The sequence below is a fragment of the Aplidium turbinatum genome, chromosome 5 (assembly GCF_918807975.1).
Source record: "Aplidium turbinatum chromosome 5, kaAplTurb1.1, whole genome shotgun sequence".
NCBI classification, from domain to species: domain Eukaryota; kingdom Metazoa; phylum Chordata; class Ascidiacea; order Aplousobranchia; family Polyclinidae; genus Aplidium; species Aplidium turbinatum.
Window position 1 is genome coordinate 1,132,159 of NC_137476.1, and position 60,948 is coordinate 1,193,106.

The following is a 60,948-nucleotide window of genomic DNA, read 5'->3' on the forward strand; positions in this document are numbered from 1 at the left end:
TCAGCGAGGGTTAGAGCATAGATTACTCTATGGTTAGAGTTAGGGTAAAGGTTAGCGGAAACTGCGGAAAATTGTTTGCGAAACAGCGATCAGCGAGGGTTAGAGCATGGATTACTCTAAGGGGAGGGTAAGGGTTAGCGAAAACTGCGGCTAGCGGACACTACGGAAAAATGTTTGCGAAAACTGCGATCAGCGAGGGTTAAGGCATAGATTAGTTTATGGTTACGGTTAGTGCAGAAAAATGTTTGCAGAAACTGCGATCAGCGAGGGTTAGCGTTAGGGTTACGGTTAGCGGAAACTGTGATCTTCGGCTTTGTGCTATCTTTCTCTCGATCTTTTCAGGGGGAAAATTTAAAAATGTTTGCTGAAACTGCGATCAGCGACTTCCGCTTTTTTTAATTTTTTCTCTCAATCTTTTCAGGATACGAACTGAGGGTACAAACTGTTTAGGGTACGAACTAGGTTGCATCCTCTTTGAACACCTTATAACCTACCACATTTCACACTAACATTGCTGTCATTTGAAACATCACTACTGTACGCTACAAACAATTTCTTTTTCAATTAGCCACATGTATACTCTTGCCACTAACCTACAATGGCCTGCCTTGAAACCTTTATTCATTCTGTTTGCGTACAAAAAAGGCAGTGGCTATTTGACCGGCGCCGGTCTTTGAATCTGAAACACTATTTGACCGATCATGACGTCACTATATAGGCATTTTTTTCTTTTTCTCTTTCAAAGCAAAAGACGAGAAGAGTGCCTATATAACTTCTAAATTCAACACCTATGTTTAGTGTTTACCATTAATATATGTTCCAAATGATGCTTTTTTATCTAAATTTGATGTCCACATCATAGCTTATTGATAGCAGGTGGGTACTTTTTCATAGGTGAGAAGGGGTGAAAGCATCATTTTGAACATAAACTATTGGTAAGCAGTGCCAGCATTCCAATGTTTATGATCACTAAGCATAGTAGGCCTATCTAATTGTGTTCACTGTTTTCATGATAAATCATTGTTGAATTTTCTCTGACCTACATTACAAACTTGAGATTATTTGCCAAAAATGACCAAAATGTTACAATTTAAAGACATAAAATTTATAGTGAAGGAGTTTGATAATCAAAGATTTTATTTCATGAAATGAAAGAATAAATATATGTGTTTGTCTGGTATAACTTTCAGCATGACCATAAAATGCCCAAGTGGTCATTTGGGGCTCTAAACATAGGGGTAAAAAAGGGCCATTTCTCCTGATAAGGTTTTCAAACCACCATAAGATCTCTGTTAATGCCACCACAACTCCAAATTCAAGTTGGCAGAAGAAAAGTTTCCCAACATTACAAATAATTAGGTATTAAAGAAATATTTTGATTGGTTTGGGTAGTAGAAGCATTTGAAAATTGAAAAAAACACTTATACGGGGCAAAAAAGCAGGATTTTGATGACCCACATACAGGGTTGGAAGTCGTTAGTCAAAAAGCAATGACTATTTCACTATTCGATAGTGCCCAAAAAAGCAATGACTTTCCGCTATCGATACTTAAAAAAAGCAACGAATAGCAATTACTAAAAATTGACTGGCCAAAAAAAGCCCAAAAACAAGCAACCCGCAAACTCAAAAAAAGGTACCAAAACTCGAAAAAAAAACAATCCCAAACTTGCGGGAAAACCGCAAGGTTTGCAACACTGTTAACGGCTCTCACTGGCATGGTTTTTCTGAACTGTGTTGCCGCAAAATTTTCCTTAATCTTTTAAAGTTCGAAAACTGGAAGGGGACTAGGTCGGATAGTAATCCGAAAACCAAATCTCGTAAATTCGTTTTGACGACAAAGTAAGTGAACAACAAAAAATGATTCAGCAGTTCTCCTAAATATGGATTAGTGAAAAACGGATAATGATTTCGTTGCTTGCATAAGAAAGCAGTGAATAACGCGCATTCGATATTTATTTTTAAAAGGAAGGGGTATAAGCATTCAATATTCAGAAAGCAACGAATAACGCTATCGAATAGTGACAACTAGTCGTTACTTCCAACCCTGCCCACATAACACTTATGCATCAAGAGATGTTGTTTTCTACTATTTAATTGTGTGGTATAGTTTATAATGAACAAGCACAGCAATTTTTAGTCTTCTAACACAATTACAATAAAAGTTATGGGGCTCTGAAAATGGTTGAAATTTCTATTTGCTACCCCCCTCCCCAAGTTGGTGGCACCTCTAAATACCCATTGTCAGGCATTGTAGGCATTGTCGGGCATTGTTGGTTTTTTGGGGGGTTGTGGAGCATTTGTAGGGGTTGTCGAGCATTTTCAGGGGTTGTCAGGCATTGTAGAGTAGCTACTTTCAGGCATTGTTGGGATATTCCAGGCATTGTCTAGGATTTCCAGGCATTGTCGATCATTATCAGTGGTTGCTGACGGATTTGTTAGGCATTATAGAACATTTTCAGGCATTGTCGAACATTTTCAGGGGTTGTCGAGCATTTTCAGGGGTTGTCAGGCATTGTAGAGTAGCTACTTTCAGGCATTGTTGATAATTTCCAGGCATTGTCTAGGATTTCCAGGCATTGTCGATCATTATCAGTGGTTGACAGGTTTGGTAGTCATTATAGAACATTTTCAGGCATTGTCGAACATATTCAGGGGTTGTCGAGCATTTTCAGGTGTCAGGGGTTCTCAGGCATTGTAAAGTACCGTACTTTAGATTCTTTCTGGCAGGCATTGTCGGACATCTTCAGGCATTGTCTAGGATTTCCTGGCATTGTCGAACATATTCAGTGGTTGATTGGTTTGTTAGGCATTGTCGAACGTTTTCTTGGGTTGTCGATCATTACCAGGTTTTGACAGGTAGGCTATGTCAGGCATTGTCGATTTTACACACTATCCACAATACACAGCAAAAAACAAACATTAACACATGTTTTGATAACAAACAGTCATACAACCCTGATATAGGCTAGCTTGAACAGTTTTTGCGTTCTATCTGTGAAATGAAGTCACAAACTCGATCCAAACTTGTTGCGAGGGTAACAGCGGAAACTGTAGAAAAATGTTTGCGGAAACTGCGATCGGCGAGGGTTAGGGTTAGAGCATAGATTACTCTATGGTTAGAAATTAGAATTAGGGTAAGGGGTACGGTAACGGAAACTGCGGAAAAATTTTTGTGGAAACTGCGATCAGCGAGGGTTAGGGCATAGATATCTTACATATAGATATGCAACTCAGCAATCGTGGAATTATCGTCACGCTCGACTGACTTTATGGACACAATCAACAATCAAGGTTGCCAGCTTGGCTAGCGTATCTATGGTAGGCTATTATTGTACGGTTTGGGCTTGGCGAGTGGCGGCTTTTGAGCTCCTTTGGAATATTTTGTTTGGCGTATATTTCAAGTTTTCACAGAATAGCCTACTATGAAAAATCAAGACAATAATCTTTCTTCACGTAGGTTATGCAACTTCTGTTTCATGATCGTTGGAACTACCATTTAAGCTTATTTCCAGTGACTCATTAAAGCTTGTTGTAGGCAGTTTACAAACCTGAGATAGAGGGGCGCCGGAACGATTTTAGGGTGAGATATACGGTAGCGATAATGCTAGGCAACTCGTTCGTTTTCCCGCTATTAGCCATGAAAGTCGAAATGTGAGACAGATGAATAATTGCAATAACTTGAACAAGAAACGAAAGGTAAATTTCACATTCATAGCATCACAATCTGCTGCAAAGTATAAAATGTGTCCACGGGATAATTTGTGTGGGCCTACTGTAGGCTATAGGCCCTATAATTTGGCTAAAAGCGAATAGCAGAAGTTGTTAGCCTATATTGCAAAATGTGCAGTAGCTTACATGACCTTAAAAGGGCACTATTGCCCCCATCCAGAGAAAATTTGAGGGCAGGGGGCATCCTCCCCCCTGCTGAGACAGCTTCATTAGCATCACGGATCCAACCGCCAAACCAAGACAATTTTAATGTTTGGTACACACCATAACTAGGCTACCAAATGCTACAGCACAGCTTTCGGTAGCCAGCAGTAACTTCATTTTGGTAACACTCAGTAGATTAATTGAATAAAACTTCAGCTTGTCCTGGAACTACAGCTCCAAAAAAGGTCTTTACCTACTTATCAATGGTTGACAGGCTTGTTGTTAGGCATTGTCGGAAATTTTCAAGCATTTTCAGGGGTTGTCAGGCATTGTAGAATAGCTACTTTTAGGCATTGTCTAGGATTTCCAGGCATTGTCGATCATTATCAGTGGTTGACGGGTTTGTTAGGCATTATAGAACATTTTCAGGCATTGCCAAACATTTTCAGGGGTTGTCGAGGATTTTCAGGAGTTGTCAGGCATTGTAGAGTAGCTACTTTCAAGCATTGTCGGAAATTTTCAGGCATTGTCAAGGATTTCCAGGCATTGTTGATCAATATCAGTGGTTGACAGGTTTGGTAGTCATTATGGAACATTTTCAGGCATTGTCGAACATTTTCAGGGGTTGTCGAGCATTTTCAGAGGTTGTCAGGCATTGTAGAGTAGCTACTTTCAGGCATTGTCGGTAATTTCAAGGCATTGTCTAGGATTTAGGAGGGGGCAGAGGGTGCAGGTACCACGGACCCCCAACTTTTAAAGGGCCCCCTACGTGAAAAAAATGTGATTTTGTGTTTTTTTTTTTTTCTTTTAGCTTTGGTGGTTTCTGCAAAATGCTGTGCAGTGCTGGATTGATGCTACTGTAGACGTCGAGGGGGTGTTTCGCGCCATAGGCAAATTTTTTTTCACGGGGGCCCCTGATCTAAAAGTGCCCCGGGCCCCCCATTAGTTAAATCCGGCCCTGTGTGAAAATGAAATCAGTTTTTTATCAGATTAGAATCAAAATCAAATATCGTAGTCTGAAAGTGCCGCCCCCAGACGTGCCGCCCGGGGCGGTCCGCCCCTCCCCCCCCCTAGCTACGCCACTGATTGTCGGACATCTTCAGGCATTGTCTAGGATTTCCAGGCATTGTCGAACATATTCAGTGGTAGATAGGTTTGTTAGGCATTGTCGAACGTTTTCTTGGGTTGTCGATCATTACCAGGTTTTGACAGGTTTGTCAGGCATTGTCGATACTTATGATAGCCAGGTCATTTAAACGCTGCTGTGTTTGTGTATACCGTAAATACGTTTACAACCTACGCAAAATAGAAAGGGATCATTCTGCTGCGCATGCAGAGCTGGGAATGAAAATGCATGAAAATGTTCGACAATGCCTTACAAACGTGTCAAAAACCAATAATGATCGACAATGCCTGGAAATCCTAGACAATGCTAGGAAATGCCCAACAATGCCTGAAGGTAGCTTAATCTAGAATGCCTGACTACCCCTGAAAATGCTAGACAACCCCTGAAAATGTTTGACAATGCCTGACAAACCCATCAACCACTAATAATGATCAACAATGCCTGGAAATCCTAGACAATGCCTGGAAATTCCCAACAATGCCTGAAAGTAGCTACTCTACAATGCCTGACAACCCCTGAAAATGCTCGACAATCCCTGAAAATGTTCCATAATGACTACCAAACCTGTCAAACACTGATATTGATCGACAATACCTGGAAATCCTAGACAATGCCTGGAAATTCCCAACAAATGTCTGAAAGTAGCTACTCTACAATGCCTGACAACCCCTGAAAATGCTAGACAATCCCTGAAAATGTTTGGCAATGCCTGAAAATGTTTCATAATGACTGCCAAACCTGTCAAACACTGATATTGATCGACAATGCCTGGAAATCCTAGACAATGCCTGGAAATTCCCAACAATGCCTGAAAGTAGCTACTCTACAATGCCTGACAACCCCTGAAAATGCTCGACAACCCCTGAATATGTTCGATAATGCCTGAAAATGTTCGACAATGCCTCACAAGCCTGTCAACCACTGATAATGATCGACAATGCCTGTAAATCCTACACAATGCCTAGAAATTCCCAACAATGCCTGAAAGTAGTTAGCCTACTCTACAATACCTGAAACCCCTGAAAATGTTCGACAACCCCTGAAAATGCTCCACAACCCCCCAAAAAGCCGACAATGCCTGACAATGCCCGACAATGCCTACAATGCCAGACAATGGGTATTTAGAGGTACCCTCTGTGACTGTGATTTGTTTTCAATCGCCAGAATCTCCATAAAGCAGTCCATGCGGAACGAGAATGTGACGTCATCACAAGCAATCCATACGTCAACTTGAAAACGAAGAAAGTTTTATTTAAACAAAAACCAAAAAAATATATTAAAAATAAAGTTGTTTTGCTGTGCCAAGTTTGAAGTCAATGCATACAGCCATAGCTACGCTGTTAGCCTTCAAACATCTTTACGCACCACTGAGTTGCATATCTATATATAAGATATCTATGGTTAGGGTTAGAGCATAAATTACTCTATGGTTAGGGTTAGCGGAAACTGCGGAAAAATGTTTGCGGAAACTGCGATCAGCGGACTTCGGTTTTGAGCTATTTTTTCTCTCGATCTTTTCAGGGGAAAATTTTAAAGCGATTGCGAAAACTGCGATCAGCGACTTCGGCTTTTTTTGTTTTTTTTTCTCGATCTTTTCAAGGTACGAACTGACGGTACGAACTGTTCATGGTACGAACTAGGTTGCATCCATGATCGACAATGCCTGGAAATCCTAGACAATGCCTGGAAATTACCGGCAATGCCTGAAAGTAGCTACTCTACAATACCTGACAACCCCTGAAAATGCTCGACAACCCTTGAAAATGTTCGACAATCCCTGAAAATGTTCCATAATGACTACCAAACCAATCAACCACTGATATTGATCGACAATGCCTGGAAATCCTAGACAATGCCTTGAAATTCCGAACAATGCTTGAAAGTAGCTACTCTACATTGCCTGACAACCCCTGAAAATGCTCGACAACCCCTGAAAATGTTCGACAATGCCTAAAAATGTTCTATAATGACTAAAAAATCTGTCAACCACTGATAATGATCGACAATGCCTTTAAATTATAAACAATGCCTGAAAGTAGCTACTCTACAATGCCTGGCAACCCCTGAAAATGCTCGACAACCCCTGAAAATGTTTGCAAATGTTCTATAATGCCTAACAAATCTGTCAACCACTGATAATGATCGACAATGCCTGGAAATTCCCAACAATGCCTGAAAGTAGCTACTCTACAATGCCTGACAACTCCTGAAAATGCTCGACAACCCCTTGAAATGCTCCACAACCCCCCGAAAAGCCGACAATGCCTGACGTTGCCCGACAATGCCTGACAATGCCCAACAATGCGTGACAATGCCCGACAATGCCTACAATGCCTGACAATGGGTATTTAGAGGTACCCCAAGTTGGTAGTGCCCGAAATTCAAATAGCCGCCATAGGAAAACCGTTTGAAATATTAATCTAGATAGGATTCTTTCGTTTGGTAGCCTAAGGCATGGTATGACAACTTTTCAGCAAAATCTGAGAGATACCATATACAAGATATCTTCATATTGGCTGTTTTGATATGGAATGACCCTAAAAATGTACAGGCTGAGTACAGGAAAACTGCTTTTTTTCAATAGCTGAGTAATATATGAAGGAGTTGAGTTGAGATGTTCTAATTTATATCAGGCATAGCCAAGACATGTATCTTTAAGTGGTGAAAGTTTCATCACTCTGGGGTACCATCTACATGGTTATCTACCCTCCCGGAAAAGGGGGCCCCAAGGGGTATTTTTTAAGTAATGACCATTTTTAGTAGCCTCTAAAACCTTTATATATATATTTCCTGTTTGTATCAAGACATTTTGCTTCTACACAATGCTTATTGCCTAAATTACACAAATTTGATGATGTTGGCCAAGAAGGGGACTCAAAGCTGATGGTCAAAATGTGAAAAATTTACATTTTGACCAACAAAAATCCAGTTTTGAGATGCCTGTAACTTTTTATCAACACATCCTAGTCCAATTATGACAGCAGATTCTGAAAGAGCAGCCCAGAAATACCCATAATACCAATTTTCAGGCATATTGCATGCATAGAAATGAAGATACGTGCCTTCAAAAACCATTGAAAATGAATGCGGCGGTCCACTGTTACGAATAAGGGATGAGGCCCGTAAAGTTTCAACGGCCATAAAATCTAAGCTGCTTGGAATTTTCATCTGAAACTTGGGGATTTTTCATTGCTCCCATAGAGGTACGTGGAATCGTGGATGCAACCTAGTTCGTACCGTCAATTCGTACCTTGAAAAGATCGAGAAAAAAGATTAAAAAAAGCCGAAGTCGCTGATCGCAGTTTCCGCAATCATTTTAAAATTTTCCCCTTGAAAAGATCGAGAAAAAAAATAGCTCAAAACCGAAGTCCGCTGATCGCAGTTTCCGCAAACATTTTTCCGCAGTTTCCACTAATTCTAACCATAGAGTAATCTATGCTCTAACCCTCGCTGATCGCAGTTTCCTCAAACATTTTTCCGCATTTTCCGCAAACATTTTTCCGCAGTTTCCGCTAACCTTTACCCTAACCATAGAGTAATCTATGCTCTAACACTCGTTGATCGCAGTTTGCACAAACATTTTTCCGCAGTTTCCCCTAACCGCAGTTTCCGCTGACCCTAACTGTAACCATAGAGTAATCTATGCTCTAACCCTAACCCTCGCTGATTGCAGTTTCAGCAAACATTTTTCCGCAGTTTCCGCTAACCCTTACCCTCGAGTTTGTTTCAAATTGTTTGGGGAAACTCCGATCAGCGACTTCGGCTTTGTGCTATTAAACTGCAATCATCGACTTCGGCTTTTTTTTAATTTGTTCTCTCGATCTTTTCAGGGTACGAACTGACTGTACGAATGGTTCAAGGTACGAACTAGGTTGCACCCGAGGTACGTTTGGTGCACTTTTGAGCAAAATCTGAGACGGTACCCATGGAACTTTTATTAATGTTGGTTGAGTTGGGCTTAGGGTTGCCAGATGTTCACTATTTTAGTGAACAAATCACTATTTTAAGAAAATGTTTACTGTAAACTATTTTGCTAATAGTGATAGTGAACATGTTCACTATTTTAACAATTAATTTTTGTCAACAATTCTGTTGATATATTTTAGCCAATAGCCATGGATTAACCAGTGACTATACACTTCTGCTGCTTAGAGAGTAAAAGCACATGAGTCTGGTGCTTTGAGGAAAAACCCCTACTATGCTACCCCAGTGTAATTTCGCCAAAGCCAGGCTTGGCCAGCACGAAGTCCAACAGTGGAGTGTACACTGTATAGCCTAGGTAGCTGACAAACTGAAAGCCACTAGCCCAAGCAACTAACAGCCTAGAAGTTTGGCCATTTAACTGTTTGTTTATAGACTGTAGTGTGTAGGCCAGCTACTCAATCATGTGTGATGTGGCTAATAAGTTAAGATCATCACTGGAAAAGTGGACTAACTTCTTTCAGAAAGAAACTGCACCTAACTTGTTAAAATTTGTCCAGTATGCAATGTCTATCCCTGTATCTAATGCCAATGTTGGGAGAATTTTCAGTGTTATGGGTAACATATGGACAGATGAGCGAAACCGTTTAGCTGTTTATTCTGTTAAAAGTGAATTGTGTGTATTCTTTAACATACCTTTTAGTTGCTTAGAATTTAAAGAACAAATTTCTGCAAACAAACCTTTATTGAAGGCAGCAGTCGCATGAAAAGTATGTTAAGTAAACTAAGTTGCATAAGCAAGTAGGAGTGTCCTAATTCGCGCTTCTAATCATGGGTCTCTTTTCTTGCCATTTTAGCATCAGTAGGTATATGCTGTGTATATACACTGCAAGATACTAGCTAGCCAATTACCTGGATTCAACCTGTGATAAGTTGAGCACTATACTTGCTAAAGAAGATCAAGAAAGTAAAATTTTATTAATTTTCATCTGTGGTATTATTTATGAACCAAATTTTTGTGTCAGACAATATCACATATACGGTACTGGTACCGTACATAGTATTGCAACAATTTTTGCATATTATTTATGCAATAATTCTTTGCATATTTGGACGTGGTTGCACACATTTAGGCGCGTGTCATACGGTACGTTAGAGGGTGCAATTGCGCGTATTTTGGCATGTGTTTGAGACAGTGGCGTAGCCAAGGGGGGGTTTGGGGTTAAAACCCCCCTTTGGCACGTGTGTGACGTCACTATATTGAGAATGATGCTTTCAGTCTCTATGTTTCTAAAACAAAGTTTGTCTAATTTTAAACGAAACTGCATTAAAAGAGCGAGTTTTACCAATACCAAACATTCAAATATCTCAGCCAGGAATTAGCAACAAGAAAACATAGAGACATAGCTCTATTACCGAAAAATGCCCAAGAAAACATTATCTTATCCTTTTGCTATGCCACCGGACAGCACCATTTTACAGAAATATTTATACCCACATTTTTGTTGAAAATGCTCTCAGAATGCACCAAATTCAGATTCATTTTTCAAAATTTTCTGGGGGAGGCCCCCAGACCCCCCGCCACTGGGTGTCGCCTTTGCCAAAGACGCCGTCAGGCTTCTCCCGCCGGCCGTCAAACTCCCTCCCCCCCTTCGCAATTCCTGGCTACGCCACTGGTTTGAGAACTTTGAGGATACGGTCGCGCGCTTTCAAAATGTTCACTATTTTGAGGAAAAAAATCTGGCTACCCTAGTGGGCTGGAATGACCCATCAGCAACTTCGGCTTTTTTTAATTTTTTTCTCTCGATCTTTTCAAGGTACGAATTGTTCATGGTACGAATTAGGTTGCACCCAAATAGAATAATGTTATTGAAGACTGAAACCTTCCAGCCTCCAGTGTTAGCCAACGTTTTGCTGTTTTTGCATCTTCCTTCAGTTCCTTGCATTTGCATCATTCATTCATAATGATAGAAATAGCAGCGTTGCCAGATGAAACAACAACATTAAAAATGGTGTTGCCAGATAAACACATGTGATTTTTGAAACAACATTTTTTTACATTTTCGTTCATAAGCCAGAGTCAAATAAACAGACATAACTCATCAACAACACTACGTACCTTTAACAATATAAAAACTAAAAACACAATATGCGAACGTTTTCGGCTAGTTATACAGCCCTTTTCAAGCGTATAAGATAAATACTTTTTAAAAAATATAATAATAATAATGCTTTTATTTGCGCCCATTGCGATAACATAGCCGTACCTTGAAAACAGTACACTGAAAACAATACCTTGAATTACAGTACACTGCAATCACAGATGCGATACAACAGACAACAGGAAGCAGCGAAGTGACATATAGTCTTCGAGTCAGCTGATTCCCTTGTTTTGGCTTGCCCTTAAGTGTCTTTCGCCGAGACACAGCCGCGTGCTCTGAAGCGATGTCGAACCCACGTCCTTTCGAACGTCGCGCAGACGTTCTCACCACTCGGCTACGCAGCCTGCTACGCTATTAAAGAATCATACACTCATACAGTAATACAATATCACAGCAAAAATATGGTTAATACTAAACATTTGAGAAACTGCCCAACTTGCTCACACAAAATGATAATTAAAAATTACGCAGCAGTAGACAGCTCAAGTATTTGAGAGGTAAAACTAATTGTTCAGGGAAGGACTCAAGCAGATAACGCAAGATGGACAGAAGCACAATGTAGCGGACGTCGTGTGGTCTGAACATCCGCCCATACCTAGCTGTAGCTGCTACAGAAACATCCAGGGTAGCCTACTAGCGTGTAGTGGGGATGATCTTGAGAACAATAGGCTACCTTGCACCTTTTTGCGAGTATGAGTTTATTGAAAAGAAATGAATGAACATTCACGTCGGTACGTTGTAGCCAAATAATGCCTTGAATTCAAATAGAACGAGCTAAACTAATTCAGAACATGAAAACTACATTACAACCATAATTAAACTAATATCGTGACTTCCAAGAAAGCAATCCGTGGCAAACTGACTGAGAAAATAAGGCACCACGCATCTGGCCGACAGAAACCATGTGGAAAACTGAAAAGCTGACAAACTGATTGTGTTTCACGCTGAATGATTGATTTAAAGGAGGCTTATTGCTTCAAGCAATGCAACATGTGTCAAATGTGCGACGTTACAACAACGTAAAACTACGTATGTAAATCAAACCCTGATCAGTAGTGCAAATTCTGAGAAAACGCCCTAATTTTCAGCCAGCGTTTCAAATTCTTACCAAGCACAAATTTCACAACGGCAATTAGACTAAATCAAACACGAAAAAAGCCGCAGGCGCTACACACAACACGAGATAGTGGCACAAACAAAGCAAAAATATGAGACGCTCAAAACGTGACAATTCAATCAAAACGGTTAAAACATAGGAGGCTCCGCGAGCAAATAATTGCCTGTTGTTAAGCCCTGGGTTGGGGAACTTTTTTTACAACTTGAAATGTTGCGTTGTCTTTTAATTATGTCTGTTGACGTGGTTTAAAAAAGTTACCTCTCAACCCAAATTCAATTTTATTCGTATCCTCAAATTTTTCTGCGCTCTGCCCGCCCTGAGCAGTTGACAACAGTAGAAGTAATTAATCAGTACGGTAGCCTACATCTGCTCCAACTTCGGTTTTCGGACAAAAATTCAGGCTTGTGCTTCGACTGAAAACAGCCGGACTCCGGCTACGGTTATTCCGGAAATACGGCTTTTGCTCACCACTGGCTACCACAGGCTGATTCTGAATGTGATGATGATCATTTTACAACATCAATTTTGACATCAACCACGGACGTTGCAACAAACGCAAAGATTCAAAACTTTCCCAGTGTTTGGAAATGGTGCCAGGAGCTAATGAAAAAAAGTCTTTTTTTTTAACTAAAAAAATACTATAAAAAATTAAAATCCGGATCTTATTTCTTAATAACAAGATCGTCGCTCACCATGGCGAAAGGTGTCGTAAATAATAATATAGCCACTTCCTTAGTAAATGGATCATTTAATCAAAGAAATTTGTCAATAATAATAGTTTTCTGGCCAATTTGTTAGCCTACCGCTTTAATCGCCATTGTCCGGAATTGACTTTCAGTGTTGTAGGAGGGTCATTGTCATTCCATGTCAACCGATCCAAAAAAAAGATGCCTTCGATTTTTTTCGATTTGATACACATAAAAACTTTTATTGCTGATTCTAACGAAGTATTTTTTTTTAAATACGCTCAGGGTGGATTGATTTGTTCTTTATCCTCGGACTGGGAAACCTTCTTTGAGAGCTTAATTCTGGCAGTTAGCTTAATTCTGGCAGTTAGCTTAATTCTGGCAGTTAGCTTAATTCTGGCAGTTTCGAGATTGACAGCATCGAGATTGACAAAGTGTTTTTTTCAATAGCTGTTGAGGTATTCCGGGGAAATGTCCCAAGGCTCTGTCAGTCCGAGGATAAAGATTCAAAACTAACCAACCATCTTTTTTTTCTCATTTTGAAAAAAATATGCAAAGATGTCATCATCATCATCGGCCATGCCTGAATAAGGCGTCGGCTACCATGAGTCTCCACAACGATCGATTGTCCATAGTTCTAATTAGGTTTTTAAAATTTTGGTTTGTCCATGTTGTAAGATTTTTGAAGATTTCCAATCGTGGACGCCCTCGGTGCCTCTGACCAGGAAGTCGCCCCATCATTGCCGAGTGTTCAATTCCACGTTTGCGGTAGACATGCCCGATAAATGTCATTTGCCTTTTTTTGATAGTTGTGATGAGGACGCCAGGGGTGCACCCAGAGCGTCTCCACACTTCTTCGTTAGTGATCTTATCCATCCAGTTAATTCCCATCATTCTTCGAATGAACCAAATTTCAGCACTGTTGATTCTTCTTCTTTTTTAAGAGCAAATAGAATAGTGATCCTCAAAATTAAACTCATCAAAATTATGCGTGACCAAAATTTTTAACGCAAATAACTTGAATGTGTATACATCACCTTAAGCATCACCTTGTTGAAGAGATTTGATTCACAAAATATCTTTGTTTTATATTAATAAATGAACCACCTGCATAGCCACACGGATCACAGTTTGAACTGACTTGATTTAAAATAAAACTATAGGCCTAATACTGTAGCCGATTTGCATACAAACCAATCAATAGTTTATTTGCCAGAAAGAGTAGCCTAGCCTACATGTTTGAAATATGCAAGTGTATATGTAGGCCTATATACTCTGAAAAGTGGCACAAGTTTCCGTTGTGTTCACAAGTAGGCTAAGTTGATAAGTTCCATAGCATATAGGCTATATTAACATGGGGTTTCATATTTTTACCATTTTCGATATTCAAACGGCCTGGAATCTGATTTGGTTTGGTTTATGTAAAAACTCGACTCCCAAACTTTTAGGTCATTATGGCTGGTCACAGCGGTAAACCATAATCTCTTCGTGGGAAAATTGTAACGTAAGATTCCCAAATCCGTTCGTCTGCATGCAATGACCCAAAAATAAACACACTTTCGAAACGTCTATTCAAACAGTGTATTCCAGTAAAATTAGCCCGAGGCTATCGAAATGACTGGTGCAACGCCGTACACCTAAAAACTGTCACTACAATACAAATTACTTGGATAAAAGACGGAACTTTTGTCCAGCTAGCAAGCACTAAGCCAACAGTTAAATGTGCGGCCAACTTTCAAACAATCATTTTACGAATGACCAGAATAGATAGCAATATCTCAAATTCACGTATGCAGTAACTGTGACGCAATAAATGAAAGACAATTATGAAGTCATTCCAACAGGTGTTTAAGCTGATGTAATATTTCCTGTTTAAACAGGCCCAAACAGGTCCAAACAGGTCTTATGAACGATGGTGCAATTTTGGCACATGCTTTAGGAATTTCCATGACGTAATATTCAGTAGACTTGAACTGTTTTTATATGACGTTTGATTTGGTGAAAATTGTCGGGAACATAGCGGCCCCTAGTTATGACAGTCTGACATGGCATAACTAAAAAGAAATGACGACAATTGTGAGCCAATGAATAAAAACACATGATACACAAATTGTTTGAATCACTCACGTTTAAGTTAATACGCAAATACAAAGGGCATGCAAAGAATGAACAGCAATAAGAATAAACACGACGATACATGAAATTGGTACCATAGGTACACGCTAAATGACGCTATATACAATGGTTGCGCTAATAACCGACTGTTCCGGGCTCAGACAAGGGTCGGCCACCGCAGACAAAACCAGGCTCAAACCCTAACACTTAGGTGTTCTTTACGGGGGCGAGGCACGAAATATCCCTCAACACGTAGTCTACTTTCACTTTCCCCGTACTCTCATCATAGTTGCAGACGGCAACTTTGGCTCTACGAACCACAGGCTTCCCTTTCCTAATTTGTGGAACTACCTCATGCACCCTCCCAAGTTGATACTTCCCACGTTTACCAATGTCTTGGAGAGAACCTACCACTACAAGTTGACCAGGCTCCAAATTCTCGGCCATTTTTAGCCATTTTTTCCGGCCCTGAAGACCTGGCAAGTAAAAATCGATCCATTTATTCCAAAACTGCTGAGAAAGTGACAAATTGAACCGATAATCCCTTCTTAATTGGTCACGATCATGTGGTTGCCCAACAGCACAGTATGGGTCTAAGTATGGGTTCAAAAGTGAGGCAGGGGTGATGACAGTAAAATCCCTAGGGTCGTCACTCAAAGGTACCAAAGGGCGTTCGTTCACGATCCGAACGGCACTGCCTGTGTACGTAAGCAGTTCAATAAAATTGGGCTTACGTATCGAAGAGTCCAAAATGTGAAAAAAGTATTTGGTCACATCAGCCATGAAACCAAATCTTTCAAGCCGAAATCTAGCCAAGACATCTGCCAGAGGGTTTAACAAGTCAGACAAGTCAGGGCAAGAAGACATTACATCATTTACACAAGTTCCTCGAAATTCAGATTGTTTTAAAGCCTTCTTCCTTAAAGCAGCAGCTCTATCTGACGCCAACACAAATTTGTTAGGTAGATCAATATCTTCCTTCAACGGAACAGGTATCTCAAATCGACCATCTTTCAACTCAATATTCGGTTCGACAAGTTCTCTAGCCAAAATATCATTGCGAGACAATTCACAGGTTTCATTTTGCAAAGTCAAATCCTGAATGACTTTATTCAGGTCTGCTATTTCCATATCGCGAGACTCAATTTTACGCTGAAAGCCAGAGATGACATCCGACTCTGAAGACGTCTGCACTCTGCACACTTTAGCAACGCTTTCAACTAAGGGTGACTTACCACCACAAGCCAACCAACCGAGAGGAGTGAGCAAAGCATGCGGTTCACTACGATTGTCACCAACACGCTCTTCTTTTGCACACATCAAATAAGCGTTGTCGTTGCCAATCAGTACATCTACAGTACTACAATCATTCAAATGAAACATATTCACGTCATGAAAATGACGGAAACCACTTAAATCTTGTTTATGAGGTAAAGTTTTAACATCGTCAGCCCAAGCTGGGTTAACCACCGAGGTTATATCACAAAACAGTTCATCAGTCTCTAACGACTGGATGTTGAGTTTAACAAGGTCAGCACAAGTAGGTTTCTGACCAGCCAGAGTATCCATTTTAAACGACGCTTTATCATACGGTTTAAGACCAAGTTCGCACACCAAGTCACTCGAAACAAAGGTCAACTGCGAACCAGGATCATGCTGACAATACACCAACTTCGATTTGCCAGTCATTGGATTCAAAACACGAGCAGCAGTAACGCGGTTAAAGGCTGCTTTAACATTTCCAATCTTAACATTACGCACAGGAACTCTGGCACCAGCCTCATCTTTACCGACCAAATCCAGAGAATCACGTGACGTCACATAAAAATCATGCAGAAGAAAATAGTGTTTCCTATCGTTGGTAGGTCCACACTTACGACAGTTATTTGCATGATTACAGTCTCTAACCATATGCTGGCGCAAACAATTCAAGCATTTGCCAGCTTTCACAATGACATCTCTCCGATCTTTAGGTGTCAAGCGCAAAAATTCTTTACAATTAGACAAAAAATGATATTCAACTTGACCACGTGACGAACAACAAAAACATGCCGGTATGTCACTACGTCTGGCCACACCGCCGCGCGGTGCGCCAACAGCAGTCGAGTACTGCGAACTCCCTGAAATCACATTATCATGGGGTTTTACCGACGTCTGCCTAACCGGACATGAAGGCAATTTTCCTTTGCCAAACTTTTTAAAATGCTGCGACTCACCAGAATCGCCCATTAGCATAATGCTAAAATCAGTCGACTTGCGCGTTTCCTCCCGTACTACAAAATCAAACAAACTCTGAAAAGTAGGTTCCTCAGTGCTACCATACAGATCACCTAAAAAGTCAAGATAACGCTGCTTAGCGTCAAACGGGAGTCGCCTAGCCAAATCCAAAACAAAACGTCCTTCTAATTTATCACGCTGACCATAAGCTTTCGCGTAAAGCAAACACTGCGACAATTCATCTTTAAACTCTTTCAAATCGCTGGAAGAGATAGAAGTCAATTTGCTACCATAGCGATACTTTCTAATTTCTGGTTCTGCGAAAAGACCTCCACGAACCCCAAAACGTTGGGACAAGCGAGCTAACGACATTTCTATCCTGTCTTCTTCTGACAAGCCAGGAGTGTCAGAAACCAAATTAGCAATCGTTTGTGCAGCTGTTCTAACACAAGCTGCTTGCAACAAAGTCAAACGAGTTCCCTTAAAGGGCGAAGCTGCCATCAAGGCCATAACACGATTTTTAAAGAAGACAAATGGCATATTATTACCATCGTAACCAATCAAGGCCGCCTTATCGAAGAACGTCCTACTATTTTGGTATTCAAAAAAGCAATCCTGCTGTTGAGAACTCGATTTAGCGGGAGAAGACAAGCTATATCCCTTAATGGGCTGAGTGGGCTCAGTCACATGCACAGCCCGATCACGATCCTCACATACGTTAAAATCAGGAGACACGATACGCCTCTCACAACCACCCAAAATACGTGTAGCTGGGCGATCAAAAACTAGCGGCGCTGAAAACTGTGAAGGGGGCAAAGCATTACTGCTAATGGCGGCCCCGTGACCTGTACGCTCTGGGGGAGGAGTTCGGTTGTAATTTGCAGACCTTGGCTCTACAGCCTTCGGAAGATCCTTAGCCGCGGCCCCGAGACCTCCTGAAACAGCTGGAAAACATGTGGATTGTACAGGTCCACTTACGGATTGAACAGGCGTGTGGAAAAGGTTAGGTAAATTAAACTGTGATTGATGTTCACTTCTGGAATGCCTAGAAGAGCCCTTCCTAGAGCTACGCCGGGAGCCCAACTCAGAACGATATTCAGCTAAAACTACCTCTTTACGTTGTTCGGCCCTCAACTGAGCGTCTTTGAGTGCGAACTCAGCAGCTCTAGCTTCGGCTCTCGCGGCGGCCTCAGCAGCTCTCGCTTCGGCCTCAGCAGCTCTCGCGTCGGCCTCAGCTCTCGCGGCAGCCTCAGCTCGTATGGCCTCAGCTCGTATGGCCTCAGCTCTTGCGGTAGCCTCTGCTCGTGCGGCAGCCTCAGCTCGTATGGCTTCAGCTCTTGCGATGGCCTCAGCAGCTCTTGCTTCGGCCTCAGCTTGGATCTGGAGCTCCTCTCGTCTTAACTGTAGGTTAATTTGTGCAACTATCCGTGACGAGCTCTCAGACATCCTAGTGCTTACATTTGAGGCGCTATCCTCAGGATGTATGTCAGCATCCAACCTATCTGACAACTCACTTTCTTTTTGTTCGAAGTTATTTTTTAACGAGTTAAATTCGGGATCTACCCTATCACGAAGTTCTGCCAAGATTGCAGAGTTAACAATTTTACTCAAAAGAGCATGGAAATGCCGTAATTCCTCTTCTAAAGTAGATAACTTAGATCTAAAAATTAACAGTTCCTGCTTATCACTCAAAGAACCTAGGGCCACAGAAAGTTTCCCAATTTGAGTCAAAATATCCCGTCTAAGATGCCGGGCCTCTCGAACTGACTTAGCCTCATCGTTAATGGGTCCCTCCCCAGAATGGCCTGCCCGACCGCAAAGAACATCATCAGGCTTAAACTCAGTCGAGTCGACGGCGGTCGAGTCCCTGTCGCCACCGAGTGTAGACATATTAAATGTTAGGGCTAAATTTAACAATTAAAAAATTAAGTTACACAAACACACAAATTACAGTAGTTATAAAAAACTTAACTGCAAAGACCGTAAAAAATACAAAAAAGAATTTAAATGCACGATACCGTAGCTGTACGAGTATGTGAAGTCCAAACGTCCACAAACTTGCTTGGATTCTTCCACTTGAATCTTCAAGCACAGATGGATTGCCTTTAATCTTCTTTCTTGCCAATGAATGTCAAAGTTATTTTTTCTTCTGTACCAAACTGAGAAGAAATGTCTTTACTTTTTAGCTTAAAGTTCTTCAGTTGCCTACCGAGAAGAAATGTCTTTAATTTTCTTTGCTTCTTTAGACTACCAACCAATAAGATCTTCTTTTATTATTTCTTTGCTTTTGTAGCCTACCAACCAACAACTTCGTCTTTTATTTTTTTATGTGCTTCAAATGCTTCTTGGCCTACCAGCTAACAAAAACGTCTTTTATTTTTTTATGCTTCTAGTGCTTCTTGGCCTACCAACTGACAAGAACTCGTCTTTTATTTTTTTATGGTCACAGCGGTAAACCATAATTTCTTCGTGGGAAAATTGTAACTTAAAGTTCCCGGATCCTTTCGTCTGCATATAATGACCGAAGAAACACACACTTGAACTTCTTTTCAAACAGTGTATTTCTGTAAAAATTAGCCCACGGCTACCAAAAAACGAGGGGGTGCAACGCGTACACCACTTAAACTGTCACTACACAACAGATTACTTGGATAAAAGACGGAACTTTTGTCCAGCTAGCAAGCACTAAGCCAACAGTTAAATGTGCGGCCAACTTTCAAACAATCATTTTACGAATGACCAGAATAGATAGCAATATCTCAAATTCACGTATGCAGTAACTGTGACGCAATAAATGAAAGACAATTATGAAGTCATTCCAACAGGTGTTTAAGCTGATGTAATATTTCCTGTTTAAACAGGCCCAAACAGGTCCAAACAGGTCTTATGAACGATGGTGCAATTTTGGCACATGCTTTAGGAATTTCCATGACGTAATATTCAGTAGACTTGAACGGTTTTTATATGACGTTTGATTTGGTGAAAATTGTCGGGAACAATGGCGTCTTTAGGAGGTGATACAAGAACCTCAAAGCTCTAAGCAAATAGGCTACCCTAATTTTCATTAATTCCTGTTCTCCATCGGAGCAAGCTGATAAACATTAATATTTGGTCTGGCAACATTATTTTTAATTTTGGTCATACCCTGAAACATGCTTGTGAGAATCGAAAAACGTAGGCCTATCTATCGGTAGCAGAAAACCAAAAAATAGCTCACTACTGCCCGCTTGTGGTTGTTTCATGGTTCACTTGTTCGCCTACTCGATGTTGATAAGTGTCAGCTCGAATATAAACGTTCATAAAGCTTTAGTAGAGTGTTCGCTTTATTAAACCATCGACAGACAGTCTGTTTATGTAAATATTCTAATGATGAATAGCCTATAGGCTACTTTTTAAAAATAAAAAAAACATGGGTTACTCAATAGCCTACCGCAATGATGAAACCTGTATTCTTGCTCAGTGGCGTAGCCGAGAATTTTGAAAAATTACTTTGAATTTGGTACATTCTGAGAGCATTTTCAAAAAAATGTGGATATGAATATTCCTCTAAATCAGAGGTGACGAACCTTTTTGCGGTCGCGGGCCACTTTGTCAATTACACATGAGTTCTCGGACCACACAACTTTTTAATCGTAACCTAGCCTACTATGAAATCTTTTAGAAGCGATTCAAGATATTATTCATGAAAAGTAGCCTAACAAACTTCATAGATTGGAAAACACCCCCCCCCCCCTCCCCCCCGTTGGCTACGCCAGTGCTACTCAAACGCCGGTACGCGTACCGGTGCCGGCACGCGAGCACTTGGCTGCTGGTACGCGGTCAGTTAGGAGAAATTGTAAATTGAGTAATTTGTTTTATATTGATCAGAACGTCTATATAATAATTTTTAGGCAACAATAATGTTCAATCTGCTTTCAAAGCTATAGACTGTTTGGTGGCCCGCTACTACGACGACTTCCAGTTACATCACAAAGAAATGTTATTTCGTAATTGTTATCCATTATTTCAACAAAGTATCGCAATGTTCGATGCGAGATGATCATCTTTTTTGTGTGTTTGTGCTGTGTCCACGTGCTTGACTATACCTGCAGCGTCCAGTAACGAGTAGAGAAGTGATAGGCTCAATCGATCGGCCACACTCTGACTACAAAATATCAGATGATTGTAGTGAGTTGAGCATGTTTTTACATAGATTTGTTGAAGCTATAAACCTTGTTCTTTTTTAGAAAGTGAGTTAGCTGTTAGCCCATATTAGCCTATAGAAAGTATAGTTTCAGCTTTGCATTTGCACCAACTGTAAACGTAGAAGAGTTAAATATAAGTGTCGATTTAAAAGATAAATTATTGGATCTATCTGCTGATAAAGGTTTGCGAAAATCTTTTGAGTCAAACTACCTTGCAAGCTTCTGGGTCAAAATAAAAGCAGAATATCCGAGACTGTGTACCATGGCTATTAAAGCACTGCTTCCATTTCCTTTTACATATCTATGTGAAGCCGGCTTTTCTACCATGAGCTGTTTAAAGGGAAAACACAGAAACGCGTTGGATATCCATGCTCCTCTTCGAGTAGCATTGTCTTCCATTGAACCGCAATTGGATAAGCTGGTTGCAAATAAGCAAGCGCACACTTCGCATCAAAATTCGAAAGACCATTACGTGTTTTTTACTTGTTTTTTTTTGTGTATTTGTTACAAAAGTAATAATGACTTTGCTCTTGTCTTTTTTTCGAAAATTGACCGGGACGCCAAGTGATGGAAGGTGCTCAGCCGGTACACGTCATAAAAAAGTTTGAGTAGCACTGGGCTACGCCATTGTTCTTGCTTATCGTCAACTTAACTGACGTTGTACATCTTTATCAACTTCATCAATTTCTAACCTGCATGACATTTTCCCCAATAAAATCTGTTCACTCTGGTGAGTCGAATAGCCTATAAACAGCACATGAGATGTTTTCATAAAAAAAGTGATCACAGTGACTTGAAGACTTCTTTCACTTGCACAGAATAATATAGCCTACCAATACAAAAGTGTGTGAAACATACATAGAGAAACTGTTCAAATTATTAGGCTACAGCGGCCTACCTACAATCGATTATTGACTCCAGTGGCTTTTACTCTAAAAAGCAGCAAAATATTTTCCAGAAAAAAGCAATTCATTGCTCAAAATCGGACTAACGTCTTCGAACGTTAAAACTCTGTAAAATCAATTTAATTGACAGGTTATTTTCATTCAATATTGGAACTGGTAAATTCAATCCACAACACTTTTCATTAGGCTGTCATTCATTATTACATGTGTGCTCTCTCTGTTTTTGTTTTATTTTTTGCTATTTGTTTTTTGGGCTTTGTGGCCGTGCTAACTACTGATATATAGCCTACTACATAATTTTTCATTCAGGCACGTTTTAAACCTTTCAAGGTTTTGCCACCTTTTCCCGTTCGTTAACGTGCTGGTAGGTCTACATCGATTTTTGTAGTTAGTATCTTTTTCGTCCCGGACGCGTTAATGACGAAAAATAAAATGATTGATTGATTGCTCACTGCTCAGGATGCTGACAAATAGCCTACGTCAGCAAAAACTAAAAATACGAATAGGCTACGACATCGGTTTATGGGCGCAGCCTACCATCTTGATAAAGCAAGTTATTCATGTAAATATCCCAAAATATCGCAAACTATTGTAATTCTAGGGTTAAGTTTTAATCTGTGACATATGTAAGTGTAACCTTCAACCGAGAAGTTAGCCATGGTACCACAATGAAAGTATTCAGATGAAATCAATAAACTGAGCGTTTGATGGCGTAAGAGCGCTATTGACTACGCATTTAGGGTTACCTGTCACCGGCAATGTGTCATAAGTAGCCTAAGTTAATAATTTTCATTAAATATTTATAATTAATAAAACTTAATAAATTAATTAAATAATATCATATAGTTATAATTTCTAATTAATTTCATTTTGTTTGAAATCAAATCAAACACTTTATTTATGTAACAGAGATGAACATAGACTTGGGTTTGAATTTAAAACTTGACGGATTGGAGTCAGCGACACGATTTGAAGTCATGCTAATTTAAATAGGCTGATTAAGCTATGTACAATAGATTATTTTCAAACGACCTTCTGTTTACAAAATAGATTGTGAGTTTCTTGCTTTTATACTTGGGCCTCTGATGTTATTGCCTAATTTATTATCCGGATCTGGATTTTACAATGTTCATAATCTGGATTTGAACTTGGATTTTAAGTTAAAATCTGGAAATAGATTTAGACTTTAAATTCTTAAATTTGTACATTTATGTTATATAGTAGTGGTGTTATTTTGCAAAAGCGGCCAGCCTACTTCTTTATACGAAAGGCGATGACTTTCATTCATTAGAAGGGAAGAGGAATGCAGTGGCGCTAGGGAATGTGCCGGAATGTGCCGCCCCTTCAAGAAAAAGCATGTGAAAATGAAATGCATTTTTTTATCAGATTATAATCAATATCAAAAATTGTAGTCTGAAAGTGCCGCTCCCAAACGTGAGGCCCGGGGCGGTCCGCCCCCCTCCCCCCCCCTAGCTATGCCACTAGAGGAATGACCTTGAGTAGGCGAATGTAGCGAAAGGTGCATCTTTCCACTTAAAATTTAGGATATTTAAACTTTGTTTACAAATTATTAGACTAAATTACACAAAATAAAAATAACCTACTACACAAAAGTGAAAAGGCTTGCTTTGTAAAGTAATTATTAAAAAAAGGGGCGATTACTTTAACTTGTATCAACGTAAAGTAAAGTATCAACGTTGTGAAGTAGGTCTGCCCATTTAAAAACTACTGCAATCTTTTGTTTGTTACAATGTAGTTTTGTAGCCTATTGTTTTTAGCTTTCCCTGTGTAGCAGACGGAGACATAGAGTAGAAGCTTAATCCAATGTAATTACGTGCTGTATGTTCATGCCAAAAAACAATTAAGTATAAATAGCAATTAGCGTAAGTAAACTGAAACAACGCAGACCCTTACATAACAATTATGACGGTGATTGCGTCATAATCGGTTATAAACACAATAATTTAACAACAAACTAATCATTCCGTAGTAATTGCCTTTTCGATAATAAACATAATGTTGTCTTTTTGATGATCTGTTAAACACCAAGTGAGCAGCCATTCAAACGATTTGCTTGGAAGAATGTTATTCAAATCTATCATCTGGGTAAACACTGAATTTCGTTTGTATCTTTTAGTCGATGATGAGCAAAATGGTTGGGACGCCTGGTTGCTCTCATCAAAAATAAAGGGCCCAAAAATGTAGATACTAATGTAGATACTAAACGCATGTTCAGAAAATGTTTCGAAAACTATACTATCTTCATCTTCAGCGCTATAAATGTTTACGATATTACGTTTGCAAATAAAACAACTTTGTTTAAATTGATCTCGCAATAACAATATTAAAAATATAAATGTTTCCTTCTATTTGAATAAGACCTTCTGATGATCCGTTAGGTGAAACAATTTGTAAATGTTTCCTTCGATAGGTCAAGCCAGACGTGGTTTGAAATGACAAATTACTGAGGCGGAAAATGCAAATTAAAAGCTTTTAGCTTTAAACACAACACTTAGCCTAACACTTAGCTTAACACTTAGCCTACTGGGTACTAAACTTACCAAACACTTGTCGATCAAGAACTGAGTTGTTGTTTTTTTTTCTGATGCTCCTGAAAACGACGTTTCTAGGTGAAGTGGGGTGTTACAAACGAATTATAAAATTCAGGTGGGGTGTAACATAAACCCAACAGCTCACTTTGAACATTTAAAGTCAGAATACCATCAACCGCAGCCCACCTGTCAATCCGGATCACAAAATGAAACGTGTGTCCTCATTGCAAGCAAGCAGCAGCTAGAACGGAAAGAGGTTCCAAAATTACCGACAAAATAATGAGAAACAAAACGACGTTTAACGTTTCAATCAGCGGTGGCGCATTAACCCAACAGATGTGATCGAACCTAAACCTCGTAGAAGTAGCTCGATAACAAATGATTCTTCTTAGAGAAAATGGAAGAGCGCGGCTGATGGCTACCACTTTGTTGCCAATTGTGTCGACAGCGGCACGATGTGACGTGAAAATGACCACAAATGACATCATTCGTTACACTTCCATTTCTATTTCGTTATAGAAAACACGTTGTAGATCTTTAAAAAACAAAAGCATTTCAAAATGTGAGTTGTTGATCCGTCCCTGCTTTTGCTTCAGCACGTCTTTTCCAACGTAGAAAAGTCTCTCCATCGCAGCACAGGAAGGAATGGGGATGTTGTATTTAATGAAGAGACGTTTTATATCAGCACTGGACTTGCTTCCATTGATAAAAATCCCTCTACAATTGACATTTTTTCCGTACCAACGTTTCATACGATGGCACCGGCACACCAAAACATTCATTTTCGGAGTCGTGACTGATGTTGGTGTCACTCTTGTCGGTATCAACGTGGCTTGATGTTTCCTGCAATAGTCGAATTGCACTTTTAGTTGTTAGGTTTGGGTGTGCTCCCCGACGTTTGTCAATAAATGTCTGGTTGACATGTCTGGTTTGCGTCACGCAAACAACTAAATTTATATAAAACATTTGAAGAAAGAGCAAAGGGGGTAGGCGACTTCAGTTGAAAATATTGGTGCACTTTAAATGTTTTATACCTGTGACATTCATCGTGTGTAGCCTATATCAAAAATAAGTAATAATAAGGTTATAGGTAATAATAGGTAATAAGTAATAATAAGTTAATAGGTAATGATAGTAATAGGTAATAATAGGTAATAGGTAATAATAAGGTAATTACTAAAAATTTCCCAAGACTCGGTATAAAACTAACGTACCTTAGGTTCGAGGGAAAACTATGAAGCTGAAAACTCTGTTTAGTAAGCAAATAACAACACGTAGGCTAATGAAAATGCAAATTCAACAGCAAAAAGAAATAAAAATGAATGAAATTTGTACAGAAACGAATTTGTGGCTAATAAAACTTTCTGTTTGAGGATCAATATTCTAACAACTTTGTCTTCTTTCAGTTGTACGACGTTGGAATTGTCATTACTAATGCATAAAAGTCTACATGAACTGTTTTGTCAATGCTTAAGTGCAGCGTTCAGGTGGGGTAGCCTATACATAGTCTTTTTTCCATGCATGGCACAGTATACAAGTGTTATTATTATTAAATGAATAGTAGTTTATAAAAATCTTATACAATAATGTTTTTAATTTACTCAGATTTCATATTAAAAGTTAAATAACCATAACCTGTAACTTTATATTTTAAAAAATTAAAATATTCCTATTTAACGAAACATTGAAATAAAGTTCTGAAACAAAATTTGTCAAATACTCAAGGTATCAGACTAGTACTTAGTCAGACTGAACTCAACACACCCCATTGGGAGACATACGTCATACTGTACAGGTATGACATCAACAATTCAAAATTTACGATTTACAGTTTCTCATTTATGACATCACAATTCCGCTTGAATCGTAATTTATACATTCTAACAATTGTTCCGATAGTTATTAATGTCTGTGAAGTTATAATTAACTTTGATTGACCTTAAATAACAATCACCTTTCAGTGTCTAATTGCGTGAAAGTGAGGTAAAATATATAAGCAGCTCATACGTTTACACACTGCCCTTGTATATAATTCACTGTAGACGATAGTGTGGTAGATTATTTGTCTTGTACTAGGCACAGAACATTGGAAATGTTAAAAATTATTGCATTGTTAGTTTTGCATGGAAGCCAAGTTATTTCAATGACAATTCAAGGTGAGTGTCTGTCAATTGCAATTGAATCTCTCATAGTTCAGAATGAATTGTATTCATGATAAGAAGTATGTTGAATGAAAGAAGTAGGCTACGATGCAAAACAAGAGTGGAGTTTATTTATTTTTTGACTGGACCGACTGAAGTAAAACTTATCGAATAAACAGAAGAGCAAGTTTTCAAAGTTATTGCCTTCCTCATATACAGTACTTCAGGAAAGCAATTTTTTTCAAGAACACTGATAGCTGTGTTGTAGCTTTCGTGCAGTATTGTATTGAAAGTAATAGGTAAAGGGAATTTATAGAAACTTTCCTAATTTTAGTATAATCATGTGTTTAGTAAGAGGCCATTTTTTTTATAAATTTAATGATCTAAAATTGTTAAACTTTTATCAAGTTCTTTCCTCTCTTTGGTGGTTGGAGGTAATAAACCGCCGAAATTTTCTCCTGTGAGATTTTTCTGTAGAATTATTGCAGTCAAATCTTATTCAGTCTTTAATTCATTAGTCGAAATTCTGGGTGGTTTACTACAAATCGTTTATATAATCCTGTAATATAATTTGAACTTTCAGGCGCTGATTGCCGTCCTCGAGATATTGATAAAGGAAAATATTTCCCTCCATTGGATACTTTTCAAGATGGTCAAATCATCAAATATTATTGTGAGGACGGTTACCAGCTTACTGGGGACCCGGTTGGCAAATGCAGCTCAGGAAGATGGTCTGGACCTCCTCCGTCTTGCGAAAGTAAAATTTTGAAAATCGCATATTACATACAACTACAGTAGGTATATTCAGTTGCCAACTCCACTTGAAGTAGATTGCGCATCAACATGAGTCATCTGCCTCCGTGCGTCGTGGTTTTGAACTAGCTCGCCCAGTATCGCCAAATTGAGTTTGCTCCATGTCTGGGTGTTGTCATGTTATACCTTGGTGGTCGGCCTCGTTTCTTCTTTCCGATTGACCTGACAACCAAATAATCACATATTTGATTCAGTTTTAGATTAGCTTTGTTTTTTTGTTTTTTTTTGTTTTTTTTTTTCATCTTTATCCTGCATTGCGGGAAAGCGGACTTGAGCGCTATGCATCGGTGTACGCCTTCCGACATACACCTGACCCACGCTGCAGCCGACTGCAATGTCTGTTTCCGGTTGTCTACTCTGCTTATGACTTAAATTTGGTACTACCCATTACTCGAAATCGATCACTGGGTAGAGGCAATTATCGTAAAGTTTCTTGCCCAGAGAAACAACAGCAAGTGCGGGTGGCTGGAGTCGAACATGCAGGCTCTCGACTGCGAGCCCAAATCGCTAACCACTCGGCCACTGCTGCCGACAGCAGTTATTTCAATACAATTATCTCATGTGTCTAATAGTAATAATTATAAAACTGTTTGAAACAAAACGATTTCGAAGTTAACAAATCTGTGTAGAGCAATCTTAGAAAGTGAAGCTAAGATAAAACTGTTGAAGAAACAAATGGACTTTGATCAGTATGTCAATAGTTTGCAAGATGCACATTGCATTTATCACTTACATCTCTGTAGAAAGCTGAGACATTCAGATCAGCTACAAACAATGTTTTGACGTTACTTTGCAGTTGTTCGTTGTACTCGCCCGATGACACCTCGCGATGGATTCATCGTTGAAAAGAAACTCTTCTTCAGCGAGAAAGAACAAATTGAGTTTAAATGCCATCCTGGGTTTAAAATGTCGGGGCAAGCACACGTGACTTGTTTGAGAACCAACCGATGGTCACATGGGACACCCATGTGCTTAGGTATAGCTTATAGTCAAACAATAATTCTGCATAATGCGTAACTGGGTAATGCGTAACTGCGTAACTGGTAATGCGTAACAATAATTCTGGGTAGTGGGTAATGGGTAATGGGTAACAATAATTCTGGTTTATGCGTTATGTACATATGTCTATAAGTAAAATCTGTATGTGTGATTAACACAACCGGTGTACTTACATGTTCACTTCTATACTATATCAGCAGTTTTTGGTTTTAATTGGTAGATTCCAAAATTGTTAACAACTGTACATTGAATGGTTGTAAAAAACTTGTTTTTGATCAGTTCTTTTGAAATGGAACACATTGTGACAAACAACAAAGCATAATATGCCGTCATTATACTGTACATTGTTGTTGATACCAAAGTGAGCATCCTCTACATTTCTGCTACTAGTCAATAAAAAGTAAAACGTTACCGCTACTCGGACAAAAAGTAGCGCGCGCTACTGCTGCTTCTACGCGCCACTTCGGATTTAAAAAAAAATCTATTCGAGTAATTTGTGAAGTCCAAATGACCTTGAGTATGATATCACCTTTCCCTACCACATTTGTTTACACTACCATTTCAAAGTCATCAAGGAAAACAAGTTCTTGATGAAATTCTATTCTTATGCTCGAGTGTTTCCATCAATAATGTTTAAAAACGATTAATTTTTCTACTTCAAATTGGAAAGTAGCGAGTAGCGGGAGTAGGCTACGACAGAAGCAAATGTAGCGCCTCTGTGTTACCTCTGACTGTTATAATAAAAACAATAAAAACTATTAATACTACAAAAAGTGCTCAATGCTAAGCAAAAAAGCAAAGCAGAGCGAATTAAATCAAATATAGTTATTACTATCTGAAACCTTAACAGCCTGTTTCACCTTTAACGGATCATCAAAAGGGTCTTAATCAAATAGAATCATTTTAGATTGATCCGTTAAAGGTGAAACAGGCTGTTAAGGTTTCAGATAGTAATAACTATATTTGACTGTTATAATATATATACAGTATAGTATACACATTGCAACATGTTGTCACAACGTCAGGTGTTGTTCATCAGAACGATTACTGCCACACCCTACACAGCCACTTTCTCTGGTTCAGAGCTTTAGCAGATCGGATGCCGATCTGATCCAGACCTTTACCAGAGCTTTTTTTTTTTTTAGACCAAATAAAATGGCTTTCTGGGACTCTTCTGTTTTCTTATCACAGCATTACTGTAGGCTACTTGCATTTCACTTAGCCTATCCATTGAACTTCTTTCTTAATGTTATCTTGCAAATTAATTTTGTTTATGCTTGCAAATGAGGTCTGTATTGATGCTGTATAATCAATACTTGCAATACCTGTTATCTCGACACCTATCGACACCTATTTCTGAAGCTTAAACAACTTTTATAAACAAAGAAAGTTTAGGAGCAAAATTCTGATTGAAACGCATCGGCAATCTATTCTAATCAAAGAATCTGGAGTAGAAAATGTAGATACCAAACTCATGTTCAGCAAAAGTTCCGAAAATTAAACTAGTTTCATCTTTTATTCAAAGCACTAGAGATGAAATAATCTAGTTTTCGAAAAATTTGCTGAACATCAGTTTCGTAGCTACATTTACAGGTTTTTATTTTTTGTTGAAAAAAAAATTTGTTCAGGGTTTGGATGTTTTCCTCCGAGAAACTTTAGCAATGGAGCTTACGAACCAATCAAAGACTTGTATTCTCCTAGAGATAGACTCTGGTTTGAATGTGATCCTAACTATTCACTCCATGGTGACAAAGACATCACGTGTTTGAGGAACGGAGAATGGTCCAGCAATTTCCCGTTATGCAATGGTGAGGTCATGGCTGATGTTAGTGTTGCCAAGTCACAGTTTCAATCACAGAATCAGAAACCGATCAGTGTTAAATCGACAAAACTTCAGCAAATTACTACTGATAGTAGTTTATGTAATCTGACCGAAGTTTTTAAATTCTCTAACTAATAATATTTCTGAAATTACAGTATAATAATTGCATTGATTGCTTTATACTTACTGACATCTCGTTCGTCAGCTCTCCCAACATGTCATCCGCCAAAAGAAGATGGACAAGGACGATTCTTTCCTGCAAAGGACCGTTATCAACTTGGAGATGTAACTACTTTAATCTGTGATCCCCCTTTTCAAATGATGGGGCACAACAAAAGTCTGGTGTGCCTCCCAACAGGTCTTTGGTCCAACACAGAACCAACGTGCCGTGCCATCGGTGAGATATTTCTGACGTAACAAACAGTTGAAGAAAGTTAGTTTTTAGTAACTTTCAACCAAAATAGTAATTGTAAGAAACCGCGACTGCTTTTCAATAAATTAGTCAAATTGTAATGACGCAAGTAACATTATGTAGCTTTAACGTCAACCGGTAAATTTTTTTGCTATTTGGGTTAAAACATTTTACTGTGCTTGCTCTATTAGTATTAATCCAGTTTTAATCCGGTGATGTCCCCGTTACCGAGGGTGGCCGGATTCACCTCCAAGTGTCGCAATCGTCTTCACACCTTCACTTCTAATTTTTGTCAAAACATTTTCAGAACCTCTAAAATGCTACCCCCCAGTTCCTCCATTAAACGGGGTAATTACACCTGAAAAAGAGCGGTACGCTATTGGGGAAGAGGTCTGGTACAAGTGCGACCCAGGGTATCTGTCCCGGGGTGTGGCTGATATTGTTTGTACAGAAGAAGGTGAATGGTCTCACCCTGTGGTCAGGTGTGTCCCCCTTCCAAATGGAAGCTGCCACCAGCGTTGTGGAAAGTATAGCCCTGGCTATAAGTGTCAGTGCAACATATTCTGCAATTTCTTTAAGAACTGCTGTAACGATTTCCATGATCAATGTAAGTTGTTACTATTTCAAAGTTATGAAAGTATTAGAATTCATTTAAACTGAAGAGAATATTTAATTCATGTTTATTCCCGACAATGCATGTTTTATGATGTGAAAATACAAGAAATGCTCTTGAGCAACGCGCCACAATGATGGTTCTTCATTCAGCGGTATACCTAGTAGATGGAATAACTCACAGACAACAACACTCCAAAAATTTCACTCTATTAATCTCGATAACCGGCTTTGCTCTACTGGCTCAAAGCCTCCACAAGTATGAGAAACTGCCAGGAATAAGCTATCAGAAGCTTTGTCAGTCCAAAAATGACAGATTCGAAACCAACCAACAATATCATTGATAATTACGTCATACCTAATTTAAAAATTTCGCATATTGAGCGTCATCAAGCGCGTTTTACGAAATCATCATCATCGGTGGAATACAAGCATACCTCCTAAATGAAAAAAAGAGAGAATTTCGACACTTTAAACCCTGATTAACGTAAAGTCAATAGAGGACCCGCGTAAAGCAGATACAAAAGCATCTAATTTAGTGAAAAAAATTGAATGCAGTAATATTGACGACCTTTTAAAGTACATGTAGTTCAAACAGAAATAGAAAATGTTGGGTGGAAATTCAATGTTCATGACAAAGTCCAATTGATATTCATCTGTTGCAGATCGCGATTTCGGGTAATGAACCCTCTTCAGTACAACTTATTAGCTCATAGTATTAGTAAAATTTACAGCAGTTCACTTTAGAAAATGATTAAAAATGTTGTGTGGTTGCTAAGGAACAAATTAGTCTGCGAGATTAGTCTGCGAGCAGTAATAATGACAATTTCTATGCAAATTATGAAGGTTATTAGGTCAAACAACTGACAGTTGCAACAATAAAAAGCACGAAAATATTAAACATTCAAAAAGAAACACAATACCTCCTAAATGTTGAATTCTAGTTTTTACATTACACCATCTTTTCTGGAATCAAGGTTATTAAAGCCATAGTTGTCAAATTATTGACTGAACCCAATTACATTAAGAAGCAACTTTTATTTAACTTAAACTAAAATGAAGATTTCCTTTCAGGCACAAAGGTCCCTCCATGGTTCTTTTCCAGAAAGTTTAATAGATGAAGCCATTCCAGTTTGGGTGAAGAGGTGATTTTTTGAACCATAGGCAAATAAGTTATTTGTAACTTATAAGTTATTGTAGCCTACAAATAAGTTATTTGTGTAAGTTATTTGTCTATGGTACAAATAAGTTATTTGTCTATGAAGCCATTCCACTTCAAAAATTAAGTGAAGACGTTTAACAGATAGGAGGCGCCTGCGGCAAACAGCTGCTAAATGTCTTCACATAATTTTGCGTCCTTTATGTGTGTGTTTCCTTGCGCAATGAAACGTCATGTGATTTTGCCTCTCCTCTGCCTTGCCGTTTTATCTTCATGCGGTTCTTTTTTTGATTTCTGTGTATGTAGATCAGTTTTGTAATTTCAATTTATGTAGAACATCAGTAAGTTGGTTACTTGAAAAGGGCTAACATGAGTATGGCCGAAAACGTTTGTAATTTTTAGTTTATTTTCATGTTATGTGATTATGTTAAATGCCGTCTGGTTGTTAGATTTTATTTGTCTACGAAGCCATTCCACCTTAAAAAATATTATTTATACTTTGTTTTGTGCTATATTTTAACGTTGTTGCTTATTGTGATTTTCCTTGTTGTACTTTGCCACATGTGGTCACTTTACTTAATTCCATTTTTTGTTTGATACAATCCATAATAAACTTTACGGGATTTTTGCAACAAAAACTGTGTTCTTAAAAGATTATGTGAGCAGTGTGTTGACTGTTGGTCTCACACGTACAGCAAGTGACATTTGCTAATGGTTGCAGCGACATCTACAAATGACACGAAACTACTCTCTGCAAAAGTCCTTTGCTGTTGATCAATAAGTTAGTTTTAATTAAGTTCACATAGAAAGTGTGAATCTCATGTCATTGGGATCTCACTTTCCATTTTTTCATTGTTTCATCATCTCTTTTGCATTGCGCAATGCGCATTATTCTGCATCCTTTGAATTGCGCCATTGATTTGTAATAAAACACTATTTAACATCGATTTAACCGACATAATATTTGAAAAACTATCTAGTTACAGTAGTAGGTTAACAAGATGACCGAAAAAGGACATGACAGATTAAATGCAAAGAAACGGTCAGAAAAGTTTAAAATTTTATTTTAAAATGACAGAGAAGCTAGAAATAGCTTACTACATCATCGCTAATGTTTGTATAAGATCAGGTGTTTATTATAGGCTATATTAGATCAGGTGTTTATTTATCATCAAATTTTAATTTAATCACATCAACTAATCGCATTGTTTCTCAAGCCTAGTTTTGCAAGTTCAATGCTCAAAAAGGAAATATTTTTTAATCAAATTCAACTAGCCACTACATGTGATCTTGTGGTACCATTTGAAATAATTTGTAGCCTACGAGTGTGTAAAAACATCACTTATCTACAAGTTAGTTTATAAAGTTTAATATGAAACATTTCGCATAGCCTACCTTACTTAATATTTCAAACACGAGAAGTTTGCTTTAACTTTCAGCCCTTTAAGATCTGGATGACCATGAGCTGGCACAAACGTACGAAGTGTGTTTGACTACTCATTGCAATGATAAAGATTTCAAGGCAAATTGTATATTGCGCTTCATTTCTCGAAGAGTTCCAGCCAGAAAAATAATTTCTCTATCAAATTAAATCATAAAAACCGCATTAGCTGTTTTATTTATTTTTTATCCTACACTGATACTTTCCGAAACTCATAGCCTGGATTATGATTTTATGGCAGCAGACTCCTAAACGACTTCGTTACTGAATAAACTCAGAAAGGAAAATCAATGACGTACATTGCATGAGACAATATACAACTTATGATAGCAATTCCACAATAATTTGCCTGCTTTGAACTAATCTGATAACAAACACTTTAATAAGCCAACCCGAGTAACTGGACCACATTGATTTTCAATTATTAAGTTACCTTATTATAGTTATTTTATTATGGTTATTTACAAAGATAAATTTAGTTATGAATTACACTAAGGGGTTTCCGGCCAGTGACAAGCGATCTGATTAAGTGGCTCCTCCAATGAAGCGTGGTCCGGTTATGATGGGGTTGACTGTAAGTGATATTTTATCTATCAGCAGGTGCATCGTTTATCTGATATTTATCGAATGTTCAGTAAAACTAGAAATATACAAGTTGCTTGATTGCTTCTTGCTTCTCTGACGTTTTACGAAAGCAAGAGTTGCAATGATGTAATTACTTTTACATCAAAAATCACAAATAATATGTTACTTTCAATTTAATGTAATACATGGACGATTTGTCAAAATTGCTTAATAACTTAGAAATTGGCTGCAGTATTGGTAATTATTGTATAAATAATCTTATGTTCGCTGACGATCTTTGCTGTTTAGCTCCCAGCAGTATCAAAGGTCTGCAAAAACTCATTGACACATGTGATACATTTGCAACTACGCATAATATTGTGTTTAACTGTTCTAAGACTGTTCGATTGATGTTTTTGACTAAACAACTCAGGGGAAAACTCCAGCCTACAATCAGACTTGGCAAAGAAAGCGTATCTTTTGTAGAAAGAGTTAAATACCTTGGTGTTATTCTTACCAACAACTTGTGTGATAATGATGACATTGCAAGGCAAACCAGATCTTCATACTGCATAGCGAACATGCTCAGATATAAATTCAACAAATGTAGTGTTCTTGTAAAAAATGTGCTTCTTCGAATCTACTGTTCTGCATTTTATGCTTCTCCCCTTTGGTGTAATTATTCAATATCTGCTATTAATCGTCTGAAAGTTGCATATAACAACTCGTTCAGAATTCTGTTTAAATTGCCTAAAATTTGCAGCATTAGTCACATCCAAGTAAACCACAACGTGAACTCTTTTTATGCCCTGCTACGGAAGAGCATTGCTAGCTTTGTAAATCGGTGTTGCAGCTCTTCTAACTCCTATATCAAAGCGTTAATGACCTCTGAGTGTTTCGCTCGTTCAATGTATTTACAACATTATAACCGTACAATGCTTGTTGTTTGATTTTCAATTATTTTATTTGTATGTGTGTGCTGGCGTGTTTCTATGGACCTCTATCTTCTGGTCTGAACCAAATAAATAAATAAATAAATAAATTCTGAAGATATCTGGTTATTCTTTCTGTATGCATTAAGACAGTTCAATTTTTTAAAGGGTTTTGCTCTGTGGATGCGCATTGATATGGCACGGGAAACGTCAGTGAAGCAACTTGCATATTTATTCTTTTTGTAATTGCATTTTCTTAAAAACAAGGAAAATGTTTACTTTACACATATTCCTTATTCGATGAGCATTGCAACTGTTGTGAGAGCATTAAATATTCTCGATGAGTATCCAAACATTTCAACATACAATCTGGATACCAACAATTTTGATTTAGAGGCCTAACAATCATTTTTAAATCGTCTTTTAAACCATTTATATAGCAACTAAAATAACTTGCTGCTTCAAACCTTGCACAAGTTGAGAGGTTTTCTTATAATTACCTTGGTTCGACGCAAATGCCGACATTTTGAAGTCACAGATTCCAATTGACACTTTGTCAATGACGCATGGTGATGACTCATCACATCAGCGCGTATGCATTGGATCGATGCCAGTTGTAGACTTGCAGATTCAATTTGGTGTCGTATATGGAGATGCAATCGTGCAACGAAAGTGGGTTTATAGAATACGAACATGCAAATAGGATTCTGCTAACTAATAACTTTAGACTATTAATCCAGTTATTTTTTGAAATTACAAAAACACCCAAAAACAACGCTTTGCTGTAGATTTCAATGCACATTTCATGAGAAATTCATTTGAGAGGAGATTAATTTTTTTATTCATTTTTATTAAGTTTCAGAAATTCTTTGAAACTATTTTAGGCACTTGATGAATTTTTTGAAAGTATGTCCGCAAATTGATTGGGATTTCACCCAAAAAGAGTCACTAACTTTCATAGTGCTTCACCTTTGATGAACATACCAACTTGGGAAGGCCATGGAGAAAGCAATGGTTCATGTCATCATACAGAAAACATTCTAGCATAATATAACACTCTGAAATATTTTTGGTTATATCACAAAGTGCATGGAGCGATCGTGCGAGCGTATTGTTCTATAGCGACATGATTTTATTTTTGGTTCTATAAATATTTAAGTAAACATCGTTTGATCCTTAAAAACACAGAAAAAAATAAAGATTGATTTAAGTCTAGATTTTAAAATTGAAAGCAAAATCATCTAAAAGTCGTGTAATTTTAATGAATAAAATGATTAAAAAATCAATTTTCAACTTACAACCTGAAATTATTTGGAATTATAAAAATAATCGTGTACCGGTAAGCAGACAATTGTCTGTCATTGTGACGTAATTAATATAAGAGCGTCTACACTTTCTGCGACAACACGTAACTGAAGTTTCATAATTATCTTGCAACTGTTTAAATAATGGTGTGTTTATGTCATAATTACGATGCAATAATTACCATATTGTTTGAGACAATAGTGTAAACAAAACGTAATTTCACCCAGAAGGGGCCACTAAACATGTTATTTTTAGATGCTCATTTGAATTATCTGACTTTTTTAAGTTGCTACTCGGCCAAGCCTGCAAGTATATAAGCTGGAGTTTGGAAGACGTACCATCAAATTATTACCAAACAATCAGAGAACTATCGAGGTGAAACGATGAAACTTCAATTCGCGGTTATTGCGCTATGTGTTTCCATGGCAACTGCCACATCTTATTATCGACCAAGTAAGAGAATATACGAGCTTTAATGAAAATTTTTGTGCAAGTTTAATGTTTTACAGATAAAGATTTTCCGAATGCATCGTGAAGTAGTTGTTTATCATTTAAACAGCATTTATTACATAATAAGAATATAGTTTAGATTTAAAATAAAAAATTATTATTGAAAGTTTTAAAAATTAAGTTTTTTAGCTTTGTTGTGACATTTTGAAACAAAATTTTGCTCATTTGTAATTCTGACTATCATTGAAATATAACGATTAATGTCACTCTCGCTACATCAATGCTTTCATATAATTAATATGTATTTTTAAATCTCATTTTTTATAACAAAATATTTTTATAAACCTGAAAGTATAACTCAGTAGAGGCAGTAACTATGAATACATTATTTGCTCAAAATTATTTAGTACCATAATACTCATTAGAAGTTTTGAGGAAAACATTTAAAGCTATGTATCTTTATTACTCATTTTTTCGGAGTTAACTTATGAATAATTATGTTTTAAGTTAGGAAAGACTGTCACGCAAACTAATGAATTTGATATTTGAACGTAGAATAATTATATTCTCAACAAGTGGCTTGATGTCAATTGATTCTAAAAAATTTTGTGTTTGATTGATGGACTCTCGGAACAAATTGTTTTATCAGAGTAACTCAGTTAGTTGGTTGCAAGATAACAGCATAACAGACAATGGTTGTTCTATTTCAGGATCAATTTGTCGATCGCGATCGCTCGATCATGGTTCTGTGTCACCGAAGAGGAGATTTTACTACCATGGTCAGCGACTAAGTTTATCATGTGATGACGGGTACTCAATGGTTGGAAAGGCATCAATGAGATGCAGATATGGAAAATGGGACAATTCAATGCCAAGATGCGAACGTAAGCGAAGGAAACACAAATTCATTCAATTTTATCAAACGCCTTCTACAGTACATTGCTGATGAATTGAAACCTGACTATCACAAACTTTGTATCGTATACAACATACCAAATGGATTTAATACTGAAAAGTTTGGGTGTTCATCAGGACAATTATCGTTTCTAGCACTAGTTGCAACGTTCATCTGATGAAATTGAAAGTAAAAGCAACAATATACAGTGAAGCAATAAACCAACCTGTTTATTGTTGCTTTTACTTTCACTTTCATCAGATGAATGTTGCAATTAGTGCTAGAAACGATACCAGATAGATGTCAACTAAATGTAAAATGTATGATAACATAACTAGAAGTATTTAACGGAAACAGTATATAACGGTAATTAAGTTGTTAGGGTTATGGTTAGGTTATTTATTAAACAAACAATATTGATTAAAACTTGTGTTACATTCTTAAATAAAACCACAATGGCGCTGTCATGCAGCCGTGGGATGGCGCAGCGGATAAGGCGTTGCCTTTCCAATCACGCAATCTTGGTTCGACTCCCAACTTAAGCTGATTGTTAAAAATACCGCTCACCTCTAACCAGGGTGTAATAAATTGGGTGGGCGTAGTTGCTGAAGGAAAGGTGGCCGAGAGAAAGGAACTGGCCACCCTATACTGTCGTTCGTGCCGAAGGCTTAGTACAATGAGAACCTTATCTTCTCATTCCCTAAAGTTCAGTATCTGAGTATGGGATCTTTACTTTAATAAAACCATTTTGATATACGTTTGAAATAAATAGGCCTACTCAAAAAAATTAATTTGTTATAAAAATCAAATGTTCGCCTGAATTGCAGCTTAAACAAAACAAAACATTACGAAACTAATCTTTCCGAGAATACACTTAACATTATAATTGTGGTCAAATATTACGCCCTAAACTTTACTAGAAAAGATCAAGCGGAAAATTGTTCCGTCATTTATTTCAAGATTGGTGCTTGATGATAATATTCTAACTTGTGAAAATTAAATATTTTTTATTACAATTTATTTGGTTTAATTTAATCTCATTTTTTTATTAAATCGTTCAAGTATTTTTTCATGACTTTTAAAATTATTTATAAAAAGAATTTGAATGAAATATTCTTACAGTAAAACCACGCAAGAACATTTGCTAGATCGTGACAAAGCAATCCTTACCGCGCACGCTTTATGACGTTGTGTGTTAGCGAGCGGTGTCATCGACTTGCTTGTCGACGTCACTTTCATGAGAACGTTGACATTAACCAGAAGGTCGTCTGCGTGGCGCAACAGACATTGCGAAAATCAAAAGAAATTAAACCAACACTTTGGAAAGCGGGAAACCCAAACCGCTCACATTTATTTTTAGAAGCAAAAATTTTCTTCATTTTAAACCGATTCACGTCATAATGCCAGCGATCGCGAAATCTATCAAAAGTATTGGTTGCGGGCGGAAAGCTGAAAATAAAAATATGTTGTTTTTTCTTGAACAAAATTTTAAATCATTTAAGTAAACCTGGTTTGTTTGACGTCACAGAAGAAGTCGCAACATGCGGCCCTCTGGAAGCCCCTGACAATGGAGACCTGACATCAGCTCCTAGAAGAAGCTATGACGTAGGCAGTCACGTCACGTTTACGTGTGATGACCGGTTTGACCTAAACGGAACTGAAACAATCACTTGTTTGGAAGGAGGGGAATGGTCTGCTGTTGAACCCAATTGCGTAGGTGAGTCAAATTAAGGCACTAAAATCATAATATAAACATTCTAGACACAACTTTTAAATGCTCTGATTTTGTCATATCAAATTGCGTAATACTTTCCCACAACAACGTCGTCACATCAACTCACCTGTATTCTAATTGGTTTTTGGCCTGGAACGAATTTTTAAGCAAATGGAAATGCAGCAGAGCCATTGTGCAAAAACTACTTAATGTTACAGCCACTAGTTGTCGTCGTCCGGATGACATCGACAACGGCTTCTTTGAAGTAGACATGGACATCTACCCGGTGGGGGAGCGCGCGTGGTACGTTTGTGACGATTCATACGTGCTGGTGGGGGAGAAAGACATCACTTGCCTTCCATCCGGAGAGTGGTCGCACGACTTCCCAGCCTGTAACGGTAAAACACGTTTCAATCACATTCAAAACCATTGTTTTAATGCAAATCAAATGTTGTCTAACTTGTAACTTCACATTCCTCCTCACCTCAACCATGGTAGCTATGTTTTAACATGTTTATTGACGAAGTTTTTATCAAAATTGTTCACACTTAAAATAACTTCATCGTTTATTGTCACTGACGTTTGCAAACCAAGCTGAGAACTTTGAAGTTTTATGTTTAACAAGCAACAAGGTAAACAATATCGGAAATCGGATTCCACCATGATTGTGACGTTTATTGTAACGTTACAGCCGCACCCACCTGTGAAGCCCCAAACAGCCCAGAGAATGGGGGGTTCATTGTTGAAAGCGACAACAACGACGCGGACCGCGATACATTCAATGTTGGAGAAGTGATCGCTTTCAACTGCGATGAGGGATTTACACTAGAGGGCAGTGCTCGTATCGTTTGCCTCCCCACTGAGAAGTGGAGCCACAATGAACCTATCTGCAGATGTGAGGAATATTTTCAATATTATTTCTTGTTATTGCTATTTCAATAATATTTGTTGTTATTATTATTTAAAATACAATAACAAAATTATCAATCCCTATTTACGGGCAGTGCTATCAGGAGAAGATTAGAAATGTAATCTTCATCGACGATTTAGATTTGTTTTATATAAATAATGTTTATTATTCATATCATGTTTTAAGTATTATTAGTAATTTATTATTTATAATTACTATTAACTATTAACATCAAAGCTTTGATAGTAATGTGACACAATTTGAAGTACTGCAAAATATTTATTCATAATTTTCTTTATTGACAGCCACATCTCCAATCTGCTTTCCTCCTAAGAGCTTCGAGAACGGGATATTCGAGGAAGACAAAGAATCTTTCCAGCCTGGAGAAAGAATTTGGTTTAATTGTGACGAAAAGTACGAGCTTGTGGGAACCAAAGATCTCACTTGTCAAGACAGCGGAAGATGGGACTTTGAATTTCCTGAATGTGTTGGTAAGAATGCAAACTACAAAATTTTGTCTCATTGCAGCAACATTACCATAAAGATTTTCAGATTTTGTGAGTTTATTTATAGACTTGGCAGCTGTTCCATTCTTTATGTGTGCACTTGTTGTTTTGGAACTAACTGAAACGAAAAGTTAATTTTAGCAACAACTACTCGTTTATTAAATCAACTAAAGCAAAAGATTTGCATTCTAGAACTTGCAAGAGAAGTTAAAATCAATTAGTTGTGACGTCTAAAATCTCAAATCATTTCTTCTTGTTTATGACGAAACAATATTTTAGAACAACCTACATGCGTGCCACCTGAGGCACCAGAAAATGGAAAGTTTTCTCCTGAGCAAGACAGCTACGGAATTGGGGAAGTGGTTAGCTTTGATTGTGACGACAATTACGAGTTGGTGGACGATGACTTATTTGTTTGCCTCCCCACTGGATGGTCCAACAATGAACCAACCTGCAGAAGTAAGTTGTCATGACAATCCCATTGCTTGTGTGAAATTTCAAACCATTAAAATAAAATCTTAAAATAATCAATTTCAGGACGTGCTCTTGTCACGTGCAGCCTCCCTGTTTCCCCTAACAACGGCAGGGTATGGCCATCAGGTTTGTCAACCTATCCCGCTGGTTCCCGAGTGATGTTTGTGTGCGACGCGCGATACAAGCGACGAGGATCGTTCGTCATCAGATGCAAGGATAGTGGCCACTGGTCCGGCCGCGTGCCGTCGTGCTTACGTAAATACGTCATCACGTTCACGTCACAATCCCGTCATAAACTAGCGGCTTCTTTGTCAGCATTGATTCTTCATGAGTGTTTTACTTTTTGTTTTTGTTGTTTGTGAGTTTTTGTTGATATTGACAATTGCTTTACAATTAGTACGATCCTTGCCACCCAACAATAAACAGTGAAATCGTTTGCGATTGAAGTTTTCGCCTCACACTATTTTCCTTTGCACATAATTGGTTTCTGAAGATTTGATTGTTTCACTGCAAATTTCAAATCAATCAAACGTTGAATTCTCATAAAATTATTTGAATGCGGTAAAGCGGCGAACAATTGGACAAACTAACTCCAGTTTAAACTGACACTAGTATGGTAGTTGGGTTGGTTGAAAATTGCCTTTATTTTTACTTTATTATTCAATTGCTTTTAAACTTCCACAGGACGAACTGTTACATGTGATCGGCCAGAAGAACCAAGGAATGGCGACTTCAGCCGGAAGAGGGATAGCTACAATGTAAGATCTCGCGTTCGGTTCACGTGTGACGATGGATTCAAGCTGCAAGGGTCCAGACTGATAGTTTGCATGAGAAGCGGGAGGTGGTCGGCCTCTGAACCAACCTGCAACCGTAAGTTTGATGGCAGAATGAAATTCCTTCTTTTTGAGTCTAAAATCTAATTTAAGTTGCGTGTGAGATTTTACATTAATTCTCTCGCCAAAGACACAGCGAATGCTCTTGAGCGGTGTCGAACCGAAGCCTTTCAGAGTGCCCTACTAGATTTTTTTCGGCTTTTCAGCACTCGGCTATGCAGCCGAAAGCGTGTGAGATGAACATATGGTATTTCTTCTCGTGTGTACAAGATTAACTGCACAATGTCAAACATTCACTACAACTACACATCGCTTGTCATATTTGGAAAATGAACCAAAGCTTTTTGAACTTTTGAGAGGTCGAAGGATATCACAATCGAAAATAATGCTTCAACATCTGATCACGTACATTGAAATTATTTCTAGGTGGACTACGTGTAATATTTTTATTCATGTAAATAACTTCTTTGTTAGAACATCATTTTCTAGAACTGCTTTTTACAATCCACAATGTGGAATACCACGCTTAATTGGCAGAAACTGGCTCATTGACTAATTCTTATGATAATCTTGTTTCACAGAAATAGTTACCAGTTGTAAACGACCTGACACTCCAGCCAATGGTTATCTCACTTCTAAACAAGAAATCTTCTCGTCTGGAGAAAAGCTGTGGTTCAAATGCAATGCTGGATTCACTGGCTACGGTACAAAAGATCTCCAATGCCAGGAGGATGGAAATTGGAATCCTACACCAAACTTTAATTGTAAAGAAGAAGGTTCGCGAAGCAGCTGCAGAGACCGATGTGGGGACGATGATGGCCGATGCCAATGTAATTACCTCTGCGCATACAGAGGAACCTGCTGTGATGACTTCAGGGCAACATGTAAGTGATGATTATGATATTTAAATGGTAATCTCATTGTATTTTAAATTGAAATTGATGTTTATCGCAAGAAAGTGTAAATACATGAGCTCATGCATGATATATATTAATTGTACTTTCACATTTAAAGTGATTTGCATTAAAACTTGATGCTGATTGGTTTCTGTTTTACAGGTCCTCGTTACTTTCCACGCTTCCGCCATTAAATCTGCCATCAATGAACCATCTCGAAATATCTACTCAATGAAGAATTTTCCAATGTTGTTTCATCTATGACGTCATTTTGGTGTTGGTTTGAAAATTGTAACGTAATAATTACTGTATTATTATTTTTGTATGTTTTTGGAATAAATGCAAGCGATGTAGCAAAGAAAAATGTTTATGTTTATTTCAATACGTCGATACGTCTGCGACTTCAATTTGCATCATTATCATGGCTGTGATGCTTCTGGCACCATGTCGTGTTTTTGAGGCAGAAGGATGACTTAGGCTACAAAGTGACCATCAAGGCTCATCTGCAGAGTTGTGTAATAATACACTAGCGCAAGCAAAAGGTCATTTGTTTTGTTAGGAATGAAATTAGGGCATGTTGTTGGCAAAGAAGGCAATTAACGGCAAAGCAGACTGAGGCGCAGCGCTCGGAGCTCAAGGTTGATATCCCAGGGGTTACTTGATGGTTTATATATTTGTTCAGCGCGCCAAGACGAACAAAAAGTAGACAGATTCCTGAAAAGTAGTGTTCCGCAGGGATCAATGCTCGATCCGCTAGTTTTAAACATCTACAACTTGCCAAAATCAGTCTTAAAAAATGTGCTTAGGCAGGTAACTAGAAAATCGACAAGTTTTTTCTGGTGTGTATCCTGTGCAGCGACATCAAGTATGAAACCACGAAAATTTATAAGCCACAAACATGACAACTTACACTATTTGTTGAGAATCCATAAGGTATCGGTTCCGAGCAGACATGATACATCCTTTTTAAAACAATGGTCGACAACTATCGATTGAAGAGGTAAACTGAACTAAAAGTACAACAATTGAATAAATTAACAACTTCAAGACTCCATGCGTATCGAAAGTTGGAATCCATGTAATTGAGTAGGTCCTGTCAGTTTCTTCTCACTTTAGCAACTGTTGCTGTGCCAAACATCTTTGTTACACCTTGGGTAGAGTTGAGCCATGTTTTTTCAAGTAACCAATTCACGGATGATTATGTGTTTTTCGATATTTTCCATGTAGCAGGTAATAATGACCGTTGCTGGCTCACTAACTCAATTCCATCATTTTTATACAACTATTGGCCTAATTACTGTATAGTGTGGTTTATTTGTTGTTGCTCTACAACAGATAAGTGGTTTTGTCGACAGGGCCCATTGTTTAATTGTACATCAGGTTTACGATGTTTTCACATTATTACCCGACTTAAACTCACTGCGTTATGCAAGAAAGAACACCATCGGTACCGTGTCTAAAGTTTTCGGTATGACCCAGTTGGATTGGCTGGGAAACGATCGTTACTGATTTACTTCATCAACTTGATCACCTTTTTGTAATCTAGCTAGGTATTCTTAAATTTATCGGTTACGTCATTAAAAAATAAACTTTCGAAGATCTCCGTCTAAGCGGTCGCCTTCATGGGAAACCTGCTCGTGGCAGACAATAAATCAAATGAAATCAATGAAGAAATATTTACCTAATTTTCAGCAAAATAAATCAATCATTCAACCAAGAACACTTTGGAAAACTGCACGACATAGGAAATATTGAACAAAATTACAAACTGAGCGTCTAGTTCATGGATGTCACCCATCGGCTATGACATTGTACTACAGTACAGTAGTAGTAGCTGGGTAACACAGTTAATAGGCTGCCGAAAATCCGATTTCTGGGAGAGATTGTATGCTTTAACGTTTAACGTTTCAATCTGGATATAAATATACCACCGCGCAATAAACAGATTAATATGTGATGCGTAATCATCTGCAAGAATGGTTAATATGCTGGGTACAAAACGGGTGCAGATTAGAAATAAACTTGCTTGGATGAAAAAAATAGTATTAAAATCTAAAATCTAATCTACTGTAAGAGTAGGCTAATAATAAATCTAATATAATCTTTACACCACAAAAAAAAAACATTCCAAACCTGACACCGGAATTCACAGAAGCTGGAAGGAAAGTATAAAAAGACAAAAACACAATTCGTTTAGTGGCATGAATTTATAGCAGAGTATTTTGTGAAACAAAGAAAACGTTTCTTCTGCGGCATGTCAAGGAGTTGTCAGGTTTACTCGCCAAAAATTCATACGGGAACAAATTCTACGAGCAACCCTCAACAAAATGTGAAGAACTGTAAGGAGTGGAAATCTTTCTCTTCAAAGAACAGAATGTTGGAATTATGAGAGATGTAAAGATAGAAAATGCAAAAAGTTTGTATGTACACTTGTGCAGGTGAAATAGTTAAACATTAGATTGTTACCGTCCAATGGACGCATGTGGTAAATAACAAAATGTAATTTTTAATCGGACTGTTTATGAACATTCACCTTATTAAAGGCGTGATTCGATAAATATTTCTGAATCCGCACGGCCATACGGAGCCGATTTCCAGCAATTTTTACCTTTCTGAGTCTTTTATAACATCACAACTGAGTTTTTGAGTTTTTTATAACATCACAACTGAGTTTTTGAATGCGAGACTCTCAAAGTAAACCCTTTGGCTAACTTGTCACTTTTTGAATTTCTTTTGTGTTAAATCGCCCTTGTTGCACTTGCAAGTGTTAATTGTAGGCCTAATTTGCAGCCGACAAAATAAAAGTTTTCTTTTCATGGTTTGGTGGCTGTGCATACTTAGGATAATGTTTTCCAACCGCTGTTTTATCGATGCATATTGCAAACCTTTCGGTTTTGTCATTTTTCTTTTTTGTTGGTGTCAACTTTGTGTGTTAACTTATCGTTCTCTGCATGTTTGCGCCAGCAATGAAATAGAAAATTGAATTGAATAGAAAAGTGAAATAGCTTTCAAACAAAAAAAGGCGCGATAAGCTTGAAATGCTATTTTCAATCTTACATAACTTTTAAACAAAGCTGTTATTTTATACACTTAAAAGTCAATTACTGACTTTTAACTTTTTATGTAATCTCCCCGTTCATCATCGAATGTGATGTAATTTAAAAGTAAAAAAACCCTTGTTGTGAGCATAACCTACGTACCAATACTTCAAACTATAGTCTTTTCATAAATGAAATGATGTGGCTCAGATTTGAATAGCAACGTACTACTCCAAAGATGAATTTTTAAAATTGCTTCTAAAATTACATCACGTTTTGACAGCGCTTGAGTTTGCTGTTGTAATTAAATATAGAATCTGTATCATAAACTGGCTATATAAACCTCTGATGTGCTTCATGGCAGTTAACTTGCTAATAGCCAACTCTCTAGAAAATCGTTAAAAAAATTGAGTAACAAGCATAAACGCACAATGATGACAGCAGCAGCGATCGCTTTTATGGCTCTAACATTAGTTTGTAACAAAGTAGAATCGTATTCCTTCCCAGCAGCATCTCAGCCAGTTAGCGGAAACTTGTTCGGTAAGTTGAAGCTCAACTTTGCAACAAACAAACAAAAATAAAATTGTAGTGATGCCATCAGTTGTAACTGAGAGTTAGTTTCAATCATCAATGATCAATCATTTTTAGTTAACAGTTAGTTTCATAGGCAGTTCTGACAGAGTGTTTTCTTCTGCAGCTTAACTTGTTGGGTGTCGGTAATGAAGCTTTGAGTTCAACTTGCTAGGGAACTATGTAATATTTTTCCTTGTGATAACAATCAGGAAACTGAAATGCCTACTAAGAGAATTTTCAGAGAGTCGTAAGTGATAAAACAAATCTGAATGAAATGACTCTTTGAATTTATCACCAGCCAATTATTATCTTTCAGCTTTGCTATGTCGCGCGCCAAGCATCGATCAAGGATCGCATTCTCCAGACAAAAGTTTCTTTCTATTTGGTTCAACAATCACTTACAATTGTGACAATGGATATGAAATATCCGGACAGTCATCAGCCATTTGTCGTTTATCAAGATGGAGCGAACCGCCTCCGAAATGCGTCAGTAAGTTAGAGGTTCTCTGCCTGTGTGGTTTATGTTGCAAGTCAGGAACATCACCCTCTACTCGTTTAGTGCAGAATTAATTTTCGCAATTTGCATGTCTGTGCGTATTTAACTTGGCAACTCCCAGCATTTTTTGTCGCATTATTACTTCGTGGAGTGTTGGAAAGTCCCTAGCCCACAGAGCAATAAGGTTTTGTTTTAATTTTATTGTCATAATTATTCCGGGAAAGTCACTATTGGACCATTGTTTTCAGATGTAATTGCATTATTTCTGTCACTGCAATTGTTGTTTGAAACGACGTTGTTGGAAGTCTTCACACGCTGTGATAAAGCCGTCCAGACAAAAGCGAAGAGCACGAAATAGAATTAAATTCGCCATGAAAGGCTGCAGTACCGACATCGACTCTTGTTGTGTTGCGCATAGTGGAAGCGACTGGCTCTAACGACGATTCTTGTGATGCGCTTGCTTTAAACTAAGTGGCAGAAGTCCATACCGTTCGCTTACGAGCAGTTGGAAAGTGAAACAGCACTTTCTTATTGAACCTTACAAAAAACATTGAATCAAAATAAACTTTTAATATAACGCGTAATTGCTTATCGAGAAACGACCGCAATGTTTTCATTGCATGCTGATTAATTGGAGACAGTAAAACAACAACCAATTGAAATAGTTCTTCAGAAATCTATTTCAACAAATTTGTGTCCAACGATTGCTTCATTAAAATCAAATATTCGCGTCAACAAATCATTTTTTTACAATGATTCAACATTTGTAGTCTGCATTTTTTTTTGTACAGTATTCCAACAGCAGTAGACGTTGAATCAATGTAAAAAAGGACTGATTAGCTGAATGAGATAGGTAGCACATAATAACTGTTTTATAATAACTTAATGCTGCTTAAATGCTAACTTAATAACTTAAGTTATTATGAATTTGGAAAAGATTAATAACTGTTTTATGTCAGTTTTTACTATGATTATTTATCATTGACTTTACTGTGTTGCAATGGGCCTCCTTTTCAGCTTCTGCATCCTATTTCTGGAGTATGTGAACAAAACAAATTTACGAATTTCAAAAAAACGTTGCATTCAGTAACTTTACTGCCATGCTTTGTATTCAGAACGCGATGGATGCAAAGGACCTCAGGAGTTTGAGAACGGATCATACGAACCCACCAAGGACACTTACGATGCAAGAGATCGAATTTGGTTCAGTTGCGATGATAGTTACGAGCTTGTAGGTCAACAAGATCCTACTTGTCTTCCGTCTGGTGAATGGACATCTCAGTTCCCACTTTGCGAACGTGAGTGATTTAAATAAATTTAGTTTCAAAAATTTTGCGAAAGCTTTAATTTTCGTACCTGGAAATGCAACAAATGTTCCATCACAATTTGCTTCAAGACACGAATATAGGAACGTTCAATGTAATTTTGAAATAACAATCAAGTTTATTTCACAGCTCGGCCAACTTGCAGCCCACCACGACAACCACTAGGTGGAGTATTTGCCCCTTCCTTGAAACTTTACAACGTTGGAAATATTGTGACCTTCGTTTGCTTAAACGACCGTCAACTAGTGGGTAACCGATCAATCATTTGTTTGCCCGGTAGATGGTCTCATCCATCTCCTGCATGCGAAGGTAAACTTACATCTCAAGTCGATGACCTTAAAGTCACATGCTCTGTCAAAGACCTGTGCATCTTCATACTTGTTACTTGATTGCTCTTGGCTTTAGTGTAGTGCAGTACAGTAGTAGTAGAATGAAAATAACCAATTTTTGTCTTTGATTCAAAATGAATTCAAATAACCTAAGCTTGATCATTGCAAAACGCACTAAACATTTTTTTATAAAGTACCTGTAATTGGCTCTGATTCCTTTGTATTGAAATTGCATTTATTATTCTCCTGAAGTTGATAAAGTGGTTTATTATAAACAATATGGACTTTGTGAAACAACAAAGTAATTGATCAAAAGTAAGCAAATGAATGAAAAAGCATGATAAATACTTTGAGCTTGCTGTAGACGACAAAACACAATTCAAGCAATGCAACTATGGAGAAGGAGTCGTATTTGCTGCGGTGGTGATTTCTTAACATTTGTATAATGTTCGTTTCCTGGTTCATGTCCAGACCATCAAGTTGTTTTCGTAACTACACGGTAAAATCATTGAAGAATTAACAATAAAATATTATTGCAATAAAATAACTTGAAGGGCATAATCTTTGATTTGACGCATGTCAGAACTCGATGGATGCAAAGGACCTGAGGAGTTTGAGAACGGATCATACGAACCCATCAAGGAGACTTACAATGCAAGAGATCGAATTTGGTTCAGTTGCGATGATAGTTACGAGCTTGTAGGTCAACAAGATCCTACTTGTCTTCCGTCTGGTGAATGGACATCCCAGTTCCCAGTTTGCGAACGTGAGTGATTTAAACTGCAAAAAGCATGAACCAGGAACAAGCATCCACCACCATCACATTGTTCTATTTCATTGTCAGGTCGACCGACTTGCGACCCACCAAGACTGCCACTAGGTGGGGTGTTCTCCCCTTCTATGGAGTTTTACAACATTGGAGATATTGTAACCTTCACTTGCTTGGATGATCGCCATCTTGTTGGGTCACAATCGATCATTTGCGTGCCGGGAGCTTGGTCCCATCCTGTCCCAATATGCAAAGGTAAAATACAACCTGCTCTCATCAAACACGATAAGTTTGTACGATTTGCATCTGTAAGAAACGTAACTGCATCTGTCATAATAAGCTATTGTATGCTGCAACGCAGTGACAACATAATGACTTGGCAGTGACCGATTCAAGCTGCCATGAATTCCAACCATTCAACAATTGAATGTTTTAATCATTCCTAACTTTTTAAAGTAATACCCTTTCCAAACATTTCAAGATCTTGTTGATGATGATTCAGTTGTTTGTGCGTTCATAAATCAACTCAAACGACGAAGTATAGACACAAACCTGATTTAAGCAAATAGTTTTGTAATAGACTGCAGCAATAGAATGGCTCAAACAAATTTTGACTTAGGTAAAATGCAATAGAATTTATGCTTTGAAATATTCCAAGTTGTGTAGTAGGGTACTCCTCAAGCAAGTTTCTTGGAAACGTTTCTCCGTTAACAACGTTATTGCAACCACGCTGAAACAATCTTAACCCCACTTAATGAAACCCACCGCATGCCCTGACCTGTTGATCTACACTAGTTGTCCACAATACTCACGCCTGTTTTACAAGACATGCTTTGTATTCAGAACGCGATGGATGCAAAGGACCTCAGGAGTTTGAGAACGGATCATACGAACCCACCAAGGCCACTTACAATGCAAGAGATCGAATTTGGTTCAGTTGCGATGATAGGTACGAGCTTGTAGGTCAACAAGATCCTACTTGTCTTCCGTCTGGTGAATGGACATCCCAGTTCCCACTTTGCGAACGTGAGTGGCTGTGAATTGTCAATTGACTACAAGAGTTGATACTAAGCTTACATCAGTTGTTGAAAAAGTTTAGTTTTTAAAGGATAAATTATTTCATGGAGAGTTCTTGTTTGGTTCTACAACGGAGAATAGTATTAAGATGGTTTTTGTATTTAATAAGATCTTTTCATCAAGATAATCTCCATCGTTAACAATGCTTTGAAATCTCTTGTTACGTTTCAGTACGACCGACTTGCAACCCACCCAGACAATTAGTCGGTGGATTATTTGCCCCGTCATTGGGGTCTTACAACGTTGGAGATATAGTGACCTTCGTTTGCTTAAACAACCGCCAACTAGTGGGAAACCGATCAATCGTTTGCTTGCCCGGTAGATGGTCTCATCCGTCTCCAATGTGCAAAGGTAATGTTGATGCAGTTTATTTTATCTCACCTGCAATCATAAAGTATCTTATTACTTCATGATATGAATCTGTGTGTGGGCTGAGTGGTGAAGAGTTCAGGACGCAGATTCGACGCCTGTATAAAGCACGTGCCTGTGCCTTCCTAATATATTTGATAAAATATTTAACGTGGATACAATTCAATTTATTTTTCTTTGTCAGAATACAAAAGAAATGATTGATTCCTTCTCTTTCACTTAATCTAAGTTATTAGCAATCATCCCAATGTATATGTGACGACAATGTCTGTTTGAGAATCTTTTTTGTTTGGTTCTAGAGAGAGGATGCTTTCCTCCACGCTTGTTTCAAAACGGAGCATTCGAGCCAGGATTTCCGTCCTTCCAACCGGGCGAACGCCTGTGGTTTGTTTGTGACGAAGGCTACCAACTTAATGGGCCGAGAATTGTTTCTTGCATTGAACCTGGGGTTTGGTCGAGGAAATTCCCTTTCTGTGGCCGAACGGGTAAGTAGAACAGGATATTTGATTATTGGATTTATTGGAGATGCTTACAAGAACTTTGTAAAAAATTGCATATGAAACAAAAGCGGCAAGTGATGCATTGTCACTGCCATTTCTGTTTGTGTCTGATTTCAAGCATGCTATGTTGCCAATGACAACAAGATAGAATGTAATTCAATTTGAGAACCATTTGCTTGGTTGTCTAATAAAGACTCATGACAAAATTTATTTCTAGCTGCAACAACATGCCGACAGCCCAGACAGCCTGCAAATGGCGCTGTGGAACCTTCAACCAGACGGAGGTACATGCCTGGAGATTCCGTAAGGTTCTCGTGCAATTATCGCTTGAACCTGATTGGTGCAAATTCAGCGATTTGTTTGTCCACTGGGATATGGTCTCATAATACACCTACCTGCAGATATACCCCAAGTAAGATACCAAAATCTCTCACAAACTAACACATATGTTGTATGTGAATTGTATTGGAATTACTCATAAGTTGATTTAAAAAAAAGAGAAAATCACGCCATGCAAAAGTTTTGCTCTTATTTTCTATTATTCTATTATTTTCTAAAATTTTGAAACATCAATTCAATTCAATTTTATTTTTCATTGCTGGCGCGAACATGTAGAGAAGGATAAAGTAAACACACGAATTTTACACCAACAAAAGGAAAAGATGACAAAACCAAAAGGTTTGAAATATGCATCAATAGAACATCATCTTAAAAATGCACAGCCACCTAAACCTAAAAAAGAAAGCGAAAAAAAAAATTATTTTGTCGATAGTAAAATAGACCTACAAATTCACTTGCAAAAGCAACAAGGGCAATTTATTTAACTCAAAAGAAATTCAAAAAGTGACAAGTTTCCCAAAGTTTTCACTTTGAGAGTTTCACTCGCATTCAAAAACTTGGTTGTAAAGTCATAAAGGTTGTAAAGTCTATACCAACAAAATATACTTTTTTTCATCAAGTTTAGAAATGCAGTAATCGCAATGACTTTTCAAATCCCCACAGCCCCATATGAATATGTGGTGCATGGGAAAAATAGTGAGTTGGATATCCATCTGGGATATCCAACTCACAAGGCATTTTACTTCTTTTCATAAGTTTTATAAAAAGTGCAATAGATTTATGTTTTTTTGTACTTTGATTGAGTTTATTCGTAGCAACATGTCAAACTATGCACTTTTTAGGAGACGTGACTTGTCAGAAGCCACAACGACCTGCAAACTGTGTTGCAAGTCCCGTGCAAAGCGTGTATCGCGCAGGCGAAGCGATCACGTTTACATGCCAGCAAAACTATGAATTGATCGGTGTGGGTCGCTTGGTGTGCAGATCTACTGGAGCCTGGTCTGCTGCAACTCCGCTATGCAGGCGTCGTGGAGGTTAGATCAACTTTCTGGACAAATTAAATAATTGCACTGTTAATATTTCAAGCTTTTTTTTTTTATTTTAAACCATGAAGCCGTTTGGTATACAATATGTTGTTCCCCCCAGAGTTGGTACCACAGAATCAACATGACGCGTTATAGCGCGTTATTTTTTATCGACTGGTAGCGAGTAGAAAAGTTCCACTCCTTTGCTTGTTATACTGCAGTGGTAACAATAGCGCGCTACTTTCAAAGTAGAGAAAGCCCACCTCGGGTCAAACATACACTGAGGTTTCTGCCTGTTCGCTGCCAAGCTGTTCGCGGTTAATTTTCGTAGATTGTAACATCATGGTTATGACGAAATTTTACCGTAAAAATGCTAACTTGATGCTAACTTAATGCTAACCTGATCTTTATTTTTTTCAGCACAGCGGGGAGTGACATGCGGCCATCCCACCCAACCCCTGTTTGGCTTCTACAGTCCCCGAAAGCAAACCTACTACGTCGGTGATAGAATCATATACAACTGCGACAGTGGGTATTTGGTGGGGCAAGGTAGCCGTACGACGTCATGCTTGAATGATGGACACTGGAGTCAGCACACCGCAATCCGATGCATTAGTAACAACAATACTTGTCGGCAACGGTGTGATAATTATGACGAAACAAAGCTGTGTCAATGTCACACAAGATGCAGCAGAGAAGGGAATTGTTGCGAAGACTACCACCGTGAATGTGCGTGATGTCAATAATCCTAAGATAACGTCAGACTCTCGTGTGGAGCTCAATACTTCTTATGTCCTAAAACTTTGATGGCGTTACAAGCTCGTGTTTTTATTGGCCTTTGCTTTTTTAATTGTCGCATTTCAATTGTTTACATGTGGTATGTATTTGTGCGTATGGTTTAAAATGTGGTTTCCTACTGCAAGAATTATAAACACAAAGCGCAGATATCTTATTTTAATTCTATTGCAATCAATTGATTTTTATTTTTGTTTTTTTGTATGGTCAGAAATAAAAATGATATGAACTGATAAGCATCTTCTTAAGCAATAGATTGTTATTTTAAATTGGTACAGTGGCTTGCAAACACCAACTGTTAGGTAGCTAACAAAATGCATAGTATAACGTATGATAGTACTAGACCAGTGGTTCTCAACCGGGGGTCCGCGGACCCCAAGGGGTCCGTGAAGCGATTTCCGGGGGTCCGCGAAAGTTTCCGAGTTTTCAACATGACGGATAAATTAAGAAACTTAAAAATTGTTTGTGCTTTGTTTATGTATTAGCCTACAGTGATTCTTAAACTGTAAGTCGCAACGCACTGGTGAGTCGTTTGAAATTGCAAAGGACATTGCACAAAGGTTTGGTTTCTTAACTAAAATATCATATAAATTACTTAAACCTTTTAATAAGGCTATGTTGGCTATGTTCAACTAAATTCTTTTAAGACAACAGATTGATGATCAATGATTAATTTAGAAAATACAAACGTTAGTCAGCAGTCTATCACCACTCACAGTTTTGCAATGACTGTGATTATAACGAATTAATATTGATTTCAAATGAAAAAAGGGAAAAATTCTTTGTAACAGTCGCAAGTATTCTATTAACTTTTGATAAAAGTTATAGAAAAACATCAAATGAGCATATAGGTTACCGATGTTTGATCCTGTGTGCCAACATACAGCTCATAAGTCATAACATAATTTCGTCAATCTCATCAATCGTCAAGTGCGTTGCGAATTCAGCAAACTCTTTTAAGTGTGTTGCTTTGAAACTTATGTAACATATGATTCAATAAGGAAACGCGATATACCAAAATTTCAAATTGAAATTTTTAGGGGTCCGCGACCGCTTCGAAGACACCAAAAGGGGTCCACCAAGACAAAAAGGTTGAGAACCACTGTACTAGACGATATTACTTCAGTAGCTTTATATTATGTTGCAGTCGCTGTGCTTGAGGATGTTGGTTTTGAATCTTTTTCCTCGGACTGACAAAGTTTTGATAAGTTATTCCTGGTAGTTTCACATACTTCTAGAGGCTTTTGACGCAGGCCTGGTTACCGAGATTGACAGAGTGAAGTTTCAGATTGTTAAAGTCTTGTTACTGAGGAATTATTCCATCCACTAAATGCCGCTGAATAAAGAGCTGAAACGCGTTGCTCAAGCTCACTCCCCGAGAGCCGAACCAGCGCCGCTTGATCTTAAGTCACTCTGTTAACCACTAAGCTGACGGGGCAGACTGGTGGAAGACTGGTCACGATGCTCAAGATAAAACACATAAAGATACAAATGAAAGCGTCAAAACACTGCACTTGTTAGTCATTTTAATGGCGGAACAAGTAAGTCCCTTGTTGATGACGTTTTGAACAAAAAAATAAAAATAACAGAAATGAGTTTAACAAAATCATAAAAAATGTTTAACAATAAATCAGGTACTCGACGTAGTACCGAGTTGCGATCATACAAGATGGTTAGAAAGGTGCGTTAACGTTAAGATACGGAAAGTTACTTTTTCGAATTGAGAGGCTATGAAAGGGTGACGTGTATTTCTTTCAATGACAGTTTGATTGTTGCATATGCACCAACAACGGATGGAAAACTGCCGATAAATTGATGGTTTCCATATGGCTCATTGCATGAACTGCAGTCTGCAGAAAGAATATAAATCAGAGGATATAAACATTGTTATAAACGATTCTAATGCAACGTTGGTTGCAACAAACAAGGAAACAGTTGGATCTCACCCCCTTAGGTGATGAACAAAATAATCGTAGTGCGATGATCATTGAAAAAGCATGGTCACACTCTGAGTACCATATTTGTATGTTGTCGGTTGATTTGTAAAAAATTATACCGGCATGTATTCCCAAGATGTGCAAACTTCAAAGTTAAGCTTCATAAAACCCTGATACTGTCCTTGGTCACACTGTATTGGTGATGAAAATTACTTGATTTTGGGCATCATTCAATACTTTTTTTTACATTGACCTGCCCATTTGACCTTTTCAAATTATTTTTTATTTTTTAAAGAGTACACTAACTACCATCGAGCCTGGACTCGAACGTAGAACCATCAACACGCAAGTCGATTATAGTTTGTTGTTTCGTGACGTGATGATCATCTTTTGCCATTTTGTTACGTCACTCCAGACAGTTGTCGGTATTGCAAGGGTGGTCTTGTTGCCTCTTAAAAACTTCATTTGATTCATTGCACGTTTGCAGGTTTGTATTACGCGTGAAAGGAAGCAAACATAACTATTTTGCCTGTCCTAACGGCTTAATAAAAGATTGTCTACTACAGATAAGAGATAATAATTATAGCAATGACTACACATTAATCGTCCTATATGAAGAGTGTGAAACTATCCAATCGGATAGCTCATGGAGGATGCCAATAGGGTGGATCTGAAAGATCAATACAATCCAGTGGAATCACAAACTGCAAATTATGCTGAACACCTGATGATAATGTGACCCACGTCCTCACAAAGTGCTCCTTTGCACTAGGAATATGGGAGCGCCTGAAACAACAAGATTTTGACCAAACCAACAAAGACATCGAAATAACAAAGGACATGATCCTCTACAATTGAATCTCCGACAGACAAAAGAAGAACCCAATGCTTTTGATCATGATGAATGTCGCCAAGTACACCATCATCCAAAAGAAGATCTATTGGCAACACATACATAGGAAGCACAAAACTGTCCACTACCCAAGTCCTATGGGAGATTATGACAAAAACAAAAGACATAACACAATAACATAAGGTTCCTTTGTCATCTGAGATTTCTTTTCCTTCTAAACCTCCTCCTACGGTCAGAAGAAAGAAGAAACAGTCGAGACTCTCTCTTCAACCGCCCTCTCAGCTGTACTCGATGGTAGGGACGACTGATTGCAGCGGTGGGTCTCACTAGTTCAGTCTGGTCGTAGAACATCTTGAAAAAGTTTAGGCAGCCAAGGATGTAACAACTCATCTTTAGCCCATCTCACTAATCTGAAACGGCCTGATGAAAGAAAAGTGATTGCAACGGGAAATCTTCAACCGTCCCTCCATCATCCCACTCGCCCTAGGATGACGGGATTGCAGCGGCCCATCAAAAAAAAATTCTGAGGTTAGCAAAAGAAGCTACCCTCCTTCTGGCCGCCCCTTTCTGGCTTCTTCGCCAAATGAGATGTCAGACTCCAGTGGCCCTTTTTCCATACGCCGGTGCCCTTCTTCAAACGAGCACCAAGAAGAAAATTGCATACACACACAAAACTCATATTAAAATTAAATTATAATTTTATCAAAACGTGCTATTTCTCGAGCTTGACCCGTCACTTTTTAATCTGCTCCAACTTAGTGAGCAAGAGTAAAGTTGAGACAGCTAGATAAGCTTGAGGCAGCCAATGACTTTTTTTTATACAAACAGATTGTCATCTACCGCGGTGGGTTCCTTCGATCAGAATAAGTCCTTCACCTCCCTGGTAGGTATTTTCCATGTAAGTATGGTGTGCCTACTGAGTGTTTGGGTGTATGGACGGCTCCAGGAGCGGATGCATTAATGATGAGTCAGGTAATAATTCCATTTTATATGAAAAAATGTAAACCTGCAAGATGTAGTGGTATCCATCTTGTACTCTGAGAGTTGCTTGAAAATAAAAAGGAAAAAGGAAAAAAAATATCAGAACGTTGTACAGAAATGCTAAAATATTTAACAAGATAATCCAAAGCCCTTATTCTTTATAAAGTATTTTCTGTAAGGTCATAATAGTAATTATGAGTGTAGATGACATTTTTAATTTAAATTACCTATTAAAGTGAAACATTGCAGTATCGTTGCCTTTTTTTGCGTGTGCATCTCGTTTTGTTTGTTGATCAGTGGCAAACATTTTATCTTAATTTTACAAATTGCATTTTTTCTGGGTTATTCCTGGTTATTCCTTCTTTCTCATTAAAATTATTCCTTTTTTCCTATACCAATTTTATCATAGTTGTTGCTTAGGGATGATGCTTGTGAGAAAGTCTTGGTAACATTGTTCTATTTCAGTGGGCATCAAATTGCACATTTTACTTTGTTACCGTTAAGTTGAGATATTTTTCTGTCCCACACTTTATTTGGAGTGCTATCATGATTTGTGTTGTGCGGCTTCTCCGTCGTAATATATTCAGGAGATGTACTGTTGCGTCAGCTGCGTCTCTTGTTTGCAGGAAGTTGTCTTCTCAGTTGATGATTGAATCAAGTTCAAGATTGGTGTCATTGTATTGGATTTGTTGCTCTTCTAGCGACTAAAGGATCATAGAATATCTAAGGACAAACCTGTAAAAGTTCCTAAAAAGGGAAAGGCTAAAGAACTTACAGTACGTTTTTTATCTAAACATTCACCTTCTTGAGGGTGTTGTTGTGAATGTGAGATGTGATGCCTCTGCGTGTAAATACAGGACACATTGAGAATGAAAGGAGTATCCGTTTAGCATGTTAGTAATTTTTAAAAGAACCCTCTTTAATTTTCAATATTTACAGTATGGTCGTTTTAATTCAACTCAAACAATCGAATAGTTTAAGAGAACAAGAACGTTTTAATTACAGTAAGTTGCTGCAATCAAACGTTGCTTTTACTTAATTTGTTTTTAAATATTAAATGGATCTACACAAGTCAGAGCATTAAAGATGAAAAGGTGAAAACATGAATAATTGAGAAGGCAGAAGGAGAATGAGCAAACTTAATTTTGTGTTTATTTTACTGAAATAATGCCATCATACAGATGTAGCCTATATTATCAAAAGTTTAACTAGCCTAATAGTATCTTTGATAAAGAAACGTTGCAAAGAGTGATAGAAGCAGTTTAAAAATGTAGATACGATGGCTTTTGAATAATCACGTTTTTATTTTTATTCTAGACCGATTGCAGGTGTAAGAATGTATTCTTTATTGGCATAACTTCAGAGATATAAAGTTTACTTCCTTTCGCCCAAAGCGATAACAACCAATTCAAAGAAGATTCTCATCTAATTTGCCCTTTCAACTATCGTCTAGAGGGTTTTATAATTAATTTTTTCAACAATCTTCGGCTCAAATACTACACCACTTCAATTGCAAATGAGATGGTAAAGTTTCTCTTACAATTGAAAAACTTAAAGTGCATTTAGCAATCCGTGTCTTGGAAATAACTTCTAATTTTGAGATGTCTCTGTACCAGCTCAGTGACCGAGTCGTTATTGTCTTTGACTCTAGTCTTTGTAGATCTGGGTTTGATTCCAGATCGGGTTAAACCGAAGATTTTAAAATCGGTACCGATTGTGTTCTTTCTTGCATAACCAGAAGGCCCTTTCATGAAAAAGGCAAAACTTGTGACGTCATCACGAGTAGTTCAGATTGTCAGCGAAGCGCGTATGGTGAATAGAGTTCTGCAATGGCTTTTAAGCTTGTTTCAATCGGTTCTTGTGTTTTGTTGCAGTAAACCAGCAATCTGCGTCCTAATGTCACACACATGTAAGAAATCATTGTGACCCCTGTGCTTGTAAGCAACTGTAAGTACCACAAATCAACGTTTTTTTTTTTAATTTAAACATTCCAAGACCATAGTTCCACGCACGCAAACAAATACACAAGATCAAGTGATAGCATACATAATACCATTGTATTGAAACATGAATCACGATTACAAATGAAAAGCAGGTCTCAGTTAAAATTTAATCGACGTGTTGTCAATAATCATGCAACAATACACAAATAATTGTTGTATGTAATCACAAAATGCCACAATACTGTCTTAAAACTTGATACGCACGATTGATAAACATTACAATTTTTTATAAACTACTATTTGTAAAAAGAGCATTATCACACATTAAATGTTGTACGGATATACAATTCTATCACAGTTGGCGATCAACATCACACACATCATTAGATTGCTATTGTAAGAGATTCTTAAATTCGTACAGCAACATACCATATAAATGACAGCAGATTACGAATTAACAGTTTGCAATTTGCGTTTCTTGGTCAGTCTTTGTTGAACAATGACATCATTTTCTTTGCGACAAAAATTATTGAGTAAAGCATTTGTAGATGCCCAGCAAGTCATTTTTGTTATTGTTGACATGCTGTGACCATTTTCACAAGTATTTGTGGACAAGTAATCAACATCGCAATCCAAAATAGCACACAACGTTGTTTGTAAAACCAGCTGCCGTTGGTTCTTTGAGAGTAGAAATTGTTTAGTAGCAGATAATTGGTCCACAATAAGATAATTTATTTGAACAATCTTTATAATCTTATCATCAGGGTATAATAATCCTCCTCTGGTGATTGCACAAATGTAGCTATTACTTATACGATTTACATCCGACATGGCACAAGTCATGCGTTCTTTGCATTCCTCAC

The 60,948-nt window shown here is 37.9% G+C and overlaps 3 protein-coding genes across 3 annotated transcripts; all 3 read left to right on the forward strand.

Moving 5' to 3' along the window:
* Positions 1-27,001: 27,001 nt before the first annotated feature.
* On the forward strand, positions 27,002-32,806 carry LOC145770166 (complement component receptor 1-like protein). The gene is made up of 8 exons (XM_082581750.1): positions 27,002-27,014; positions 27,583-27,756; positions 28,609-28,788; positions 30,440-30,619; positions 30,839-31,030; positions 31,353-31,527; positions 32,323-32,335; positions 32,732-32,806. Exons 1-8 carry the CDS (start codon positions 27,002-27,004, stop codon positions 32,804-32,806), a joined length of 1,002 nt encoding a protein of 333 aa, XP_082437876.1.
* Positions 32,807-37,441: 4,635 nt separating this feature from the next.
* LOC145770168 (sushi, von Willebrand factor type A, EGF and pentraxin domain-containing protein 1-like) lies at positions 37,442-51,306 on the forward strand. Its single transcript, XM_082581752.1, has 16 exons — positions 37,442-37,511; positions 38,219-38,392; positions 39,932-40,120; positions 40,336-40,515; positions 40,809-41,012; positions 41,333-41,518; positions 41,813-41,992; positions 42,071-42,262; positions 42,692-42,877; positions 43,422-43,670; positions 47,664-47,837; positions 48,959-49,141; positions 49,298-49,477; positions 50,081-50,263; positions 50,342-50,521; positions 51,110-51,306. Exons 1-16 carry the CDS (start codon positions 37,442-37,444, stop codon positions 51,304-51,306), a joined length of 2,907 nt encoding a protein of 968 aa, XP_082437878.1.
* Positions 51,307-52,174: 868 nt separating this feature from the next.
* LOC145770169 (beta-2-glycoprotein 1-like) lies at positions 52,175-57,166 on the forward strand. Its single transcript, XM_082581755.1, has 5 exons — positions 52,175-52,197; positions 52,430-52,624; positions 53,394-53,585; positions 53,997-54,125; positions 57,081-57,166. Exons 2-5 carry the CDS (start codon positions 52,501-52,503, stop codon positions 57,164-57,166), a joined length of 531 nt encoding a protein of 176 aa, XP_082437881.1. The 5' UTR covers positions 52,175-52,197; positions 52,430-52,500.
* Positions 57,167-60,948: the final 3,782 nt, after the last annotated feature.

Coding starts and splice junctions, on each gene's coding strand:
- LOC145770166 (XM_082581750.1), top strand. Junction 30,620..30,838: donor CAATTTCCCGTTATGCAATG/GTGAGGTCATGG, acceptor CTCGTTCGTCAG/CTCTCCCAACATGTCATCCG. Junction 31,031..31,352: donor ACCAACGTGCCGTGCCATCG/GTGAGATATTTC, acceptor AAACATTTTCAG/AACCTCTAAAATGCTACCCC.
- LOC145770169 (XM_082581755.1), top strand. CDS start 52,501: ATGCCTGGAGATTCCGTAAGGTTCTCGTGCAATTATCGCTTGAACCTG. Junction 52,625..53,393: donor TACCTGCAGATATACCCCAA/GTAAGATACCAA, acceptor TGCACTTTTTAG/GAGACGTGACTTGTCAGAAG. Junction 53,586..53,996: donor GCTATGCAGGCGTCGTGGAG/GTTAGATCAACT, acceptor TATTTTTTTCAG/CACAGCGGGGAGTGACATGC.
- LOC145770168 (XM_082581752.1), top strand. CDS start 37,442: ATGAAACTTCAATTCGCGGTTATTGCGCTATGTGTTTCCATGGCAACT. Junction 38,393..39,931: donor TTCAATGCCAAGATGCGAAC/GTAAGCGAAGGA, acceptor TTGACGTCACAG/AAGAAGTCGCAACATGCGGC. Junction 43,671..47,663: donor CGATGATGGCCGATGCCAAT/GTAATTACCTCT, acceptor ATTATCTTTCAG/CTTTGCTATGTCGCGCGCCA.